This window comes from Protomyctophum bolini, assembly GCF_963924005.1.
Source record: "Protomyctophum bolini genome assembly, chromosome: 13".
Lineage (NCBI taxonomy): Eukaryota > Metazoa > Chordata > Actinopteri > Myctophiformes > Myctophidae > Protomyctophum > Protomyctophum bolini.
Window position 1 is genome coordinate 28,048,588 of NC_137874.1, and position 60,948 is coordinate 28,109,535.

The window sequence follows — 60,948 nt, forward strand, 5'->3', positions numbered from 1 at the left end:
GTATCTGTCTCTATATTGTTTTGAAGAGTAAAACTGAAATGTTCACCAATTAAACAGCCTCCTCCAACTCATTAGGCTACTTAATTTTTACTTGAGGTGTATAAAAGGTAAAACAAAGAAAATAAGTTTGAACTTAACATTACTTTTATGCCTGCTCACAGTATTGTCATATTTATGGAGTGATATTGAATATTGCCTCGTTTAAAACCTTTGAATCCAACGTGTAAACACAATGAAATAAGAATGTTGACTCTGGCTTTTTCAGATTTTCATTCTGGAAAGATATGCAAATTCGGGCATATTTTCCTATAAAATGCCTAAATTGCAAAAAATCTATTTTTGAAAGATTTTGACAAATTGTATGAAAAAAAAATATCATAAAATGGAACATTCTGCACAATGAGTAGGCTACTTTTAGTTTTCATACTAAGTATGTTTTGATGCCAATACTTTTGTACTTTTACTCATGTAAAATCTGTAATGCAGGACTTTCTTAAAAGTCACTGGCTTGCTCGCAAAGTGTCACTGTGTCAGCAGAGTGGTCACCATAACAGAAAATATATTTGTTTTAAATCCCACTGCCACAATTTGAGTAGGCAAAAGTGGGTTATGGTCTATAGAAATAACCCATTGTGCAACATTTGGTGATTGTGTGTTTAGTATTATACATAAGGTTATATAAGGGGTACCATATGGTTGTGATTGATCAAGGCCATATACTGTATGTGTCACTCAGGTTAAATAGGAAAACAATACACTTAACTGTCAGTTTATTATAATTTGGACAATTTTTTATTCTTTGAATGAATGATCTGGGCCTAATATTCCAGTTTCATGTCACTTGTGCATTGTCAGACTTCCACACTGCGTCCATTCATTGTTGAAGACCGTTGCATCGTCAGCCTTTCTCTATAGACTACAGGCCGTTGTGAAACACAAAAAACATTGCTTTTTCTAGAACAATGACAGGGACTACATGGACCACAAACACCGGAATCAGACCAAAAAGGTCACTTAGTTTAGCCATCACAGAATTATTTCATTTATACTTGTCTGTGGAGTAGATATGTTTATTGTGGTGGATTAAAGTTTTTCTGGACGCAGAGGGATGGAGACTGGACTTAACTTGGTTGTCAGGGAAAGGGACTCCTGTGCCATTGCGATAGGCACAGTTATCTGATTACTGGAATAGAATCACAGACTGACTGTTGTCCAGCTCAAAGGATAAAATATTCCAAAGTAGTATATAACTGAACTACTCTACTACTTAATGTTTTTAGAGAATTTCTGAATATATTTGTTTTATTTTTGTTTGGCAGAATGTCTGGTGATAAACCACGTGAGTATACATATTTCTTATTATGAAAAACAAAGTAGTGAAAATGCCTTATTGTACCCAACTTAGTCTTAAAGTATTTATTTAACCCCTGTTTATTGAAACGTTTACTGTCATACTAGTCAACTTGTTTAAAAAATACAATCTGACGATTCACTTTTTCTGACAGTTGCAATATACGATGATATATATGATTATATATGATGTGTTTGCATTGCAGCAGTGGACTTTAATATTTCTGACAAATTGACATTATACATTTATTTGTCAAAACAATCGGTGGTCTGGGACTCTGCAAAAGTAAATCTAGTAGGACACAGACACGGTCATTATTCAAGTCAACGCATATTATATCGTAGCGTGGCCTCTGTATCGTGATATGTATGGATCGTGAGGTTGTTGGCAATACCCAGGCCTAGTGTAAACATGCATTTCTGTTTTCAGATATAATTTTTGTTTTGTTATTCTACCAACAGACCATGGAGAAGGACCAGACAGTGACCCAGAGGAGCCATCAGAGGAAGTGACAGGACTGGTGTGTCTGGAATCTGATCTACTGGATGGACAGTAAGGATGAGGGAGGGAGGAAGGAAGGCTAGGGATAGATGGGATGTAGATAGAATTGTAATAGGAGAAGAAATAAGAAGATGAATAGCGGTAAAAACTCCCTAAAACATAGATGATATTACACATCAAGCACTCAGTGTGCGCATGTACAGTCGATTTCTTTATGGGCATCAAAATGCATCAAGTGCAGTATACCACACCCAACAGCAGTTACTCACAGCCAGTTACATGGACAGAAAATGTGCATGCAGTTTTATGACCGTCCTTGGGCCTTGTTTAAGAGTTCCCAGAACTAAAAGTGGTGTGTGTGTGTGTGTGTGTGTGTGTGTGTGTGTGTGTGTTTTTCAAAGGATGATGGAGGTTGAGGTAGGACGTCATAATATACTGCTAACGCGAAGTGAAGGCAAATACAGCGCCCTCGGCAACCTGTGTACACACTATGGAGCTCCACTCAGCAAAGGTAAAATATCGAAACTAAAAGGGATAAATGAGAGTTTAAAGCCTGACATAGTTGTGCGATGGTGTCCCATGCCAAAAACGGCCATTTTATAGCATTTTGCCAAATTATATTTTTGTAGATCTGCGATGTAGAACTTCTATGTGTGACCTTGTAGATCTGCTTTTAACCACTGTGTGTGTGTGTGTGTGTGTGTGTGTGTGTGTGTGTGTGTGTGTGTGTGTGTGTGTGTGTGTGTGTGTGTGTGTGTGTGTGCAGGGGTCCTTACTGGGCATAGAGTACGTTGTCCATGGCATGGTGCCTGCTTCAACGTTCACACTGGAGATCTGGAAGAGTTCCCTGGAATGGACTGTCTACCCTGTCATAAGGTACCCTGTCTACCCTGTCATAAGGTACCCTGTCTACCCTGTCAGGCTGCACTTACTGATACTGGTTGGACAGAGGACGGCAAAAGACAAGATAGGCAGTAACAGACACAGACGGACAGACAGAAACAGTCAAATCCTCAATGTATGAAACCACTTATACTTTGTTGTACAACGGTGTCGCGCAACAAAACTAGACAACCTACAAGCCTGTAGATCGGCTATTTGATCTATTCTATTCTAATTACTGTAATTTGTATTTGCTAATTTTGTTGAAAGTTGTTAATTTAACTCTGACAGGGTATAAGAAATAGACCCAGGAGGTATACCATTTGACAAGCAGACTTGTCAAATGTATTCAACTTACAGACACTTTACTTATCTTTCTTAGGTCAAAGTTGAAAACAACAAAGTCTATGTGTCCATAAACAAAAAGGTTAGTGTATTTATTTATTTATAAGTAATCATTTTTATCTTGCTAAATCATGATCATAGCATGAACTAATGATGTTATTTCAAACTGTTTTAAATATTGGGAGTGATTTATATAGAGTTGTTAGTTTCCAAAGGCATATTGGTGTTCATCTCTGCTATATTGCATTGCACTCTATGAATTGAACGATGAACGACAAATGTTCTTAAATACTGTGTGATGCAATCCAGAACTTATTTTAATGAATGAAATGTCATCTTATGGTAGACCATTTCCTGTGCAAGTGCTGACATGTTTACCATTGAGCTAATAGAGCCTGCCTGCTTGCTCAGGGGACAAATTTGATCTTGACATTTCGTGACAGATCCAGTGTCTAGGTGAGACATGACTTTTGACACAATCTAAATGTCTCAATAGAAGAGCAGAGAGATGGCCTGGGCCATGGCTCAATGGTCCAGGTACCATGGCTGGTAACCCAGTCTGGCAGTGTGCCGCGGGTTCAACTCCCGATCCCGACAGCCCTTACCCCATCTCCCGTCAGTCTACTGTCTGTCCCTCCATAAAAAATTAAAAATCCTACCTGCCAGAAGATCATAAGTGAAATATTTCCCCTGCACAAGTGGCGACTGTCTCTGGCTTAGGTAGAAATCTCTCATGCAGGAGAGGGTAGGACTAGGACATAAAAGGTACGGATTAAACAGAGGCCTAAAGCCTGTCTACTACAGCTTATAAATTAAGGAAATAATGCCACTATATTTTCTTCTGTACCTCATTCAGACAATAAGACAAGCTAAAAGAACAAAGAGCATGGGAGCCCGAGTACCAGGACTTATTCACACCATTCTGCTACTTGGTGGAGGTGAGCATGGACATGTGTGTTACTGTTTGTGTGTGCATGTGAGTGTTTTGTTGGCACCTGCATACACATACAGTACCCACACATCACACAACACAACACATCACTTCAGCATGCTGTATACAGTATGTGCACTGCAGAAGCCTTAGGAATCTGGAGGCCCGTTTCAAGACCAAATATGAGACCCCCATATGACATACTTATTCTGTTGATACAGGCGTATTGATACGAATAGTTTTGACTGTTCAATATCCCACGCAGCCTTTACTCTCGACAATTACGCAACAACAAATATTCTCATCCTGTCGTCCCTTCACAATAAAGTGCCTCCCCTTTACCTCCCAATGCTGCACATTTTACCCAGGTTATTAACAGGAAATAGGCGTAACTTAACATCATGGGAGAGAGCAAGGCAGCAAGAGAGAGAGGGCCAAGGATGGCAGGGGGTTGACTGACAGTTGACGGTCAATCAGAGCTTGGAGGCCCCCCTGAGGGTTGAGGCCTGTTTGGTGAAACATAACAAAGGCCTCCTATGTGCGCGCAGATGTGTTGTTTTCATACAGCTGACACTCTTCCAGTGTGTATGTGAGTGATGCTGTGTGTTCTCTCTGTAAGCGTAGGGGCTGCATCTTTGGTGTGTGCTGAGACCTTGCGACAGGAACGCTATGGTGGCAGAATTATCATGGTCACCAGAGACGACCTGCTGCCTTATGACAAGACTCGACTCAGCAAGGTACTGTGAGCTAGTATTTAGCAACTGGCGGGTGAGTCATTCTTATAGCCATGGTCCAGACTGTGAGACAGTGTGTTTACTGTATCTAGTACCAGTAAGACGCGCAAACGCGGGAAGCGAACGCAGCTGAGACCCTGCAGATCATGTCTGTCTGTCTGTCTGTGCGTCTGTCCCGCTGTTACTGTATGTGGACCTGGCCCCTTTTGTGCCCATATATGGAGCTGAGTGGACCTGGCCCCTTTTGTGCCCATATATGGAGCTGAGTGATTGCTGATGCAACACACTCCATATTTGGATAGCGGGACAGACACACACACAGACAGACAGACAGACATGATCTGCTAGGTCTCATAGTAAGTGCTCACTGCGTTCGCAAAAATGGATTGTGGATGGAATATGGATCTAAGGAGAAGTATTGGTCACATCAGAAAACACAAAAAACGATGTAATTTATTTTTGCCTCCAGGTAATGAATGTGGAGAATGACACTATTCTTCTCAGAAACAGGGAGTTCTTCCACCAGTATGACATTGAGGTGTGGCTCAGGAAAGAGGTGAGTGATTCTCCACACAGCCTTGAAGAGACTTATCAAGGCAATGTCAAATCAACACATTGAGAGCATACATTCATATTAGGACTATATTATCAATATCATATTGATACTGCGATATGATACTAGGATGGGATTTTAGATGTTGTAATATCGGGTAATTATCGTATCGTAAATCTTTCCCTTTAAGCTCACAACAAGTAATATCCAGTTGTTGAACCTTCTACGGATTTGATCATCTGACTAAATAGTATTGATCATTTGACTTATTGGCATTACATAAAACTTGGACCACTACTGGATATATGAATTTACATGTAGGCACAGTACCAGTATGTAACAAAAATAGACAAGGTTATACCATATGTACTCCCCAATATAAATAGCACACATGACATTAGCACATTCATTGTACAGAATATAAATAACATAAAAAGTCCAAAACAGTGTGACAATTATTTTCCATGACGGCAGGCCATGTCATTGGACACAGACAAGAAGACGGTAACATTTGATGACAGTACAGTACAGAACTATGACCAACTCCTCGTCTCCACTGGTTCCAGGTAAACTACTTGTATACACTTTCATTCATGTAGAAATATGTTGCTTGTGCAACAAAGTATAAATTAAATCTGCAATCCATAACCTGCTTTCAAAGCAAAAATAGAGATTTGTGCTGCTGAGCTAAGAGACAACCCCCACTTGGCCAGGGGAGATAACTGAGTTTATGATCTTCAGGCAGTACTGCTTGTCAACCAGTAGGTGTTCTACTTGACGGTCTAGTCAGTGGGTCTACATTTAGTATAGTAGAGTAGGGAGACCTCTAACAACCACTGCAGATGTGTTCATGTATGAACATTCTCTACCATACAGATTGGTTCAAATAACCTTTTATTCATAGTTCTGGATTGCATTGGATTTAAGTCGAGGGAAAACAACACTGTTACTGTATAGTGTGGCAACCCAGGGGAGAATAGGCAAGATTCACAATAACATAAGAGGCTCAGTCAGATTCAACATGTAACTTAAATTGTCTTTTATTAACTTGTTAGGGAAAGAGGAAAACGGGGCAAAACGTCAACTTAGGGTTCCTCCTGTCAGGGACTTGGGCGTCTATGCACAGTCCTGTGGGCAGAGCAGAGAGAGAGCTAGTGACTAATGTATTCAGGTGGGGGACAATGCTGTATGCTCTCCCTTGTGGAGTTCAGTCGGCCTAGGAGGGAGGGAGGGAGAGAGAACGAGACCAGGTGAGCCACAATACACGCACAGCACATCCAAGTGGGTCCAAAGGTTTGAGTTACATCTTGTACTCACTTGTGAGATATCCCTCATACCAGCCTCCTCATGAACAGAGTGATTCCTGCTTCCTCACTCCTCCATTAGTCCAAACTGACTCACCAGGTAGCTTGGGCGTCGGCTATTTAAAAGCTTCTGTTGATTGCCTTACTGGCTGCAGGTGCGTCCATGTCCAGGCTCCCATTGGCTGCAATACCTGTACAGGATGATATACTCCCTCTATCACCTCCCCCAGCCTCCTTCTGTGGGGAATAGGCCTGGCTGTTTCCCCTGGTTTGCCACAATAGTACATGCGTTAAACATGTTCACATCATACACACAGATGCACATACCCAAGTGCAGTACCACAGCCAACAGCACTTATGCCAGTTACATGCAGATACATATAGATAATTTGTTTAACATAAGACTGTTCAATTAGACTGTTCAATTAAGACGGTTCAATTAAAATGTTGCTAAAATAGTCGTTGAGCACTCTACTTACACGAGTAACAAATTTGGCAATGTTTGCATTAGCACAGTGCATTGAACATGGCACGGCTTGTTGGGACAATGCCTCATTCTGTTTTTGTTGGTTATAGAGCCAAGCCTCTGGACATCCCTGGAATGGAGCTGGAGAACGTTATGATGCTGGAGACGCCACAGAACGCCAGGCAGATCCATGCAAGCTGCATGGGGCGTCACATTGTTGTTGTGGGTGGCTCTTTTATTGGTAATGTAATTCCTGCATTCTGTATTTTATTTTCCAAATCATCTCTGCATTTTTAGATTGTATATGGGGAATTAGAGAGAGTGGGTGAGAGAAACTTAGAAGGTTAGGAGATTAGAAGTTTTGATTCATGATTCATGAATCATGGTTCGACCGGCGTCATGATATAGTGTCACATGTCAAAAATAGCCAATGTACAAGTTAGTAACATGATAACATCGCAAGTTAGCTTGTAGAGTTTTTGGCGTGTGACACTTTGTATGAGGGAGTAGAACTGGGCTAGGCATAAGTGTGTGCCTGTGTGGTACTCTATGCATCGAGTCGTTTCTGCACAGTAGAACCTGTAGAAACATTTTCAAGACGCTACAAAAAGGTGCCAGACATAAGCAACTCTGATGCCAAGTAAAAGGGTCTCAGTGTGAAGCGAGCACACTGCTGTAGCTGCAGAAAAGAAAACTCTTGCCTGATTCATACACTGTACATTATCTCGTCAAAGAGAACTGATTTTCAACAAAAAGCGCAATGCATAGTGTTGATCAAGTATAAATTTGGCTTTAAATGCAGCAACATTTTCCAATACGTTGAAGGTAAAGTACCTTCATGTTTCAAATCAGCAACAATAATTCCAATGCCAAAAAAGCAAGGTAACTTGATCCATAGATCCATAGCCACAACACTACACACTGCCCTCTCCAGACTTGACACCAAGCTCAGAAAACTAGGACTCGACCCCAGTCTGTGCGGCTGGACACTGCATTTGCTGGCTTCGTAGCCACAGAACCATGGCACTGCCTTGATAAATAGCGACCGGATAATCAGGTTTATGAACAAACAAGCTAGGAAAAAGAAGAACCTTGGTAATACAAGCTAATACAAAGCACTCAAACTCAAACTGGGAAACTCCACTCCTTAAATGAATAGTTTATTACTGTCAATCCTTTACATGCAGCAGCATCCCGTCCGTCCTAGACAGCACATTTGTCTTGTTGTTTCAGGCATGGAGGTGACATCTTATATGATAGACAAAGCCAGCAGCATCACAGTGATAAACAGCAGTGAAACGCCCTACCAGAAGACCCTGGGCCCCGAAATTGGCAGGTTCATCGTAAGGGTGAGAGACAATCTGCACTTTCTTTTGTAACTAAATGTTCCTTCTTCTACTATTCCATTCCACTCTGGAGGTGAAATAACAGACAGTATGTAAAAAGATTCTGTATTCTAACCTTGCTAGTGGACGGCCTCTAATGATGGCCGTGTCGGTCAGTCCAGTCCACCCATCCGTGCGTCCGTCCATAGTGTATCCTAAACAACACATATAAAAAACTACTGGCTAGATTGCTGTGTATTTCTGTGCAGCTTAATGAACCCCAAAGGATGAACCCTACTGATTTTGGTGACCCCTTGGCCTTTCATAAGGTGCCACCCTTTGGCAAACAGGGTGGCAGCATGGCCTCTATGGCTGCTACTGCTAGTAGCACTGCCTAGCAGGGCTTTTAGACTCTTGCTTTAACTTTACCTCAGTTTTGGTTTCTGGCTTGTTGTTGTTTGCTGGTGAGCCTTTTTAACCGCCACTGCATTGTTTCTCCAGGCACTGGAAAAGAAAGGCGTAAAATTCTACATGAACGACAGCGTGAAAGAGATTAGAGAAGAATATGGCACGGTAAACTGTTCAAACATGCAGACTGTGAAAGTGCTATTTGTGATCTCGTGGTTCTCTGAATCCACATGCGTGTGACTCCAACGTGGATCTCAGACTTGACTTGATGTGGCCAGCCTTTGACATCAGTCGTCTATGACTCTGTGTATGACTCCAAATTTGAGCAAGGTTTCAGCACGATCCTAGCCCCTTTGACTTCCATTATAAATTAAATGGTTCAAAAAGTATAAAACGTGAATGAAATTAGTATAGGTCCTTCTGTGGCCGAGTGGAAGTGTAAAATGCATATTACATTGATCGGCCCAGTGGTTTGTTAGATTAGATTTGCACACAGAAAGATACATAGACAAACACACACAGACTTCTAGATCATGGTTGCCTCTGAGGAGCCATGTAAAATGATGGAACTTTTGAATATTCTCTGTTCTCCCTCTGAAGGTAAAAGAGATTGAGCTAAAAAGCGGGGCAGTTGTTCCGGCTGATGTTTTGATTGTCGGAATTGGTAAGTGCAAGTAACACAGCACCTGTAAAAAATACACATTCCATTTTTGTCTTATTGCCTTAGTTGAAACTCTATTTCAGAAACTCCATGGTACTCTGGGTACTGGAATTGGTTGGAATATTTATATAGGAAAATGTAATTATTTATTTTGTTACACACTTCAATGAATGACTCAGTGAGGCCATATCAGTGTGGTTTGATTTGTTCATTTTACTGGGCGTTCTACTGGACGTTTAACACAAGATTAAAAGATAATAATTAAAAAGCCTGCATCATCATTCACAATACAAGATGGATTGGCTTCCTTGTTGACTGACAAAAGGCTAACTGGACTGTCTTGACATAAACAGAATAATACAAACAGACATAACATCACAAATAACACAAATTCGGTTTAAACAAATTCACAAAAATACATGACACCAAATAACATATTACACTACTATTACAGTGAGTTGAAATGGATTAATTCTTCACAAAACAGTCACACAGTAGCAGCTTGGGGCCTCCATGGCCTCAGCATTAACCCATTCTGACCTGAGATCAGATTCATACGAGGTTTCCACGGGACACACACTGGTCTGATTAACCCATTCTGACCTGAGATCAGATTCTAAAAATGTCAGTCGTTCTTCGAATTTTTCAAAAATAGCAGACCTACAAGCTCGTATCGCGCCACTCGGTGGCGCGATATGAGCTTGTAGATCTGCTATTTTTCAATAGGTAAAGCATAACATGATGCCAACACCAAAATGGGTGCCCGGTCAGAATGGGTTAAGGTTGGGCGATATGGCAATTTTCCCTATAGCCCATCGTCTGCCCCAAAATCGCAGATGGACGATATAATCTTGTTATAAAATAAATGGGAGAACAGCTCACTGCGGACAGCGGGTCGAAAAAATAGGGGGTGGCTTAAGCGCTTATCCTACATGTTAAAAGCGCAGGACAGAGACAGGGAAGATAAAACACACGGCATGTATTAACTAAAGAAAGGACCGGGATCATACAATGGAGCACAAGAAGACTAGCAATTAATTATGAAATAATAGTAAAGATATTACACTTGGAACTTATTACTAATACAATAGGAACATACAAGGAATCACTAGTTCAAGCTAACAATTAACCACTGACATACTGTACATTTACAAACTGACAACATAAAACATTTAACATAAAACACAACAAAATGGACAAGGACTAGGCTTGTTACAATTTTTTGATTATTATATTTATTAGCCTACTGTTACAAAGAAGAAGAATTAGAGTAGGGATGAATATATGAATGAAATATAGAGTAGATGACAAATTATGGAGAGGAGCAGAAAAAGTAACAATTCTTTGGATTTATTTCTCTTAATCCCCCATCTTCCCATTGTCTCCCTCCCCAGGTGTCATCCCTAACTCAGAGTTTCTGCGGAATAGTAAAATAAAAATGGACGCAAAGAATTCCGTTATAGTTGATAAGGTATGTATGCCCCCGTCTTTGAATCACGTTTTACTATTACACTCTCCATTATGTGCATTCTAACAGGAAAGGAAAAACAAACTAACTATAAGTTTATCACAGACTTTCTATGGTTTTATCTGAACTACACTCCTACAGTTCATGCGTACCAATGTTCCTGGGGTGTTCTGTGGGGGCGACGTAGCTACCTTCCCCCTGGCTATGGCTAAGGACCAGAGGGTCTCTGTTGGACATTGGCAGATGGCCCAAGCACACGGTAACTATGAACTCCTCCTGATCTCTGTCATTACAAGCAACTGCAGTTTTCCCTACTATCATACACATTTGTTGGTTTTATACAACATAAAGCCCAAGAAAACATCCTTTTCCCTTCTTTCCATTCTTACTGTTGGTAAGGGAGGATAGCAGCACTGAACATGCTGGATAAAGCAACTGAACTCAACTCTATTCCTTTCTACTGGACCATCCTACTGGGAAACACCATCCGGTACGCAGGTGGGTAACCTCCCAGTACACACAAAAAGATAAGATAGGATAAAGTAGGTATGATAAGATGGGAGGCGTCTGAATGGTGCATGCAGGATTAAGTTCCTGCCCACCACCACCACAAATACTATGGGTTTGAACAAATTGAGCACATCCGGTTTGGCGCACCAATGAACACAATTAGTCATGTTTGCCTCCTTGTGGATGTGAAACCCTGTATGTACAGTAAACATTTGAGGAATGCAATATGTAAAGATCTGGTGTTTCTCTTCTAGGCTCTTCGAGCGGATACACTGAGGTTGTGATGAAAGGCAATGTCGATGATATGAAGTTCCTCGCTCTCTATATCAAGTGAGTTATAGGACAAACAGCTGCTATTTTCAACATAAACTCTGTGTAAATAAGTCACACAGCACCTTTCACAGTATGGACTTAAACATTTTGCATAATAACGTTTTTGGTTTCTGTTGATTTATTAGATTTTGTTCTACTTTTGGGAGTTTTGGGAGGAAGGGACGAGGAGTCAGTAATTCTTGTTTGACCCATAGGGATGATGAGGTGACTGCAGCAGCAAGCCTGAACTTTGACCCTGCTACAGCAGCCGTAGCAGAGAGGTTTTCAGCAGGGAAGACCATCACAAAGAAAGAAGCCGAGTATGTTGTCTCCTTCTGCTTCTGACCTTCCTTTGTCTTTTCATCATAACCTCACATGGCTCTCTATAGACTTTGCACTCCTTATGCTGAATTTCTAATCTTTAGTGCCACAAATATCAGATCTAGAAGCTCAATAATTGCTTAAATTATTATGCAATTATTTTGTCCGTCCGTCTGTGGACAGCTAATCTCTGGCACCGTTGGCTTGATCGCAGCCATACTCTGCACACACACTCCCTGAATGCCACAGCTGAACCTCTGCCCCAATGTTTTCACATTGGCCTCTTATAGCGCCACTAGGAGGCCGCTTTGTGCAAAACAATTTTTTGGACAGTACACCTACAGATTTTGTCCAAACATCATGCACATTGGTACACAGTCTCTCTAGACTAGAGCCATTCAACGAAACAGGTCTTTCAGATTTTTCAGACTCCATCCTGATTGGCTAATATTGGCTTCCAAAGTTCGCAGGAGTGCTCAGTTTGAAACAAAATGCTGCAAATCATGAACACATCGTGTGATTTCCATGAAATTGTGCACGCACATTCCCACTAGGCCGAGGAAGAAATGCCACTGGAACATTTTCAACTCAGCCTCATGGTGGCGCTATAACTGGCCGATTAGTGTTTACCTCTAACTGCACGGATCTGTGTAAAACTTTGTATGCACACTCCCTAGAGGCCAAGGACAAACCTTTGCCTGCTCTTTATACGTAGCACCACCAGGATGACGACATATGTAAAACACATTTTCTAATATTACTCCTAAAGATTTTATGCTCTCCATAGTCATGTGATCAAGATGGGTTTGTTTGATTTCTCATAATCCATCCTGATTGGCTACGATTGGCTTCTAAAGTTTTCAGGAGTAGCCCGCTTTGTACCCATTTTGTACAAATAGCCACAACTCCTCAACGCAGCGTCCGATTGCGGTGAAACTGTGCATGCATATTCCCACTATACATATTACCTACATATTACGATACCCTACCACATATCGCCGCAGACAGGGTAAAAGATATGCAGCCTACAAGGCAGGCTAGCTAACAGTATTTTAGACAGAATGAGAGCTTGGCTAACCGCAATATTCACTGTTCTTCTCCTTGCTCCCAGATCTGATGACCTTAGCTGGCTGAAGATGTCTTGAACCATCCCTCCATCCACTGTGCTGGATCATCAGTGCAGTACTGTACAACATCGTCGACATACTCTAAGAATGTCCTCTGTCTGTCCCTCATTCTTGCCACCTCATTAAGCTCTGTCACCAAAATTGTTCCTGGACCGTTGACCTGGGAAAGATGGGTTTCATGTATACATGGCAAGCGACGTATACAACGCCACACGTTTTGTCGTGAGGCTCAGGTTTACAGTACTGGACTATGCTATGGAGGATATACCACGGTTATTACTGTATGCCACAAGTGTGTAAGAGAGGGAACCACGTTCACTGCAAGTGGCTTGGGCTGGGTAGGTTTTAGGGTGGGGGGATTGGATGTCCATGTCGGAACCTCAAACAACAGATACCTCAGCTAAGCAGAGCTTTTTGGCCCATCCATGTTTTTTGTTAGTTTTCTTTTTCATTTGATTTGAATTACATTTATCTTTAATCTATGGATCTGTGTCTTCACACTGAAGTTTTTGATAACAAGTACCCCACTATTTGTTCTACACTCAATTTTGCCTCGGCCAAGATCCCAGTATATTAAATAAGACAACATTTACCTGTTAAAAGTATTTTGTACGGGTATGTGACAAATACGTTACCACTGGAAGAAACACTTACTCAAAAGGTGTTGAATGTCAATGTAAAACAGTGATCGAAGGAGACTTTACTTGGATTTGGGCTGGAAGTCTGTTGAAAAAATAGTGTCCTAAGTGATCCTTGTGGCACTGTCCTTTACTCAAACCGAGGGTTGGGAGTGGGATTAGTAGAACACAGGGGGAGTGTTGAGCTCTTTGAGGCAGAGATGATGAAACAGGCAACGGGAACAAAGCACATCGACGTGTGTAGATAATAGGCCTGGGACAAAAACAGCACACAAACAGACTAGAACAAAACATTCACAAAATAAATGCTGTTTTCCTCCTCTCCCCCTGTACCTCTTTACCATCCTTATCTGACAGATATCTTTCCACCCCACCATTCATTTCCATCTTCTTCTCCCTGTGACGTCTCCCTTAATTATGTCTCAATTTATTATGTACTGTATTATTCACAAGCTCTGCTTGTCTCTCTGTAAGCTCCCACCTCCCTTAAACATACTGTACTACGATATGCAAAGTAATTGGAGGCCTATGAGTTCAATCTTATGGTGACACCAGGAAACTACTCTATGAAATAATTTTGTGGACTTGCCATAGGTTTTTCTTGTAACACCACAAAGTGAAACAAAGGAAACCGTGACGTCAACAGAGTAATAATATGTGCCATGTACCATGTCGATGTGAAAGCTTATAGTTCTGTGTTTCTGTTTTTCTTTCTTTCTTTCTTAAATTTCTTTCACCCATAAAGTTCTCAGGCACACCATCTCTTTCCTGTCATTCATTGTTTTTAGTTTGTATGTATGTGTCTCTGCTACAGTACATGTATTGTATCTGTTGGTAGAGTTGGCTTGGCTAGTTAGTTATCTCAGAGGTAGTTTTGCCCGTCAGTCTGTCCATTTTGTCTGTCCTTCTGCTTGACTCTGTACAGCTAATCTCGGACACTGCTGGACCAATTAGCATAAAACGTTGCTTGCACACTTCCAGTAGGCCAAGGAAGAACCTCCACTCCAAATTCAATTTGGCTTCATGGTGATGCCGCTTTTGGCTTTTAAAGGACCACTTCACCACTTTTCAACCTATCTTCATATAATAGGTCCTCACTAATAATCATGATAAAATGGCACGATTTTTTTCTACACAGTCTGTCTCATAGGAGGGCTGTGGGCAGTTTAGAAACCGTCTTCCAGTGACATCATCATTAGGCAGATTATTTTTTAAACAAAAAATGTTTAGATTTTCATTATTGTGAGAATGATGGCTTCCATTTTCACATTGTAACTTTTCAGGACTAGAAAGCCTGCAGTTTCTATTAGCTTGTATTTCCCATCGATGATGTCACTGGAAGACGGTTTCTGAACTGCCCACAGCCCTCCTATGAGACACAGACAGAGTAGAAAAAAATTGCACCATTTTGCCACCATGATTATTAGTGAGGACCTATTATATGAAGATAGGTTGAAAAGTGGTGAAGTGGTCCTTTAACTCTTTGGACCGTAGGGCGTAGGTGATACAATAAAAACAAATTCCCTGGATTCCTTGGATCATGACACAACACCATATACCGGTAGGTCATTTCACGCTTTCTTTAAAACACACGTTTTAACAGAACAGATGTTATCCAAATCTCAATTTGTGCGAGATTTGAGAACATTATCCCTGTGACGTGATCTACCTGTATCATTCAGATTTTTCATATTTTAATCGGATTGGCAGATTGCCTTCCAAAGATTGTGGGAGGCGCCTCCCAGAAAACAATCATGTCCAATCTATCCAGAATTTGAATCACACATTGAGGGGCCTAAAACAACGCAACGCCAAAATCTATTTCCCTGCCACCCATAGAGCGTGCCACAGATACTACAAATGTCACTGATTGTTATAGAAACATGATTGTTTTTTAATCCAAATTAGGTAGATGGTCTCGTGAGTCATGACATTGAATGACGATCCATCATGTTTGCCTGCAATATCCTGCAAAAAGTTGGGGGCTTGGTCCATTAAAAAAGCATTATATAGATCGCACCCACAAAAGCGCCTTCACTTCTACTCATGGATCACAACTTTTACCTTATTTTAACATCTGTTCTATCACATACAACCAGACTTCATGATACTATATAATTTATTTTATTTTATTTAAAAAATATATAAGATTATCTTACCTCCGCCGGTAGACCGCTATAGTGGAAAAAGGCATTGTTTTTCGGTTGTCAGTCCAGCCATCCATCCCAGCCAGGTGAATGTGATATTTCAGGAATGCTTTGAGGGAATTTATGACATTCGGCACATCAAGGATGAACTGATTAGAAATAGGTGGTCAAAGGTCAAGGTCGCCCTGTGATCTCACAAAACGTTAAATTCCTTCAAATTATTCAAAACATAGGCATACAGTATGTCTAGAATTGTATTTTACTAATTTGTCATAGAATTAAGAAAATTATACAGTACATTGTTTAAGGAAATGTCATGAATAAAACACACTTTATCCCATTTTTCCATCACTGCTTTGTGTTTCATAATATACAAATGGTAAATTGAATAATTGATGCATGACAAGGCTGGCTGGTCCACTCCTGGTAAGGTCATACCATTCTAAAAATAATTGCTTTACTGTGTATGCAGAATAAAGTACATTTTCAACACGGCTCTGCATATTCAGTCATTTGTAGAACCGATGTGATATACAGTAAGTGATCTTCTACAGTCCACTAACCTCTGATTTTCAGGAAGTTGGACATCTTCAAAGTCTACTTGTGTTTCCAACTTAATTGTTTAAGTTGCATTTTCAGCTTCACCGGATGGAAGAACTGAGAAAGAGGAATGATATTCTAGAATCTAGTCCTAGATAACACGCAACCCACAGCATGAACTGGATTAAACCTATGGCTATGTGATCAGTACACTATCGACCTACTGGAGCTACCGACAAAGACTGATTGGACTCGTCAGTCATCAATGATTAATCTTGGAGATTAAATGCTAAATATTTAAGAAGCACTACTCCATTAACTTTTAAACAAGCCCATTCAGGCAGGGTAACCAAAGCAGTCTACTGCTTCACCCATTGACTACAGACCATGACAACAATTAGGGGACGATTTAGTGGACTGGGTGTGTACTATTCTCCTGACAGAGCAAGCATTATTCATTCAAGGATAAACTAGAGGTGTTTTAAATTGAATTAACAATGCAGAAAGCTGCTAGATTTCCCTAGCACGTATAGCATAGTCAGCCACACTGTCACATAGCACCCTCTAATTTATATTGTATGCACTGCAGTATAATGCACATTGTAATCTACAGTAACTTCATTGTAACAGTACATTGATTCAGTTTAAAACATACCTAGCTATAGGTATGGAGCTATAGACAAATCCATGGAGTGGTGCCCTGTAGGCCAGCTGTAGGCAATCAGTGCTGCGGTCTATATACACAACCCCACTTATAATCTCAACATACAGTGCAATAATATAATATTTTAGAATAAAGGGTGTTAGAGACAGCCTCTCCTAATTGATCTGTGATACATTTTCCTTCCAGTGCAGTTTCCTATATCGTGATAAATCCCAGAGGATCAAAACCTACAACAAATAGAGTCACAGTCTCAGGACCATTAGACAAACAGATAACACTACTGGTTGAGATTAGTCATGGTCGTATGGTCTTTGTCCTTTTTAGGAACATCTTGTCTTGTGGCTGTCTCGTGGGCTTCCGCTATCATGGCCTGCCTGTGGGCAAGGTAGCGTTGCCGTCTGTTAGCCCTGTACAACTCCAGCCTCTCCTCCTCTGCAAGGGGGTCCTCCAGCACACCCTCCCACCTTATGGTCTCCCTAGACTGAGGGCTCAGCAGCTCTGGTTTGCCCCCCTCTGGTAAGGATCCGCTGGTGCTCTTCTTCCTGTCAGTCTTATTGCCTGTCCCCGCTGACGGTGCTGTTGAACGTTTGACTTGCTGCTTTTTGCTCTTCCTGCCACCAGCGCTGGCCCTCTGTCCATCTGCCCCGCTGCAGGCTTTGACCTTGGGCAGCTGCGTTTTAGGTAAACTGCGGTGGGGGGAAGGCTGCGGGAGTGCAGGAGAGGTGTCGGGGGGCAAAGCACCTGTTTGAGGTTTCTCTGTATGGACGATAAGAGAACACAAACACGTTCAAATCCATTCGGATCAATTAAATTCACGCTTCTCCCCTCTCTCTCTCTCTATCAACATGCACGCACGCACACACACACACACACACTCACACTCACACACGGTATATATTACTAACGACTCCCTACAGTTCATGTCATGAAATAGTTTGTGTAATGGCTTAGTTTACAGTAACTAATGAGCTGTAACAGATCAGTAAGGTGAACCAACACTTCTCAGGTGACCTGTTAAGCCCCATAGGCAATGCTGTCACCAGCTCATACAGTATATGCCTTACATTTGTGTTATTAAGCTCATCAATGAGGAAAGGCCTCTTGTTTGACCTGCATTATATATTAAGATCAAAGTATTCCAATCCACAGTGTTCAGGTTGACTTTTTAGTTTAATCAAGATAGTAAATGGTAAATGGTTCATTTATATAGCGCCTTTATCCAAGGCACTTTACAGGTGCATTACATTCACACACCGATGCCGGAGGAAACCATGCAACCAACTTGCACATCGGGAGCAATTACGGGTTCACTTCAGAGTCTTGCTCAAGAACACTTCGACACTAACTCTGGGTGAGCCCAGGTTCAAACTGGGAACATCCGGCCACTCTACCCCTGAGCTAGCCTAAGATTTAGACTCTTGTAGATGTATTTATCGATTCTAAGCCTCTAAGGTCTCATGCCCCATGGTCAGGAGCCCGAAATCCCCTGCCTCCGTAGCTACTCTGAAGTCTGAACATGATGTACAAATGCAAAATCTAAGGTGCTTACCCTGCTGCCCCACCTGTCCGGTTTATCTGCGGAATGCGTTTAAAACCTGTAGGTCCATTTGATTGGCATCAGGTGTGAGTTAACAAGACCATATGGAAATAATTACATGTATCAAAAAGGTAAATAATCAACATATTACAATCATATTCAATTTTTACCTTTTATCATTTCTATTCATTTCTATTCTATCATACTATTGACTATATAAGACAATTTAGGGAAAATGTCTAACAAATGTACAATTTACAGATTTTGCACTCCCATGCAGTCACAGAGCAAACACATCGATCCCAACATTAGTCTTCACAGTGATTAGGCCTTGGCACTCCAAGGCCTAATCATTTGGTTTCAGGAAACACAACAGTAGGCAACTTATGAGAGAACCCTGCACTATCCTGATTTAATAGTAATACTTTAATGGCTTGCAAATAGTAGTACAGTGACAGTACGATTATTATGATGCTAAAAGGACAACTCTAAAAGCCCTAAGGGCTTACAAAGTTACAATGTAAAGTATTGTATAGTAGCCTACAGTGTTGTTGATGTTTTGTGGCACATCTTTGGCACATCTTTCTTGCATACTTGCTTTTGTGTAAAGTGACAACAGTGTGTTATTGCTGTCTTGTCAATCAAACACTGTTAACTGCATGGGGTTGCTTTATGCGAGAATAACGTAAAGTATACATGGAAATGATTAAAGATAGATCATAGAGGTAAAGAGGAGTTAAATGTGAAATTTTGTGAAACTTGACATGTGATGAAGACTTCTGTTGGCACAGAACAGAAGGTAAACCCACACCTGCCAGTAAACCCGAGGAGGCCATCTGCCAGCAGCATGTGATACAATAATTACAATCACGATATGTCAATCTGAATTAAACTAAAAGGTTGACCTGAAATGTTAACAAACGGCAAAACAAAATGCAAGCGGTCTAACGAGCCTACACTCACTTAGCCTACGATTTAGACTCTCGTAGAGGTATTTTTCGGTTCTGACGTAAACCTCTACGAGTCTAAATCTTAGGCTAACAATCTTAGGCTAACACACATAAATCAAAAGATAATGAGGAGACACGCCATGCACTATTGTAAAGTTAATCATAAGTAGTAGGCTTTAGGCTATAAGCTACAAGCTACATTCATAATACATTTTAGTTATAGGTTCAATTTCAAACCAAACCTGTATCGACGATGTCTTGATGAGTAGAGTGTCCCCTCTTCTTGGAAACACCGGTTAGTTTTCTTTTCGTCTTCTCTTTCATCTCCGCGTGCCACTAGAAGTAGCTTACTTTGTAATCTTTGTCAATGGAGGAAATATCTTCTCGCACAGGCTTATTGCAATTAATCTTGATGATGATTCTGATATCGAGTCAACTAACTGAGCTGGTTAATTTGACAACTACATTTGAGTTTTCTTCTTCTGAAAGAAAACAAAGAAATATACACAGATGTTAAATTTAAATCGGGACAAAAATGGTGTTAGAGATGGATGTTGTGGTCGTGGACCCGAGGCGTGTTTTATGGCAAGTGACGCGTCTCCGTAGCAACGGAAGATCTGAACTCCGCCCACACAGCCGACTTCTTAGATAATGGGTGTTTTTAAAAGATCGATGTATCTGACTGACTGAGATATTAGAGAGACAGACAGAGACAGTTGTTACAATCTAGAGACTAGTAGCAAGCATTGGATTATTTAGCTCTACCTATCCCTTTACACGTTTACATTCGTGCAAACTTGGTGGTTATTTTGTAGGTATTCCGTGCCGCATGACCGACTTCTACCTACGGACTCGGAGTCAGTAAATACGATGAATCAGCAGAAAGTCGGATACTATACGAAATAAAGAATGACCCCGACGTGATTTGAACACGCAACCTTCTGATCTGGAGTCAGACGCGCTACCGTTGCGCCACGAAGTCCTGATTTAACCGTGTTAAAGTCCATATAACTATGGTACGGATGGACGTATACGTGGACGTTGCAAGTAATTGATTGATTGATTGATTGATTGATTGATTATTAGTCCGAAATGTACAGTACGTGCCACACAGTTGGACATTAGGGCTAAAAGGATAAGTCCCGGCGACTTGTTTCCATTGTGGTCCGACGGTTCCGACCCGTAGCCTACAACAGTAGGTACTGGTAGGCAGGTAGGGCACGCCCCACACACACACGCACACGCACACGCACGCACACACAAACACACACACACACACACACACACACACACACACACACACACACACACACACACACACACACTGACACACACACCATCATCACCACATACATTTCCACTGTCATCACCTGTCCTCAATGCTGTCAGCTGTGTCATGACCTCTCAGCTGACACCCTCATTGGATCACTGCATGAACACATAGCTGCAGGTCAGCACCACTTCCATACTGCTGATCCGTCTGCTGATAAACGTCACTAGGGATTCTTCCAGTCGTCAGAGCCAAATGAAACGCTAACACCAGCAAGTACATATGATCTTCAGATGAAATGAGAGCAGCGTGAGACCTGCACTTGTGAACTATTTCTGGTTCCCAGATACAATCTTGGCAATGGACTTCTGGTTGGGACTTGGGACCAATAGACCAGCTTCAGGTGTGCCCACATTATTTTGACTTGAGAGCTACTTTCAAAATGACCAGCACCAAATCACCCACCAAATAATTATTATCCCATTGTTACATTTATTTATTGTATAACTTTGTAATGCTACTGACATTTGTGCGCAACACTCCTAAGCTGACAGGCCCTTTTTTATATCAATCAATCAATCAATCAATCAATCAATCAATCAATCAATCAATCAATCAATCAATCAATCAATCAATCAATTCACCTTAATTTAAAAGGCAGATGCCAAAAATATTTTGTCATGTCATGTGGTCTATCTGCACACTCTTTGTGATCTACTGGTAGTTTTGGGCACCCCTTTGGATTTAAAAACAACAGAGATTTGAGTCAAAGACCTCCAGGAACACGCCCAGGGGCCCGGCCCGGTTCCGGCGAGCCACCCCACATTAGAAACGGCCGAGAAATGACAGAGTTACCGTGTGGGGGTCTCCACAACATCCAGACCCCCAGGAATGCGCTTCCGGTGAGGCTTCCCACGTCCGAAACGTTACTGTGTTGCACAGGACACGTACATACACATACACGACACGTACACATACGGAAACACATAGCTGCGTAATGGAGCGGCACTGCTCAAAAATAGAGTGTGCTGATGATGATGCACATTTGGGTCTAATTTAGTTTCCCAATTTCCAACATTTGAGGAACACGTCTATTATTATGGTCTCTATTGTCTCCACATAAGCTCTGTGATGTGCTGTTGCTGCCTGTAGCTGCTAATCATTCTAATGTTGGCAAACATTTAAAGATAATTTCCTGATCACGATGAGGCCAAAGCAAAACACATAAACATAGCTCCCACGTTTGCGACAAACTAAATATTTATCAATATTTTTGAACATTTCTGAAAATGCCAATAATGACATGCCTGAATTATAGACGCCTGGTTGAAAGTAGTTAAACACACAGGTTGGTGGTAGAAAGCAGGGATCAGAACAGTATACTGTACACTAAGATTAGAGGTGAGTTTATATCATAGGACAGAGCTGTACTTAAAACAATTCATACTATTCAGATTATCAGAACATCATAAGGCCATGCAGGGGAGAACAACATAATATCAAGAGTCAAGGCACTAGGGCCTTACTGTACCTAACGGTGAATACAATAAATGATTCCACAGTTCCTTAATCCTGATCAAGATTCTTTAGGGATAGACTCTATTGTTTCATCCTTTATTTGGGAATTAAGGTAAAACTCCAAAAATCTGACTGTCTTTACTGCAGAGAATGAGGGCTGAAGGTGGATTAATTGGGCCTTCCAAATTTCATGTATTATTACTGGGCTGCTAACATTCACAAAATAATTATCTGGTTGAGTGACCCTGAGAGCTTCTGGTGTAGACTTGAGGCTAGCTCCTGCACTTCGTCCTCACTTGAAGTGTTGGTGTGCAGTCCTATCCCTCTTGTGTCGTCAAAATACAGCACTAACCCGATTGTTGTCTCAACACTTAAGGTCTGGGGTCAGATTAGAAAGGAGTTTGGTTGGTCACTGCTCACCATGTCAGCACCCATCTGCAATAACCATCTTTTCTTACCTGCTAAAATGGATTCTGGGGGAGAGAAGGTTTAATTTATTGGACTAATTTATAGACTTGTATATAGAGGGCCAATTTGCAGAATTTGGTGATTTGTGTGAAACCTAACCTACCACAATCTGACCGGTTCAGATATTTTCAGGTTCGACACTTTTTGAAGACTCATTCTCAAATATTCCAGCAGTTACCTACTCGGTCGGGTGTTGAGGTCTTTTCTTTATGCCTGCAGCAAGTTTATGTAGCTAGAGGTGTTGTTTCATGACTATGAGACTATCCCTCACAGAGACCTGGGTTTGGAAAAGATTAGAACCGGTTGGGAGGCCGAATTGGGTATCACATTTTCGGATCAGTGGTGGGAGCAGGCAACAGAGAGGGTTAATTCCTCCTCCTCCTGTGCTAGGCTTAGCCTCATTCAGTTCAAAGTTCTCCACAGAACTCACTACAGTGAAGCCAGATTATCTAAAATATATTCGGATGTGGCGAACAGCTGTGATAGATTACAATCACCAGGAAACCTGTCCCACATATGTTCTGGTCTTGCCTGAAATTGTTACCATTTTGGAAGTCCTTCTTTGATATTATAGGTGTTGGAGACAACCATTCTGCCATGTCCCCAAATCGCAATTTTTGTAGTCCCTGAGGAGGATGTAGTGCTAACCAAAAAACAACTTCGTGTTATTGCGTTCGCCTCGCTAATTGCTCGCAGGAGGATACTTTTACAATGGAAAGCAGAGTCCCCTCCCTCAGGTAAATCATGGTTGATAGACATTTCCTTTCTGAAACTGCTAAAAATCTAAATTCACAATTCGAGGATCCTCCGATAAATTACTATTGGCAACCGTTAATAACATATGTGAGGATTACAATCATTGTCGCCTGACTGAAGACGCGTGGTGCATGTGTGCTTTGGTGGTAGCCTACAGATTTCTATTTGGTGCAGGATGTATAGCCTAATGTAAAGCAATAACAGGAAGTCATTGCACATGTGAGGGTCTTAAATGAGCTAACTAAGGTCTTATATTCTTTATTATGCCCTTTTCCCTTCTCTTTTGTTTTCCTTTTAACTCTTCTTTTGAATATAATTCTGCGTGTTTTGTTTCTTTAAATTATATTTCCAACTCATTGTTTTTATACATGACGTATACTGTTGTTTGTCTGGCCTTGTGGGCAACTGGGCAAGAGGGCAGTGGGGAGGGTTGGAAAAATAATTGTGGGAGAAAACATAAAAACAAGGGGTTTGTATCATCACTGCATATAATGTCTTTGTTTTCCCTTTTAGTTTAAATTAGTTAAAATAAATAAATAAAAAGGTGTTGTGCTCTTCCTGTAGCTACATGGAAGGGGGATTATATCCACTGCTGCAAGGAATTCACATTATACTGTCATACTGTTATACTGTACTATATGTCACATCCTCCTCCGCTAACATTATACTGTCACATCCTCCTCCGCTAACATTATACTGTCACATCCTCCTCCGCTAACATTATACTGTCACATCCTCCTCCACTAACATTATACTGTCACATCCTCCTCCGCTAACATTATACTGTCACATCCTCCTCCGCTAACATTATACTGTCACATCCTCCTCCGCTAACATTATACTGTCACATCCTCCTCCGCTAATATTATACTGTCACATCCTCCTCCTCTAACATTATACTGTCACATCCTCCTCCGCTAATATTATACTGTCACATCCTCCTCCTCTAACATTATACTGTCACATCCTCCTCCGCTAACATTATACTGTCACATCCTCCTCCGCTAACATTATACTGTCACATCCTCCTCCGCTAATATTATACTGTCACATCCTCCTCCGCTAACATTATACTGTCACATCCTCCTCCGCTAACATTATACTGTCACATCCTCCTCCACTAACATTATACTGTCACATCCTCCTCCGCTAACATTATACTGTCACATCCTCCTCCTCTAACATTATACTGTCACATCCTCCTCCGCTAACATTATACTGTCACATCCTCCTCCTCTAACATTATACTGTCACATCCTCCTCCGCTAACATTATACTGTCACATCCTCCTCCACTAACATTATACTGTCACATCCTCCTCCTCTAACATTATACTGTCACATCCTCCTCCGCTAACATTATACTGTCACATCCTCCTCCTCTAACATTATACTGTCACATCCTCCTCCTCTAACATTATACTGTCACATCCTCCTCCGCTAATATTATACTGTCACATCCTCCTCCTCTAACATTATACTGTCACATCCTCCTCCGCTAACATTATACTGTCACATCCTCCTCCTCTAACATTATACTGTCACATCCTCCTCCGCTAATATTATACTGTCACATCCTCCTCCCCTAACATTATACTGTCACATCCTCCTCCACTAACATTATACTGTCACATCCTCCTCCTCTAACATTATACTGTCACATCCTCCTCCGCTAACATTATACTGTCACATCCTCCTCCTCTAACATTATACTGTCACATCCTCCTCCGCTAATATTATACTGTCACATCCTCCTCCTCTAACATTTTCCATGGGAGTGTCCGTCTTATTCTTGTCCCACAGAATTACTACCACATTACTTCCTCACACATGCTCTCTGTCTGTCTGTCTGTCTGTCACACACACACACACACACACACACACACACACACACACACACACACACACACACACACACACACACACACACACACACACACACACCTGTACTCATGCACAGAAAATCACAGGGTCACAAAATGGACCCTCATGGCTCATATTAACACAAGGCATATTTTTCTTGTACACATCAGTAATCATCATTACTGAGTTACCACACACAGTACCTGCGCTAAGAATAGGCCAAATGTCAGAGCCAGAACAAAGTCCTTCCTGCCCCAGTACTGAATTACTTCCTCCACACTTGTTCAGCATTCCAGTAACAATACTGTGATAACTGTAGGAGGCAATGAGTGACAATGAGTGACAAATGATGCATGAAATGTGCCCCCAGGGTTGAAATGCTGATTGGAACCAATGGACTTGACGTAGATGTGACAGTAGGAAGGGTAGACACAGACACAGTAACACGGTAAGAAAACAATCTGGACATTGATCCCTGACCATGGACAAAAATTATCCTGGATCACAACAACCACCAGTAGAGCCACTCAGTGGGAATTGTAGACCCCATGACAACATGTCACAGTGGCCACAGAGAGGATTGTGTGCACATCTTTTGCCTGCATTTAGGCCAGGTGCTGGACTTCCACAGTAGACTTACTTTATTAAATTGGCCCCAAAAAATGCAGCGTTTTGACCCTTTATGTCTTCTTCATGCAAATGTGCAATGTACATTTGCACATTTGCATTTTCGGTGTGTGTATTAAGTGCTATAATCTATATGGGTCTTTGAGGTTCTGTAAAGGCCCTTGGAATCTTCATGACTTCTCCTTACTCAATGCCAGCTACACGTTCCATCCTCTGCAAACACACACAGCCAACACATACTGTACAGTACACTACATGAAGCTCAACATTCACAAGCAGCCACACAACGTAATCAGATCACGTAACATGGCAGAGAGAGTTATGCAATATCAAATCCCTTGCATAACATAAACGATGTTCGTGTTCTTTTCACTACCATGTTTCCTTTTGACTTGAAAATAATATTAGGCAATTCTCACCAGGTCATTTGACAAAACCCCATCTGGGAATATACATTACTATCTATATTACTATCACTATCTATCTATTACTATCTATCCCTTGGACCATACAGTTATACAAGCATACAAGCACACACACACACACACACACACACACACACACACACACACACACACACACACACACACACACACACACACAGTATAGAATACAGCAAACATACACAAAATACTGTTCTGTTCTGCGTGTGATCAGGTGGTTCAATCCACTGCGACACAATAAAGGGAAGGGGAAATAACTGGCCATGGAGCAGAAGACAGCTGATCTGGTCTCGTGGTAATTTTCTGCATGTGTTGTCTCTGTCAGGTGACAGTGAGGAAGCAAACCATGCAGAGCTCTCATGACGCAGCAGCACTTAAAGACGCAGCATTCTAGTTGCTGGTGAGTGCAATGAGTGCATCAGCTGCATGCAGCTTCTGTCAAAGGACCCAAGAGTAAAGAGTAAAGACGGAAAGACCCAAGTCACTGTGTACACAGAAAGAATGTCAAGGCTTAGCTTTACGGCCTGGTCTCCATTTCCTCTCTGTGTGTGTAGTGGCATGTAGAGCCTGACTATATTGGTTTGGCCAATATACAGTATCCCATTTGACATTTTTTGAATCAGGGTTAAATGGTTAAAAAATATGCAGTCTTTCAAATGTATTTCAGGATTTTTCACTTTTCGATTACATTTTATTTATCAATCGGTAAGCTATAGTCTAGGAGTCTCCAGTATTGATATCAGACCCCAATTTTCTTCATGGAACGTATAGACTAACAAGTTAATCGTGACCTGTTGCTGTCTCCATGCAGGGGGCCTCTCACAGACTGGCATTTTTCACACAGATTCACACATACAGTATTGGAAAACTGTTACATGATCATGAAATCATGAATGAGACTGTTTTTTCCTTTAACTCCAACAAGTCAAGTGTCTTTGTCCTTTAGTTTTTACTTTGGTCTGTACGTTTCTTTTGACTCTCTTGGATATCAATTGCTTTCACACCAGAACCTGAATTTGACATTGACTATAAAGTCAGGACAGGACCTAGTGTTACTTAAATCATATTCAAGTTGCTATTTTTCGCATCACCCACTTTCACTGGTTGAGAAACATTTCTCTAAAGTCTTCCTTATCCTATTTTGGTTAATGAATAAAAAAAGAAATACAGCTTTCACTGGCTTGAAATACTAGCTGCCCTACTCCTTATCACAAATGAAGTTAGTCTTGGAAAAAAATGAGATAGTGGCATTCTGGTATTGGTGGTGTTTAACACGGTCATTGCAACATCGAAGTTATATATGTATAAATCTGTGTGAATCTCACTGATGACTGATCCCCCAAGACCATTAACATTTTCAACCCTTAACCATTCTCTGTTTTACTTTGGTCCAATTTACTCAGTGCGACATAATTGCCATTGTCCCATGTTCCCAAAGCATGTTTTCAAAGGTATCTGGAGCACTGTGGAATTGATTTATCTCACAGTTCCATTAAGAGATGCTCTAGGGGGTCATAACTCATAAACAGTGGTTCTCAAATGTTTTCATGTCAAGGACGCCAAAATTGATATGAATTTGATCACCAGGCCCAAATTTGAAAATGTAGACGATTTATAGGTGTTCTTTCTTTCTTTCTTTCTTTCTTTCAACAAATGTTGCTGGGGACCCCCAGGAACCCCATCAAGGACCCCAACATTGAATGATATAGACTATAGTAGGCTATAGACTAAAATAAAGCAGAGGTGGAAATTTAAATTTAAATCCAGATATCTCCTATCTGGAAATCCAAGTGACATGTCTCGTCTGATAATGAATGGAGGAGGTGGTGACTGTACTAATGTAAAAACGTGCAAACGTCAGAGTCATGCGTTCTTTCTCTGACATCGCCTCCCATTGGCCGGCCGCAGTTCCCTACGTCACTGCGCTGCCAGCTGATCGGAGTGGGAAGCCGGTTGTGTGTGTGTGTGTGTGTGTGTGTGTGTGTGTGTGTGTGTGTGTGTGTGTGTGTGTGTGTGTGTGTGTGTGTGTGTGTGTGTGTACGCGCACGCGTGGACGTGTGTGTGTGTGTGTGAGAGAGAGAGAGAGAGAGAGAGAGAGAGAGAGAGAGCGCACTCGACGAGAGTTCTGAAAAGGGAGACTGAAGTCCTAGCAGGCGACCGCGCAGAAAAGTAAGACTCGCTGTAAAATACACAATGTATCAGTTATAGTTGATGGGTGTGTTACTATTTGTTGTATAATATAGATATATGTGTGTGTGTGTGTGTGTGTGTGTGTGTGTGTGTGTGTGTGTGTGTGTGTGTGTGTGTGTGTGTGTGTGTGTATGCGTATGCGCTGTTTGTGTATGAATAGTCAACGGCGTACAGTAGCATGAAGGTTGACGACTCCGACAGGAGTGGGCGAGGCAGCCAGAACTCCGCTGGACTGTTCGGATCGACTGACTGACCCAGCGGACTGGTGGTCAAGGTGGGGCTGTCCACTTCTAACGTTCTATTACAGTCTATTACTGTCTTATGTCTATATTTTAGCGCTGATGGTTTTCTTATCGCAGTGCTATCTGACTATTCGGCCTATGCCTTTTTCATGACCCACTTTTACTGGAAACGGCAAGTGCGAAACGTTACCATAGGGCGGTTCAACCGGTTCAAGTCAATCCGCATATCAAGGCTATAACTTAAATCGGAACCTTTTCAGGGCTAGGACATTGTGATACATTTGCGCGAAGACCCATGTAGGGTCTAGGCTTTTGCGTGTAGGCCTGACGGGGTTGTCACCACCAGTCCACCACCATAGGAAGTCCCAGTCGTATCCCACCCATACGATAGGCTACTCCCTCGTCTCTGCAAATCCTCCAAGAAATATTTTTGATTCAATTAAAATAATGTAGTAGCCTACCGGTATGTAGGCCTACAGTATTCAGTGGGTACAAAGGTTAATGCAATCTGGTGACGACTGCCTTGTAGGCCATTAAACATGCTCAATAAAGTCTATTGGCATTAAAATGCTATTTATTTCAGTCTATCAATAGGGCAGCTGATGAGTTGCGCAACCTACTGTATGTAGGCTATTCTTGACATTTATGATAGAATACGCTTGGAAAAATGAGGTGGAAAGTTACTGAATAGCTAGCATACGTTTGACATTAAAGGGCTTACATAATCTGACATTTCTGTGTTACATGACTGGTGTAAAACTACCATTAGACAGGTTTTGTCTGGACTGTCTCTGAATAGTATAGTTACACAACATAATAATGAGAAGTCACTTACATTTTAGACTGTATAGTCTCCAATAGCTTACACAAGGACATCATTTGTTACTTTACATCAATATATGTAGGCCTACAAGGCCCTCTCAAGACCAACATACAAAACCTATCATTTGTCAAAGCCAATTGTTAAGCCATTTAAAATTCTAATTATACATGTTTAGTTTATGTAGAATAAATAATCGTAAACATAAAGGTTAAACAGCCCCCTAAAGTGGATATAAATACATGCCTACTGCTTCAGAAATCAAATATGATCCTTGAAATGTGGATTTGCTTTGTCCATGACTCATCACACAGTATAATCCCATTTAACACTTTCACCCTAGTGTATTTTGGAAAATGTTCAAACATTTCTGAATATTTGAAGTATAAAATAGGGCTTAAGTGGTTAATTAAATTAAATGATGTATTATTATTTCATTATTAATACATTTATTTATTAATTACAAAACATGAGGATGTTACTTTGGCCAAAAGGAGCATATAACCTGGTGGTTTCTAGAGAGAACTAGGCCAGACCTTCAGGTTGTATCTGACAGCGACACACATATTCTTAAAATTAAAGTTCAGGATCTCTTTCTTGATACCAAATACATTATGCATGTTACTGTATTAGTCCCCTTCCCTATCTATTCTATCTATTTTATGGGGTTACCTCCAAACACGACCCCTCTCAATGCACACACTTACTATCTTCTAGCAAGGATATGAAGCATCAGTTGCATCTAAGTTATAATGCATAAGCTTCGTGTGGGGGGATGGTAGAAACGGGTGGGGTGGGGGGGGCTTACTGTAGTGTAAGCTTATACTGCCGATTTACCTCGATGGATCGTGTCTTACATAATTGTACATCTGGCGTACAGTCAGCCATCAAGAATGCGCCATAGGCTATGTCATGAGCGCCTTTTGTGCCATGCACTGCAACCAGAATGCGATGTAGGCTGCCCAGTCCACGGAGGACTTGTGACACTGACACAGTGTGTGTGTGTGTGTGTGTGTGTGTGTGTGTGTGTGTGTGTGTGTAACTTTTTTGTGACTGGCCCTTGCCGCCCTCATCCTACATTTAGTCTATGCTGTCCCCGCATCCACCAAACATTTGGCAAAGTCCTGCAATTGTATTGCCCATATTTGCAGAAGTGCAGCCATCTTGCTCAACTGGGTTACACCCTTCATTCCTATCGCATGTCTTGTCGAGGGAAGACGGGGCTGTGTCAACCCCTGTTCATAGCGGAGTCCTTAAAAGTGTGTGTTGAACTCAAAATGGCACCCGCTGACTCATGGACAGGCCTTCTTCATGTGCCGTGCATTGTTGTTAACTTGTATGTCATAAATCGTTCTCTCTTCTCTTATTGGTGTTCAAGGTGTTGGGGCTTAAGTAGTACGATAGCCGAGTCCCGACTAACAGCAAATGAGAAGGAGAAGCCTAAAACGTGAGTTATACTTAGTTGCATGCGGGTGTCACACACCGGATATATCAGATCTACAAGCTCACAACGTGTAGTATAAGTCAGGCATAGCAGACACTCTCTGTACTGTATATTGCCAGAGCCACCGCCCTCAGCCCGTCTGTGCCGTTGTTTAAAATGATCATTCTACGTTGTAGTCTACAATCTGAGGTCAGTGGATGCATTCCATTCGGACCACACCCAAGGCAGAGGAATGAACTGTACCTGAATATATATGTGCAAGAGATGCACACTGCCTAGTAGTAAACTTATGCCCTTGTCCATTCTTCTGTATGATGTAGTGTTTAAAATATATTTTATTCTGAGCTGTTGTTGGTGACACTCTTTTTGACTTTCTACTTGTGTTTCTGTTTCTTTTCTCCCTCCCTTTCTTTGCATCTCAACCACTTTTGATGTTGCTGATGCATGAATCGAAGCTCATTTTAGTACCACCACCCTTGTTGTTAGACCCTGTCAGTAAGCAGAGCTCTTAAATGCCTACAATGTTTAAAATACACCCACCCTTGAGTTTAATACGGTAAATATATATATTCACTTTCATCCCTCGCATCTACGTGTCTTCATTTGTCTCCGTTCTCTCTGACATGCACACCCAGCCAGCCCACACCTTGCTGTAGTGCGTCTTTCCCTTTACTCCATGCTGCAGCAGAGAATGCACTGGGCCATGCTAAACTGCACACAACGTCCGTCCCAGTTTAATGTGTGTGTGTGTGTGTGTGTGTGTGTGTGTGTGTGTGTGTGTGTGTGTGTGTGTGTGTGTGTGTGTGTGTGTGTTGGATATAATTTATCTTATATTGTTGAACCATGAATCAAGGCCTGTCTCAAGGTCTCCTTCGTTGGCTGTCCTGTGGCCTCACATTGTCGGATTCCCTTATTTGGACGAGGGAGAGAGGGAGAGAGAGACAGAGGGAGAAGGAGAGAGAGTGAAGGTGAGAATGACAGGAGAGGGGGAAAATGAAGGACTGAAATGGGGAAAAGGAACAAGGCTAAGGAATGAGTGTCCACAAGGTGGAAGACACATAGAGAGATAGAGTTAACACACACACACACACACACACACACACACACACACACACACACACACACACACACACACACACACACACACTTTTCATCTCCCAAATTGCACAGCCCAATGGAGGCAGAAGTTTAAGTTGAGATGGACAGAGTGGATAGAGAGATGGAAAAGAAGGAGTGAGAGACACAGGCTGCTAGAGCTCGCGGTGGCCGGATGGAATTTCTCACATACGCTGCTGGAATGTCAGGAATGCAGGACAGTCTGATCAGAGAGAGAGGGAGAGAGGGAGAGAGAGAGAGAGAGAGAGAGAGAGAGAGAGAGAGAGAGAGAGAGAGAGAGAGAGAGACAGACAGACAGACAGACAGACAGACAGACAGACAGACAGACAGACAGACAGACAGACAGACAGACAGACAGACAGACAAAAGTCTGTGACAAAAGAGTAGAGATAATGGAATAGATAGAGAGGGTATAGAGTTAGACACAGACAGATTCGAAAAGACAGAAGAGAAGACGTGTGTGAGATACAGAAAGATGTGAAAGAAGTGAAGACATGTGCAGGAAAAGAGAGAGAAAGAGAGGATAGACACGTGAGAAAAGACAAGAGAAGAGAAATGAGAGAGAGAGAGAGAGAGCGAAGAGAGAGAGAAAGAAAGAATGTGAAGGAGTCATGGACTCAACACTGCTGGTCATTGTTAAGATAACGATACAGAGTCAGTGTTTATGGAGGGAGCGGCCGGCTTTGGAACAAATAACTAATTCACTTTCAGCTGGAGGTCACACCAGACACAGCTAATAGTTCTAGCCTCGCTGGCCCACACGTCGTCCCTGAGCGAATGAATCTAGAGAGGTATGAAGGTAGTGCCTGGAGCGAATGCTTGTGCGGGCCTGCCAGCGCATAGTGTGCGCCTGGGTGTGGCTGCATGCAGGCGCCCCGGGGCGACATCAGCTGGTTCTCCATGAGATAGCTCTTCCTGACACACACATGATGGCATTCTCTTGCTTGCAGCTCCACCCGGAGGTCATTCGACGTCACCGCCCTAACCTCTTTGCCACGCAGCCACTGCATGTCACGCTAAGGAGAGAGATATGACGTTTGTATGACTGCTGTTTTTACCTGCATTTTATTGCTTATTAGAGAGAGGAGATTCAGATTACAGAACGTAGGACTGGGCAATATGTATTTTCTTTAATTATGTAATGTTGATGGCATGGCATATGAGACTATAGATATCGTCTGCGATTTGGGCTACTGTAATATCATGATATGGCATAAGTGATTCTTCCGGTTCTAATAACAAAATTGTAGCTTGTAGATCGGAATGTTTTGCTGATTAAAGTTCTTTTAAAAATGGCAAAAAAATTGCTGATCTACATTCTACAAGCTCACAACATGTTGCATCTGCTATATTTGCTAGTTTAGAAAAGTTTAGAAAAGTAAAAAACAAAACAAAAAATCTGTAGCTGGAAGCAGCTTGACGCTCAAGTACATCCCCCAGTCATGATGCTAGAATGTCGCAGGGACTTTCCCAAATCCGACCCTTGGTGCTAAGTAGAGAGACATTGGGTATCATTTGTAATGTCTTTGGTATCTCAGGCAGAAATGCTAACCACAAGGCCAGTAGGCCACAGAGATGGATGGATATCAAGGTATTTGGTCAAAATGTTTGTGATATTTGATTTTGTTCATATTACTCAGAAAGTAAATTACGTTTTTCCTGGCTCAAAGTGGGCCTTTGGGCAGTGGAATGGAATGCAACGCCACTTGAAGGCGCAGGTGATTGGCTCCATTGGATAAGAGAAGACCTTTATTGATCCTGTAAAAGGGAAATTCAGTCGGCAGTATTAAGATACAGATCTTAATCTTAATACTGAATACTAACACCTCTCAATGAATAACACTAGGGACCAGAGGAACCCTCTAGCGATAGTCCACAACCATCTCCTTGGTATATGGTCTTGTCAACTAAAACCTTCTTGGGGGTACCAATGCCAAACATTCCTCTAAGCAGGAAATGCCCTGCCTAATTGCTGATATATTGCATTCGCAATTCAAGATTTTGCCTCTTGGTCGCAATAACTGGTTCAGCCACTGCGGACAAATTGTTTCATGTGTCGAGACAAGTTTGTGTGTAGACAAGTAGAAGTAATCATTTTAGTTTTAAGGTGCAGTAAGTGATTTTCCTTTGGTTCCTTTAGTGTTAAATGGTGTTTGTTCAGACAGGTCTTCCAGCTCTTGACTATACAGAAAATGTATTTTCAGGTCGGGATACCAATTTTATTCAATGATGACACAAAGAGGGTGCCCGCTGGCCTAGTGGTCCAGGTGCATGCCACATATAGGCTCTGGCCTGACAGCGCGGTGTATGTTTGAGTCCCGTTCATGACGACCTTTGCTGTGTGTCTCTCTCTCCCCTTCTCTCTCTCCCTCTTTCCTGTCTATCTTCACTGGTAACTATCAATAAAGGCAAAGATCTCTTCTGATTTGCAACCCATTAGAGAGCTAGTTATTGAACAATTGCTGTATAGCAATGATTATCTGAATATCAAGCTTTTAACCTTTTCACAAAAATGTGTTGTTTTAAACCATACAATATGACTGACACCATCATAAAACGAAAATGGCCGATAGTTTTCAAATAATTGTAGTGGTGTAAAAATATTTGCCTCTGAGATGTAGTGGAGTAGTACAAGTATTGAAAAATGGAAATACTCCAGTAAAGTAAAAGTACCTCAAAATTGTACTTAAATACAGCACCTGAGTTAATGTACTTACTTTCTACTATTGCAGTCCAGCATGTGGAAAAAGTGAAAGAGAATCTTGATGCTCACTGAGGCTGTAACTCTGGATAGAGGAGAAAGTCAGGGACTTTCAAAGATAGGTACCACTACCACTGTTCATGGGGGGGGGGGCTGCTGTGCCATGACCTCTCTGGCACTCTGTAGTGCAGATGACAGGACACAGGGATACTCATGATTATATCCGTGTGGTGTGTATATGGCATTGGAATGTCATACACAAAGTCAGCCACATGAGTGTGCTGCAATGTCCAAGTCTACTGTTGGCATTAATGCCTGATTTACACTTGGTTGCACATTGTTTCGTGCATCCCAAAATAGTAGTGTCGTGAGTTGGAAATCCGCTATGTTTGGTGCACAACACTAGCACGCAACTAAGTATAAATTATGGTGTAAGAATAGTGTGTGTTCTTGGAAGGAAAAGGAGACGCACAGTAGTGGCTACAGTTGTCCTGGGAGAGGTCAGTTCCTCTCTTAGTTAGTATTGCCGTCTCATTCTATTTTGTTTAATCACTGCTGTGACATTGAGACAGAGTAGTTTTAAAAACAAAATGGTCCACCAAAGTTCATTGAGTGGATTATGTTCCACCCTCTATCTATGTCAATTAATCACTTTCATCGTTGTCGACCAAGAATAAATTAGTTGCACAACCCACATGTCGAGATACAGTATAGGACATGTTCACCCCATCTGTCTAAAATCTCACGGCAATTAGCCTGCCCCTCCGGTTATGGCTCACCTGTTGTATGTATGTACCCCTTAACTTGTCAGACTACTTAATGCAGTACACATTATCAATAGTACTGGTTTTGTTTTATAGTAGTTGTTGTAAATGATAAATATAGTAACATTATCCAAAGCGCTTTACAATGTGCTTATTAGCTTAACATTCACACACATTCACTCACTGATGGTAGAGGCAACCTTGCAAGGTGCCACCAACCTGCTCATTGGGAGAGGTTAGGTAGGGGCTCGCTTTCTCAAAGACACATTGCCGCTAAGCTAGGAAGAGCCGGGGATCAAACCAGGAACCGTCCGATTCCCAAGCGGCCAATCTATTTCCTGAGCCACTGCCTGTAACAATGTAATGCACTGTAATGCATATTATAACACACTGTGCTGTGATATGCAGGAGAGCAGAGAAACACACTTGGTGAGAATAGCCCTTCACTCCAGCATTATCCCCCCCGCCCCCGCCCAGAGTAATCAAATGCACGATGCAGCTCGTGGCCACTCCAATGCATTTCACCTATTTATTCACAGCTGATCTCACACACGCTGTCTCAATTCTAATCTATAGTACTTCTCATATCCACACTACCAGAGGGGAAATGTTCCGTCGCCTCTTTCTTTAAGCCTGATTTGCTTTGTCATATGAATATGTTGTGCACTGAAAACACCCCATCTAAGAGCTTGATGCACCATAGGCTTAGAACGGCTATTTTCAGCATGCGACAGTGTCATACAACATATACAGTAAATTAAGGCTAACCTAACAACCTTTTTTGACTCACTCTCTTCTCATCTCCTTTTCAGTTTTCTCCAGACTTCTACCAGAGGACATCCGAGCGACGCTGCCCATTCTTTCCAAATCTTCTCAGATGGTGTTGAGGGTTTGACTTGCCCGGTCAGACCGCCCCGGCCCTGTCCGTCCAAACGGCTGACACATGGTAGTTCTTCACTGGCGAGCTTTATGTTACCGTACGCACGCTAAAGCTGCCAGCAGAAGAACTGCTATGGCCAGCCCTGGCTGTCAGAGATGAGAAGTAGCTGGTAGGAGAGGTGATGAAGAGAATGTTCACTGAAGGGAAGGTTTGGACTGTGCTTGAAATTATTACCCACATGAACCCGAGTGTCCTTATTCTGAAGCGAACCTTCAGTGATAATAGTCGATCTACTAACAATGAGTCGCGTTGTGAGCTTGAAGATTGGATATTTTCAGCAAAGATATTTGGTGTTAGAAAAAAGGAGCAGACCTAGTATAGAGCCCTGGGGGACCTCGGTTAACTTTTAGTACATAGGGTACCAAAGTCTGACATCAAAACCACGTCAACAGGACCACCATTACCCAAGAGGAAATCACTGTTATTCAATGAGTACTCAAAAGAGTAATCGGTTATGCAATTGTAAATATTCATAAGGTCATGATAGTTTCATCCCTAATAATATGTTGAATCTTAGCACACTGACTACACTCTTATCTGTCTCACTATCAGTGACTAAAGGGAAACAATCTAATAAAATAAATAATTTTTATGTGATATATATGCAGTTATTTGGCTTGGGTTGGGTTGTAAAAAGATTACCAATACAACGACTAAAATGTATTTGATATATTTTATGTAAAATGCACTCCTCTACTTTGACTTTTGTTAATGCAGCAATGCTTTAAATACAATCTTCAAACATAAAATGTAACAATTCTCAAACATGAAATAAAATGTAACAATTCTCATCCTTATTTTCCATTGTGTGCATTCATCATATCACCCTTCCTTGCACATCTCACAGATCTTGGCTGAGTTAAGAGAAAATCTAGAGGGTTTGTGCAAAACCCATATTGGTAATGCAATTGGTCTCTTTAGCACTGAACACGTACTGTACAGAGAAACATGAGTTGAGATCCAGGTATATAAACTGAGAACATGCATGTTGTTGGGCTTATCAAGTGTTGATCACTTCACAGTTGGTACATCTGTCTACCCATGACCCAGACGACACCTGAGATGAGACAGCAGACAGTAAATTAACTTGAGATCATGCAGATAAATAGAATTAAATACCATTCAGAATTATTACATGGACTACAGTGACATTTCCTCAACACCACCAATAGATGGCACAATACGCTAGGGTACAAAAGTAAAACGCTTGCTGACAGTCATGCATTGTGTTCCTACTCTGCTGCCTGCCTACCTATAGTAGGTAGTACCTACACAGTTATTTGAGTAATAAACAGTCACACTCACAAACACACAAAGCATTTACTGGCTAATGCCATATTTGACTATAGGCAGGAGCCTATTATCAGTCAGATTAGGATATTACCAGTAAGACACCTGAGGGCGAGGTCGAGTGCTATAGAGCACTGGCCATATATAGAGCGTGTCTTGAGTGTACAGGGTTTGATGAGATCAGATCAACATACAGTATATATGGAATGTCAGAACAGGTCAGCTCCATATGGAGATCTAAGGGTGGCAGAGGGGCAGTGTCTTGAGTGTACAGGGTTTGATGAGGGCCCAGGTAGGGCCGGGCCTTAATTTTCGGGCCTGTTGAGAACTCTAGTTTTCCCGGCTGCCGGGTGCGGCTGCACAAATAACTTTGGGGCACGTCTAGATTTTAAATGCAGGTATCAGTCCTGAATATAGGCATTGAGATGTGCACACAATCTTCTCTGTGATCAGTCAAAATGAACAGGTTCTGACATATATCCCTATACTTATATTGATGACATCAGGGATCTCCATATATGGGATTAATTGCGACAGCAAGTCGCATTTACTATGACATTAGGGATCTCCATCCCTGATGATGTCATGTGATGACACAAAACATGGGCACCATGGGGCTTTCCCCATGTATGGGGATTTTGAGCGATACACTGAAATGCACGATTCCATAGTTAACTGAAGGTCGTAACAATACAAAAAGTTCTGAACTGTCAATGCGGTGCTCTCTGTTGGTTCATTCACACAGTTTACACAGATTGTCTGCACTGTGATGGATGGATGAATGTATTGGCCCGACCTAGACAAAAATCTCATGATGACTGGACAGCATGTCCCGTATGGGCATGGTTACTTTTGCAACAATGGGCCTTAATGGAAGCTACACCATTTCAATGTGGAAAAGGGGGTGTTATGGGGAGAGGATATAGTGTACTCAAATACACTGTTATTTGTATTGGTTAATATGAATAGCTATAAGAGCAATGTGGGTTGGCTCGAGTAGCATAGGCTATACCTAATGACTTGGCAGAAAACATGCGTGCAACAGCATGCATGGGCTACTGTAATCCCATAATGCATTGGCAAATATATGCTTCTGTCTGCATGGTCATTAGATCCGCAGGGTGTGTACAGTGTATACAGGCTCTGGCTCCGCTCCATCACTCATGGTTCATATTACACACTATAGCCTACCTGAGTCTCTCACTCTCACTCATACACTCTCACATACACTCGGACTCTGTGACAGTTGTTTGTATCATTTTCCTGTTACCGTCCAGATGCAGCTGATATCCGCGCGTAAATGGAGAGCTTTTACGCACGGCGCGTGTTGACTCAAAAAGAGGTTTAACTGTCGTTTTTTTCTTTCTCATATTGCCATTTGCCACAGACTCGTATAAACGGGCATATATCATATTCCTTGGAGATGTAAGAGATGATGCGCTAATATAGCTTACTACACAACACAATAACACAACACAACGGAGGGTGGGGGTGTAAGGGAAAGGCGTGCTTTCGAGCGCTCAGTCCCAACAAAACCCGGGAGAGAGTGGGACCGAGACGTCGATAACACCGCGCTCATCAATAAGGACATTGGACATAAGGACACAATTAAATAGCTGTGCCTTAAAGGAATTAGACTCGGTACATTTATTAGACTTAATCTGATGCCCACTCGATGGAGATAATCTAAAGGAAGAACCTTGAGCCAAGGAGAGAAATTTGTTCATTAGAAATTCTCCGGATTTGAGAAGAGTCAAGTGCAGGAAGAAATCAGATCTTCTAAAGCAATGGCGATCAACACCGACACCGCCTATGGGAAAAGCGGCCTGGGGGAGCGGGAGGTGTCCCATCACAGCGACTTCCACGATACGGAGAAACTATTGAGTTCCACCATTACCGAGCCCACCGTTGGGGAGAGTAACATGAATCCCTCCGACACCTTCACCCTCAACATAAGAGGCAGCGTCCGTTCTCTGGACGCGGAGCAGATAGGACACAGGTCGCCGCTCAAGTCGGGCTCCGTGGGTCACCTCGCAGCCACACCCAGACCCAGGTCCGGCTCGCGGCTCAGCTTGGGTCCGCCGCTCTCCCCGGTGCCCCCCGGGACGGAGCCCCCTCCCAGCTACCTCTGGCTGGCGGTGCTGTCTTGTTTCTGTCTCGGCGGCATGCCGTTCAACATCTGTGCGCTGTGGTACGCGCACGTGGTGAGTTCCATGGCCAAACACCACCGAGATTAATTTGTAGCAAAAAGTTTACAAATATATGTATTTTCTTTTTAAATGTAGGCTACTATAGTTATCTGATGGTTAAGTTTAATGTATCCATTTATATAACTCAGAGTGTCAGTTAAATTATGTTTATAATAATTTCTACAAATGCATGCCGAAGTAGGCTACCGTGCATCATGTGCATATGGATTCTGTGCATCCCCTACATCTGAACATCTCCATCAAATAGGCCTATTATTCTTGTGTCTGCGCAGTCGAGGTCAATCCTGCTCACCGGAGACGTGCATGCAGCAACCAAGTACGGCCGTAGATCTATGCTGTTGAGTTGTGTTGCCATAATGGTTGGCGTGGCCGTCATAGTCTTCATCGTGCTCACAATAGGTATGCACCTGTATGCACCTATATGCCGCCGCCCCCCCCCCCCCCCCCCCCCACACACACACACACACACACACACACACACTCACAGAGTAGCCTATTGTATTGGTATTTATATTTTTTGGATACTTGTACTCACTATCTCACAGACTAATATTGTACTTTTTAGCCTACTCCACCACAATTATTTCAGTCTAGCTATATAGTTACCTTAAATATTTACATATTAAATCCAAACCTGCTACATTAAAGTGATAAACAATTGCATTATTTTTTTATAGGCTACAATCCAATAATGTGAAATGAGCCATTCTGCTCAAAGACAAATTTTACCAATACGTTTGTATTTTAACTCAAGTAAAATATTGAATACTGTTTTTTTTATTTTTACATTGTGGTACTGCTACTCTCGCCAGACTCTTCAATTTCCTCTATGCAAAGTTTTGTTCTTGTCTATCCCTTTTTGCAGAGATGCAGTGAATGGATGCAGAGGACACGAAAGAGTGAGTTAGTACTATAAACTTCAATGGTCTCAAATGTTCACACAGAAGACAGAAGATCGCAACGTGAAGAAAAAAAAGAGCACAAAACCAAAGAGAAAACCAATAATGAAAAAATTACTATAGTCATGAGACTACATAAATTATGCATATAAATTACTCTTCCCATTTCTGTTCTGAACAGAGGACAAAAAGTTGCTTTTGCGGTTTCTCAGGACCAAGTGAACAAGTGGACCACGATAAACAAAGGCTCTGCTTAGGGACTGAGTGGATCATCAAAGAGAGTTGGTTGGAGACAATTATCCCCAGTCCCAAATAGTGGTACAATGTTGTTAGCATGGGTCTGATACCAGGGCCTGATGAAGGGCAAACACCAAGAACAAAATTTGAGCATAAGTACTTCATGTTTATTTATTTATTTGAAAAGGGACAATGTACAATAGCCTATGTATTGCACCAGAGACCGCTAAGAGCTCATTTACATCTGTAGTCCCTGGGTGGGCGACACAGTGCAGTGTACGATCATATTACCGAAAACAAGCTTCCTTTTGATTAGATTGACTATTTATGTCATTATGTCTACAGAAACACGCATGGCCAAAAACCTAGGATCCTTATTTTGTATCCATGCACACACAGAATGAAGTCTGCGCACATGCATGCCCTGCAAAAAAAGAAGAAAAAAAGGGGGGGAAAAATCATCAATGCTTCTCTAAGAACAAATAAATACATACAGCTATTAACATGCACTTCCATGCTGTTGTGTCATTTGCAGCAGTTCTCATGCTACAAAAGTTTACATTCTTCCCTGGTTAGTAAGTAATGGTAAATAATGTTAAAGAACTACAGTATAGGTTATATGTGGGAGGCTGTCAGAATGGACATAAGGTTTACATGTAACTTCAAAATTGTATGCAATTATCATGGCAGTTTTATTTGTTTTGGACATTTTATCTTTTTGCGGTAAATTACTTCTACATTTGTCGTATACCCATTGATAGTTGATACCTGGTGCAACCTATACGTTGTTTTAGCTTTGAAGCCAGATGCTACCTCTGTGTCTCATTAGTTATTGCTATACATGTATTAACATCATTTTTATAATTTTTTTGAATAAGAATTTGAAGGTTTTCAGAAGGCGTTATTAGAATCGGCCTGAGGTATCAATGGGTTAACAGTATGTTCCTAGTACAATTGTTCTATACTCTGAACTACCTGTATGTCCAATCGCAATTAGTTTACACTTACATTTATGAAGTGTCCGTTTTATGCACTGATTGTTGTCGGCACATGTGTTGTTTCTACATTTATACTGTATGACTGGTTTCCTGTGCCATAGTTTTGCATGTGTGAAATAAACATGAACTAGCATGAGGAATTTGAGCAAGAGTCCACCATTCTTTTATTAATATTTTTCTTAGTCTTATATAAAAGTATAATATCAACATTAAACATACATATTAAAATGGTTTCTTCATACATCCTGAAAGAGTAAAAAAAATACAATTGAACAATATGCACTGCAGCAGACTAGAAATCTAAAGTATTATTATAATTCACTGAATAAATAATCCTTTCTATTTTACGAGATTTCTTGACACACTTGGGGCCAGTTGCATGAAGGACAGGATTTAGAATCCTACTTCACAGCTAATGCATAAAATGGACATTTAAGTGGATAATTTGAGATTGATTTGCAGACATGCAATACAATGGGTACAGTAATAGCAGAAAGAAACAGTCTTAATGACTTAATACCATTTGAAGCTTAGTGCACATTAGGCTTGTGAGAGAAAACTGATTTTCTTTATATGAGGAAATGTATATTAAGTTAAAATTGCTTACGAGAGAAGTATATTGGCGATTTTACCAATATTCTAAACCTGACCCTTGTAGGGTGGCTAAGCTTTCTGGGGGGGTGGGGTGGTATACAGTAAACTTGCCTAATAGGATACTATAAGATTAATTCAGATAACTTGTAATTGGACCCAGAATGTGATTGCTTTTGGTCCAAACAAAGCGTTTTCTTTGAAAATTCAAAGAAATAATAAGGGGCAAAAAATAAAGGGGGAGGGGAATTCAAAATGGAAAGTTTGGCAAAAGTTATAAAGTTTGGTGGAAACTGGAGCTGTGATCATTTCCATGGCATGTCATCAGTGGAAGGTGTAGAGTAGCAAGAGGATGGTGCACACTCCAATCACACCTCCCAGTATGAGAGAGTCGCGCCTCTTTCGCAAATTGATTCGCTGGATTAGACCGTTGATGGCAGGGAAACGATCTGAGGCACATGGTGAAGGAAAAGTCTTGATTGAAAACAATGGAAGACAGACAATGTGCGAGAAGGGATGTCGAGTTATCTACCGGCTTTACGGCACAGTACAATAATGAAAGGTTCTGTTTTACCACTCCAACACTGACCGATAACAAGCAGCAAGCATACAAGCTGCTTGTTATACAAAATCACTGGACTAAATCCTGATAATAGGTGTTGTAGACTGAAAATAGTAGGATACTGGCCAGGGTGGTAACTCTCGTCTGAATGGACTTCAGCATCCCTCTCTGAAATGTCATGCCCTCTTTGGTAGCCATGGCAATACTGTGGACGGAACGGAACACACCCGTTATTAGTTTAAGAAAATAACATTGGACTCACTGAATCACAGTCAAGTATTTCCCTGCAGGAAATCACAAGTGCTTTTTGAAGGCAAAATAAATGAGAAAGCGTAGACAAATTAACTGAAATGATTCATCACCAAGATAGCAGGACGTAACCTTTATGTATATTCAGCTGTTCAGACCAAAGAATGGCATGTCAATCCATTTACAATTAGTAATGGCAGGCATCTATTACTACGTAGCCACTTGATAATACAATATTATACAATACTGCATTACTGCATCATACTTTCAAATACAACACCACCTTTGAGGTGCAGACTTGATAACCTGGATGGCTCAGTCAACAAAGACCTGAGTCTGTTTGCCAGGTAGTTGAGGTGTGCGTGTGTGTAGTTGAACACAACAAAATATTAAAAAGCTTACCTTATGGCACTGTCGATTAACCGATCTGAACTGTGATAAGAAAAATAAAAGTTATCCCTTTAAGGAGCCACATATAAGAATGTTTCCTTCACTACCAAAATGCTTGACACGTTTATATTATATTATATATATATTATACATTGAGGATGTGGCCATTTTAGTACTTGAGGCGAGTTAAGTACTTTTTTTTAAATTTTGTGAAAGTGAAAATTTCAAAATTCATACAGTCTAAACTCTAAACAAAACAAGGTTTTCATACTATACAAAGATAATTCAAGGGAATGTCATTCTTTTTAATAAAAAAAAACAACAAGAAGAACAGCAGCAGCAGAGTCTGGATTTCAAACCACACAGCTCTTATCATAAAACGAGCACTTCCTGTGATTCCAGCGACACTGCACTCAAGAGGGCTAATGGACATTTTTTGGGGAAAGTCGGGCTCTGATTGGTCCATGCTCCCACCGCAGCTAATTCATCTTTATAGTACAATGAGGTTTGTGTACCATGGGGGAGAAATTATTAAGGGACCAAGAAGTCACGAAGTGACTTTAGTCACATATTGTTTTTGTGTTTTCTTCTTCTTCTTCGTCGTCGTCTTCTTCTTCTCCTCCTCCCGCCAAAAATTGCAGTTCTGACTTAACGGTGCAGTCGGTTTTCGCGAAACGCGGTAATCTAGTAGAGGGCCATGCCAAACGGTGACAATGCGAAGCCCATGATGATTGGCCAAATGGTGGTGCTATAGCACTCAATTGAAAATGCTAACTTTTAACGTGAATATCTCATGAACCGTTTGACCATTAGCAATGACACTTTGATACACATATGTGTCTCTGGACAACTTTCGTGTTCTGACTTTTGACCTCTGACCTTTAGATCACTGAAAAACAGGATCTTTGATCAAAATGCACAAAAACGTCTAACGTGAACTTTGGACCTATACGGACAAATAATCGTAGTACGTGAAAACACACTGTAGTAATGGATAAAGACCAGGACAGTTGTTACCAAAAATACTGGATGATGTTACCGTTTAGAATGAGTCAACTGACTCTGTCTCCATAGCTTAGACGGTAGAGCTCTCACCTTTAGACCACAGGGTCACTGGTTCAAATCCAGTTAGCGACAACTCAGCCCGTGATTCTTATTTGTGCATATTGTTCTTATTGCGTATTGTCTTCTTTCTTGGTCCCGCCTTATCGCTGCTTGCAGCTATAGTGTTATATATATTTTTTTCTCCCGGAAGCCGTTTGTGTTTTTGTGTCTGAGCTTAAAAAACAAACAATTTAGGGGGGGGGGGGGCGATATGGTGATAAATATCGTATCGTGATAAAACGTCTCCACGACATGCCTTTTCACAGATATTGTATCGTGATACAGTGAATGTGCATTTCTATACCTTAATTTATACTTTTGTAGAACAACGGTTTCGTTAGCCAAAATAATAACCATTTTGGTCTAAATGCTCTGTTACTCAGTTTTCTTTTAGTTTGTTACCTTGTAGATGGTTGTACTGTGAACAATAACCCTAAAAACGACATGATATGAAAATGTATCGTGATACTACTTTAAAAAATATTGTGATATTATATTTAAATTTTTCCATATCCCCCACCCCTCCTATTTCAATTACCTTCAGGCACCTCATACATAGTTTCCATCAAGTGCAGACTATTTCCAAGTCCATTAATTATTCTATATTTCACTTCAGCATTGTTATGCCAATTTGCATATTTTGTATAAACAATGCGCAAACCTATTTTGCTTTGATTAGAAACAGAGCGGCAAAAGCCGGTAGCACAACTCAATTCCCATTCAGTCTTGAATGCCAATGAATGCAGGGTGGGTGCGGTGTGACATCATGCCATATACACTAAACATTATGTGGATGAGATTTCCAGTGGCTGCCATTAGCTGTTGAGATAAATGATAGACAGATGGACAGTGCCTTCAGTCCAGGGAGCTGAGCACTACTTCCTGACAGACTCCACCGGAGACCAGAAATCAATACTGGTCTCTCTACTACCTTCATCCATCACACCATCTCTCTCCATCACACCATCTCTCTGCTTTGCTTTCCCTGAGCCCAGCCTACCCGATCATCCACACTGCTTCTTGTCCTCTCCACCTCATTTTATCCTCTACCCGGTTCCCTTTCTCCTCTGTGCTATCATTTCATTTTCGTTCAGCAGCACAGTTACAGGAATCATGCAGACATCACTAGCCAGTAGCCACAAGCTGAGGTGATTAATGAGATGTCCATTAAATCACACGTGCACACACATACACCCACCCCTACTGTAATAAATGTAAGTGGATTCCGTGTGTGTTCCCCCCCCCCCCCCCCACACACACACACACACACACTTTATGAAACAACTGGGGGCTCTTCAATTGAAACAGATACAGGAAGTGATGACACTTGGTCGGCCAACCAATGTCGTATTTAGGGTCAACTACTAAGGCTGTCCCCGAACATTCGGGGTTCGAATCTTCGCTCGTTAGGGTTGGCATGCAAGGCGCATTTGCGCACCAACAGCTGAGACAGTTATGTAGAGAAACTCAAATGTGATGTTAATGTCCTGTAAGTAGACTTAGAAATAAAACTAGTGTTGACTAATCATTACATGTGGCTCTTATTTTGAAGAGGAAGTTATGCACAAGTCAGTTTCAGTTGTAAACAAGCTACTATGACACTTTCCCAAAGTTACGTGCGGGGCGCTCTTATCAACATACATCACATTCTGTGCTCAGCCAATGAAATAATTTCCATGGTACACACAGACACACAAAGCTGGGCATAGGAGGAGCTAGCACCCCTCTAAAAATTCATAGTTCCAACCAGTTTCTTTGCATACGTCTGGCCATTAATGAGATCATTAGTCACAGTTCCAACCAGTTTCTTTGCATACGTCTGGCCATTAATGAGATCATTAGTTAGTTAAATGTGGGATAATATTTTCAATGCTCGTCCCTGTGGAGACTGAGCCTCAACTCCATCTGACACATACAGTACGATAAGACAAGAAAATAATATAATATAATATGTAAAGGAAGCGGTTGGATTGGAACAGATTGGAATGGAATAAAATAAAAAATACCCACGCAGTGTAGTCTACTTGGAAGCTTAATGGCTGTGTGTTAAAACCATAGACTGTAAAAAATATGGACAAAGCGTTCCCGGGGTCTAACATGAACGTAAAATGAAGCCTGTCAGTCCTTGCAATGGAAGTCGCCATCTTTCTAGATCTGTTTTGGTCCAGCTGGCCATTGGCTGGCCCAGACAACGAGCCGGGACTTCCCCCCTTCTTCTCCGTTGGTTTTTATTTTGACTCGAGTGGGAGGGGAATCCCTATCATAGACTGTAACGGTAGCCACGCCCCTCAGAACATACGCGACTTTATGGTCATTCTTTAAATTAATGGGACCATAATTTTCCAAAAAGAATATTATGACATTAGAAATGAGACTTTAAACTAGTGACTGGAAGAAGAAAGTATTCATGACCATGTTTATTAAGGTAATACAGTCTAGGTGAAGTTGGGCCCAAATACATGGACTTCTATGGGGCTATGGGTTTTTCTGGGTTCAATGACAGCGCCACAACAGGCCATTATATGAACTTTAATTTCCTTAGTGGCTTCACAAAATATCTGTCTGACTGCCCCCCTGGTTAAAACACAATTACAGGCAGGCAGGAGGCGTTGTATTTCCACTGTATTTCCAGTACGTGTGATGTGTAACTTGATTTCTTACTTCCTCAGATGTTCATGTTCCTTCAGGAAGAGCTCCATCCTCCTGTTATTTACTGCTGAACCACTCTTATAGGACCTGAAAATACACACACACACACACACACACACACACACACACACACACACACACACACACACACACACACACACACACACACACACACACACACACACACACACACACACACACACACACACACACACACACAGAACTTAATTATGCATAATATAACATTTATTTCTATATAAAAAGCAGTAAATGGCCATTTATGATGATGTACAATAAGAGCTCCCCTCATTTCACATGGGTGTGATTTTCTTTACTTTGTACTTGCATGCTTGAGACGTTTCTTTTCCCAGTTAAAAACTATGTTTTTGTTTAAGTTACAAGTTATACTAGCATTTTATTTTAACAATGAGAACATTAGAGGTAGCTCTTTTAATAGTTGTTCTTCCATGGAGGACCCTGATGGTGCCACTTTCACAACCCACATGGCGCACTGCTTACTATCAGCGTGAGATGAACACTGTTGAGTCACTCACAACCATTAAACAACAACGTTCTGAAAACACAATAACAAGCCAACCAGTGATGGTATTGTTGAGACTTGGCACCCTGGCAGGCATTGATGTGTGCACGTTCTGCCAGATTTACTTTGTGGTACAACGGTGTCGACTCGCGTGCCTAAAACAGACGATCCACAAGCTCACGGCACATCACCCAACCGTTCTGAACTTCAGAAGCATGCCACATTCGGGGCGTTTGTTGATCATGCGCCTACCATACCGTGTTGTGGAGCTGCATGCTTAGCTGGGCTTCATGGCTATTTGCATTCACCAACGCTGTTGTCAACAATAAATCCAAAAAGCCGACATTTTCGCATATAAGGGGGGTGAAGGAAGGAAGACAGGTTCTCAATCACACGCAATTCACGTGCACAGTTGACGTGCAGATTGCGTGCAGTGTGAGAATACATGGGCTTCAAAATAAAAGCAATGCGGTTTTAGTCCACCCATATGGTAATGAAAGTATGTTTTATTTTCTAATTATCAAGTAATCTTTCGCGAGCCGGTCAGAATCAGCCAGCCAGCCAGGTACAATGCCCAGGTCTGTTATAGATGGATCAAGAAAAAGGGAGAGTCAATCAATTTCATGATTGCAGGATACACAGTAAAGTTCATTGGGGTAATTTAAGTGTGTGTACGGGTCCATTTGGTTCCATTTACTGTATACACATGCTCAGAGTTAAGTTAACACTATGGGTTTTACTGTGTAGCACAGCACTGCATTATGTACAAGCTGAAGAAAAACTGTGCTGAGTGAGTTGTATCATGAGGGCATATCCATGAGTTTGTGAATATAACCTTTACTGCACCTAAAATATTTGTTTTCCTGTATGCTTTCCTTGTGTGTGGACATAAATAAATTGTTAATGTGTGTGTTCAGTCAAGGATGGGTGGGGGGATTTATGTGTATTTCTATACAGTATAAGTGCAGAGCTCTCTGTGTTAACTGGGCATGAATGAATGAAACTTTCTACCTTCATAAACAGCATGATCATGACAAACACTTTTCTGTTAATCGTTTGTTTGCTCTCCCTCCATTTAAGCCGGCGGTTGGGCAGTGATTACGGGGCTTCCTGCATTAAAGGCTGTTAAATCATTAGGACTCTCTAACAATCTCCAGCCACTCTATGCAGCACGGAGGCGTCTTCTCTTCCTTGTGTCAGATCGAGTCCTTTTCTGTGGAGGGGGGGGGGGGTGTTCTGCTGTCCACCCCCTGTCCAACAGTAAATAAAATATATGGGCTTATTCATTCTCTTCACTATCCCGCACCCTTGATGTGCTTATCATCCTTCTCTCTCTCCAGTATACACCCTTTCTAATTCTTTCTCTCACTTTTGTATCTCTCTCTCTCTCTCTCTCTCTCTCTCTCTCCCCCCCTCCCTCCCTCCCTCTCTCCCTCCCTCTCTCTCTCTCTCCATCCCCCCCTCTCTCTCTCTCTCCCTCCCTCCCCTCCCTCCCTCCCTCTCTCTCTCTCTCTCTCTCTCTCTCCATCCCCCCCTCTCTCTCTCTCTCCCTCCCTCCCTCTCTCCCCCTCCCTCTCCCTCCCTCCCTGCGGTTTGATTTACTGTAGGAGGCACTTAGGAAAAATATCCCGAGAGAGACAGAGCGAGAGAGGTTGTAGGATGAGGAGAGGCAAGGATAATTAATAATAAAGATAGGGTGGAGATGTAAAGCAACAAACAGGACGTGCCTGCCTCCTGCTGTTGAAGAACAATATAGCAGAGACAAATGCTCAAACATATGTCAATAAACTGCTCTGCAGCCATCTATAAGAGGGGCTGTGTGTCTTGTATGTGTCTTGGAAGTGTCTTGGATGTGTCGTCGTCGCTCCCTCCCGAGTCTTGGTACCTCCGAGACGCCATTAGTTTGACAAAAGGGCCCCGCCCCGCCCTGCCACAGGGGAGCTCGGAAGGTGAACTCAAAGAAAACGAAAACTCCTTTTTCAATCGTACTCTAACATATAAAGTATTTAGTAAAAGTGATAAATGGCGATATCAGCCGGTTTCCAAGCCCAATGAACACGACATGACAGCACTCACTCTATGTCCCTGTGTACTGATCCAAGCAGGTCCTCTCTCGCTCGTAGGCTGAGGAAGTTGCCTTTGGTTTTGTGGAACTCGTGAGTGTAATCCTAAAGGAAACACAAGTACCGTAACAATTAACAAATACGCAGGATCAAAGAGACGTGAAAACATGAACAGGTCAACGATATAATCTAACTCCTAGAAAACAAAGGGAGCTCGCAACTCAATTAAAAAATGTTCCAATTGTCTTCACAGCAGCAAAAGCCTGTTGCTGCTGTGTGGTTTTGCATGAATTCAGCTGTTTTGCAGTTTGGCTTAGCACCACAGATTGCGAGGTTGCGTGTTATTCTTTTTCTTTAATAATTAAAGAAAACACCAACAGGTCAGGTTGCTGAGGCATGGCCTTATAGTCTGGACGCTGAGAAAGGCATGAGCCTTGCCCAGCAACCTGATGAAAAGCGATGTCCTGCTCAGCGGCAGGCAATGCAATACAATGACGTTAGTCAGACCTTTTTTTGCTCTTCCTGAACCTACTGTGGATTATGGCAGGACTACCGGTAGTTGACTTGGATTTTAGCTCTTCCTTGAACCAACCGCAGACTATACGCAGTTACACACCTTGAATAATGTTGCACCGTGAATAACATTTCACCTTGAAAAATGTCCTGCACCTACTGTCCTGTACATATTGTACAGTATACAGCGGCTGCTATATATATAATATAATCTCAGGTACTATGTGTAAATCTATTTATTTTGTTGTACGGCTGTACAGCCTGTAAATAAGATACGAGAAACCCAACAGCTGCGCTGGTTGTGAACGAGCTTCTAAATTATCTGAAACCCTTTACTTGTAGTTTCTGTGGCAAAAGTGCTCAAACTTTCTTCTTTCCTGTCTTGATTTCCTTACAGCCACCCCCCCTTCATCCCTTTCTTGGAAAAATGACACGATGGGAACTATGCACAAAAACGAATTTCAGACACTTTTTTACTTGTAAACTAATGTGACAATAAAGTGGATTCTGATTATACCAACTCCTCACAACACACTCATTCACAACAAAGATGAGACATATAAATACTGAAAATAAATGTATGTTACATATTTCGTGTAATGTTATACATGTTTTGGAAAAGGTTTTTGATTAACAAAATCAATAGCCAAAAACAATAAATAGTCAAGGAGGTCAACTATTTTCCAGGACCCCTAATAAAAGGTTGTTTTCTTTTTTCAAAATAATTCCAGGAATTTCATGCCTGTGGGAACCCTGGAGAGTGAAATGAGTGATTTGTGACAGATGGGAATTTATTCACTGAAGGAAAGTACATCATTGTCCTGCCATGCCATCATCATTACTTTGCTTGCATATGGGTTTGTTGGTATCCTTTGTTTTTCCTTGTTAAATTGCTTGAACTGCAACGCATTTCCAACAATGCTAAGGACGTTGATATTAATTTTGTATTCATCCTTAGGGCCCCAAATCACCCCTTAGAAAGCACAAGTGTCTATTTCAAGTGTTTTTTGACTGTGGGGGTCATATTTTGACAGCAGTAACTGTCCGTCATAATTTCACCCCCTCCCTATCTAAGTACTGGACAGTATTTGGATGTTGATATTAATTTTGTATTCATCCTTAGGGCCCCAAATAACATCTTAGAAAGAACGAATGTATATTTCAAACACAAAGTGTGTTTTGACATAAATATTGCAATATTTTGGCAGTAGCAACTGCCTGTCATAATTTCACCCCCCTCCCTAGTATTGGACGGTATTAGCCTAATGATGTTTTCTGGCAATTCTGAACAAAATATCAAGTCAAATCGCATTACGGAGAGATTGGAGGCGCACTACTAATTTACTTTTGTCCAGAATATCATCGCATATTTCTCAATCAAAACTGTGAAAATATTCCTGTTCAAAAACGTAATCAAAAGTCGTGGTTAAGTATAGGAGGGTTGAGGGGAAAGTGGGTTGAAATGAACTTAATGCATTTACCTGTAAAATGTCTCTGTGTCTCTGTAAGGTGTGCATAAGTGCTGAGTTGTGTGATGTCACTCCAGGGCTCTGTGTGTATTCTGCCATCTTGTCGTTCACAACAGTTAACTGAGATAGAGAGAAAGACAGAAATAATGTAATAGTTAGCATTGAATGAAGCTAATAATAACAATAATAAGTTTAGTTATTGCCAATTCCCCAATGACATGAGTCCCTGTCACTACCAAGACCTAATGCTTGTTCTGGGGTTCTGTTTTTCTGCATGAAACACACCAAGTTTCCCCATGTATAAAATATTCTATTTACAAAACAAAAGTCTGAATTAACTTTAGTCATTTCATTGGGCCTTTGCATCATGTTCACATTAAAACGTCCCCGGAAGAAAACCTGACTGAAACTGAGAGAGGACGACGTGTATGCATGTGAGCCGTTGAACTCACACTGGCCAGCAGCTGCTCCAGTTCAGCAGTCAAAGCCTCAAGCATGTTGTCCTGAGAGGATCCCACAGACCCAGACCTGTTTGCAGAACTGTGTGAGAACATGAGCCTTCAAAGACACAAAAACATGTGTAAATCTGGAAGGGGAGCAGTCCCTTCCAGATTTACACATCTTTTTGTCCCTTGTTCACAATTAGACACAGAACCAAAAAAAGCATCTCTGGGAATGAATGCGTGCTTTGATACAAACTTAATATGGTATGTGTTATAACAGCGTTAAGGTAAAATTCGTTAAGTTACGTTCTACTTTTGGCTATGGACTAGTATTCATCTTTGCCCGTCGCTTGCACTGCCATTCACATTCACACTGATTACATATGGTATTGACTACTGCAATGCTATCCTCTTTGGTCTTCTTCTCACGTATCATCATTAACTTCAATTGGTCCAGAATACAGCTGCCCAGATCTCCTTCCATAAATCATATCACTCCTGCGCTTCAGCAACTTCATTGGCTCCTAAATATCGTACTTATTTCAATATTCTGCATTTCACCTTTAAAGGTACTTCATAACCTAGCATAGGGTCTAGTAGAATGAGGCTTCGGCCACTCTAGGCCAGTCAATCTAAGCTAAAAAAGGGCCTTACCCAGAAGAACTTGCAATAGTAATCGTTCAAGGTTTTTTATGATCCTTAGGTTCATCATCCAATTAACACATTCAAAATTGAGTATAATACTAAATTTTTCACTGATGATTAGTTTATACTTGGTATAAAATTATCTTAATTAAATTAATGATATTTTGCAGCTTGTTTTTAATTGTGTCTTGTAAGGTGTCATTGAGTGAACAAAAACGCATTATTAATCAGCATTATCAAAAATGTGCAGCCAGCTAGAGCTGCAGTACCTTTGCCGCTGGTCACGGCTGCTGCTGCTAGTACAGAGCTTACTGAAAGAGATCAGCTTCAGGTCCAGTTCAGTCTCCAGCTGTCTGGCCTGCTTACGCAGATCTGTAGACACAAGGGGACAATGCGTATATTGGTGGGAAACTAGCCACAAGCAACTCTAGATGCTATTTCTCCTATAAACAGCTATAGTGTAGATTCTGTCTGAACAACATAAACATTAAATGCCATTGGGTAATGTTGGGTATGTCCGTGGCCACCCTTGGCCAATAAGCGACCTGCAATTCGAAACTGGCCCCCGTAAAATCTGAATCACCCACCCAACCCTTTCCCCCCCTCACTGTATGTATTTTTTACCTTTTTACCTCCTCTATGATGATTTCCTGTTTTTGGCTATATAGAAGTGGATATATTTGTACGTCTATAAATGTAACGACGAATTGAAAATGGTGGACCCTATTGTAACATCTTAAACAGCTTTATGTCCACAGTTAACAGTCTTGTATTGAGTTGTACTTGAAATGTACTGTAATTCTCCAAAATCCAAACTGTTAATAAATACTTCAATCAGAAACGGTAGATCTGCAGACGTAAAAGTACAAATACATCAGAAATAGTGTAGAACTAGACACACCAGGACAATATATCAGTGAGAAACACTGCGACACAGACAGACAGAGAACCCCAGGCTGACACCGAGCTAGGTGATTGAGCTAACTTTCTACACAGACGTCCATACAGAACAACAATTATAGGTGGAGCCATGGCCCGTTGTACATCATTCAGTGCCAAAATCACTTTATGTTTATTCGCATGATGCCACTCACACACATGTGACCACGGCTGCTGACAATCAATCTGCCAATGCAAAACTATTGAACTGGATGAACAATATGAACTTGAAGTAAAGTAAAGTAGGCTGCGAAGCGAAGCGGAGCATCAGCCTGGACAGTGACACCATGCTTCCCCCTCCTTAAGACACATATTATTATGACGTTTAATTCACGGAAATGACGGAATTATTGCATAATGTGCCGGTCAAAAAGGAAAGGTTCGTGCCTATGCGTGCAGCTAACTGTTTTCCTAAACAACGACAATTTACCTTCCCAGTAGTTGTTGCTGTCGGCCGCCGCCATGTCTGTCTGTTGTTGACATGTCATCAGCCGTCAAGAAGAAACAACTGTCGTAAATCGTAATTGTATCGTGTGTGACGCAAAGAGCGATACAAACGTGATAAAACGTTGATATGTAGTCAGCTCCGTTCACAACGTGCACACACAACTAGCGTGATGCAAAACATGAACATAGAATTTTGAATTTTGAAGTTCAAATATCAAAACACAATTTGCATTAATATTACATTAATTATTTTCATGTAATATTAATGCAAATTGTGTTTTGATATTTCCCTCTAGGAGGCAGAACAGACTCGTTTTCATCAGAGTAGACCTAAAATGATTGAGCTCTGTCTTGTCTGAATGACGTGTATTTATGTTGTGTACTATAGTTTGTGCACACTGTCTAGGCTACTGCCACAGTTTGCCACGTGTGTGTGTGTGTGTGTGTGTGTGTGTGTGTGTGTGTGTTTGTTTCAATGTGAAAGTGGGGGTCAAGGCAAGGCTTGCCTGTCATATTCAACCTCTTCCTCTCAGCAGTCACTCTCCTCTCACACCAAGCACTGGAACCCACAGATGGCATCCACATACAGAACAGCAGTCTTTTTAATATCCGGCGCCTCCAGGCCTTCACCAAAATCTCACAACAACACATCCTAGAACTTAACTGTATGTGGAGGTTACCACATTGCAAAAACCCAGGTCATTGTGCAACACTCCACCCACCAGACAGAAGTGCCTGTCTTCACCATTGATGGCCAGCAGCTCACCATCGTACCACACTCCACCTACCTCGGAAGTGTCCTGTCCCGGGGCCCCACCTGTAACATCGACCATGACATCCAGGTCCGTGTTGGGTTAGCCTCTTCTGCCTTTGGTAGGCTCAAAACCAGGGTCTTCTTGAATAGAAACCTGACATTTTCTACAGAAGCAGCTGTATACAAAGAGTCTGTTTGTCCACACTGCTATATGGCTCGGAAGCCTGGACCCCCTACCAAAGGCACGCTAGAATCCTGGAGAGATTCCACATTCGCTGCCTACAACGGATCCTGGGTTTGACCTGGGAGGACAGGATCCCATATGTTGTGGACATTTATGACCACAACATCCACCCAGCATCCAAGTGTTCCTTGTACAAAAACATCTACGCTGGGTGGGGCATGTAATCCGCATGCCCGCCCAGGCTCCCCTGGCAGAATCTCTACCGTCAACTCCAGAAAGGCCGTATAGGTCTCCCGGGGGACAGCAGAAACGCTACAAGGACCACATAAGACCCTCCTGAAGCGCTGTGCTATCTAACCCTCTGCACTATTGGTCGGGGGGGTAGGACCAAGGGATTTGGGATTTGTTTATAAACATTTTGGTATTTGTTTATAAACATTTGTGATTTGTTTATAAACATTTGTGATTTGTTTATAAACATTTTGGGATTTGTTTATAAACATTTGGGATTTGTTTACAAACATTTGGGATTTGTTTATAAACATTTGGGATTTGTAAGTCTCATGGGGGGGTAGGACCACTACCAGTTGACCTGTAGTAAGTCTCATGGTCGGGGGGGTAGGACCAAGTCTCATGGGATTTGGGATTTGTTTATAAACATTTTGGTATTTGTTTATAAACATTTGGGATTTGTTTATAAACATTTGGGATTTGTTTATAAACATTTGGGATTTGTTTATAAACATATGTGGCCCCACCTAGCTTCTTAATTTTGATCTCAAAGTGCACCAGATTGAAGCATTTTCATGGCAAATTTACAATTTTTGTCCGGCGTGGCAAAGCAGGAGGGGGGGGGGGCTCTGTATAATATGTTGCCTAGGGCCTCAAAAGGCCTAGAACCGGCACTGACTGGAAGACCTGGCTGCTGATCGCCACACCTGGGGCACCATCAGCCACGAGGGCATCGCACACCTCCAGGAGCAGACCACGGAGAGGAGAAAACAGCAGCGCGTACAGCAACACCAGGGTGCTGCAGGGGACCTCCCCTCATCTGAGGACTTCATTTGCCCCACATGTGGCAATCCATACAGCTCACGCATTGGCCTGCACAGCCACATGCAATGATACCGTCGCAACCCCCCTCAATAACCCATGCTTGGAGCAATATCATCATCGAAATCGATGGACAGCCATAAGCAATGAAGTAAGTGTGTGTTGCTACATAGTGAGTGTTGTGATATGCAACATGCTGTCTACTGATACTTGGTACTTATTTATACTACTACTTTATACTTACTTATATGTATGGTGCACTGCCTGAACTGTAACATACTTTAGGGCTGTGTTAGAGCACGCTGAAGGCCGTGCTGCAGGCAGTGATTTGTGATGTCTAGTCTGTGACGTCATTACCAGAACCAGACGAGGGTCCAATACTCAGAACCGAGTTTCATAACAAATCACTGCCTGCAGCACGGCCTTCAGCGTGCTCTAACACAGCCCTAACCCACGACTCCGAACCCACAACTTTCCGCATGAAAGGCCTCCTTTGCTCAAACCACTAGACTTAATAGTGCTTTTTCTGGTTTTATCCTCGTAGTCAGTTAATTGACTTGTGCTTTTGTTTGAAATGTACCCATTCTATACTGTGAATACAATTTTCAATCAATCAATCAATAACTCGGGTGGCTATATAGGGAGAGATGTTTTCACCAAATATTGTGTGTAATGTATTATTTATGTGTTTTGATTGTATTGATGTTTTGTTTCTATGTTGAGGACTACCGACTACGGATGAGAATAACCATCTGTTGCTAGAATGTATTGTTCATTGATACATGCTCTCTCCCAAATAAACAAATAAATGAAATGAAACCATGATAGACACTGCCGTGACCATGTACAATACACATATGATAATGTGCTGATTAATGGGGTATATCAAAGGAAATTGGAATGTACCGTAGGTAGGCATGGCCTATTGTGTTTTCATGAAAACCATGTGCTATATTCTGTGCCGCCCCTGCCTTACCCCTTATCCCTAAACTTATTTGCAAACTTTTACTATTTTGAAAAACATTTTTAGCTCACAACATGTCATAGATCGCGTAGTTGATTTTAAAACGTTTTTCAAGATAGTCAAATATGGCAAAGAAGTTTAGGGATAAAGGGTAAGGCATGCCTAAGATATGGCCCATGTCTTCAACAACTGCTTCACGGTTCAATATCTAATTATGCTAATTAAAATGTAGTTGCCAAATGCAATACCATAATTTCCAAATGTAAATATGTAATTTTTGTAATTTAACATGTCTGAATTTATACTGGCTGTTGAACCCATCTCCAAGAGTAGCCTAGTTGAGTGAGTGAGTCAGCAGGGAATATGTCAGATCTGGCAGTTTGACTATAGGAGAGACAAGATTGAGACACATGCCATCCACTGTGTTATGAATCTCCCATTCATTGCTCATTCATCTTTATTCATCAGGCTTATACAAAAGTTATCATTAGAACCACAGTAACAGAGAGACTGGTGGTGATGCTGCTGCTGATGAAGAAATCAATGATCATGACATCGATGGCATCGATGAAGAGGCGCAAAACGTCGCAAGGTGTTTCACCGCTGTGCGGCCAGGCAGGAAGTCTCTGAAGTCGAGGGCTTTCTCTCATTACCGGTTCACTCTTTCTCTAGGTTCTGTGTCAATCCCATGTTATGTCTTTCTTACAATTCGTCTTTCCTTTGATTGTATAGATGGTTTCTCTCTCATTCTTGTTGTTGTTTATGTTTATTTGATTTTTTTAGAAAATAAAAAAGGCCATGAACAACACATGACACTGGTAAAGCACCTGAAACCCGACCGGGGCTCCTGCTTGGGCTAACCGCGCCAGCGGAGCCGGGTGATTTGGGAAGAGGAGGAAGGATAGAATAGAAGGAGAAGAGGGTATAGGAGTTAGAGGGAGAGAAGGAAGAGGAGGAGGAGGAGAAGAGGAGGTGCGAAGAAGATGTCTCCATCTCAGTGCTGAATCCTCCTGATGGACTGGATCTGGGGAGTCTGGGAGTGGGATCCATACTCGCGGTAGCACTTGTACTCGCCGGCGTGACAGTCACACTCCATGATGTACTGGTAACCACGATATCCGGGGAACTGGTAGCACACCCAGCTACAGGTATAGAGGAAAACAGGCCAGTTAGACCAGGGCAAGTTTATTTGTACAGCATATTTCATACATTAAGGCACAGAAATGCATTTGAAGCTGATCTGGAATTTAATCTTTGCGTAATGTAGCCTAACTTGGCATCCTCAAGTGGTAGTGACAGGTAACTGTTTTGATACTCAAGCCACTAGTCTACCAGAGACCACTGACTGAAGCTCATACATTGCGGTAACTGTACAATATTGTAATTATTGCTGACTCCCTTACATGATTCTTAGATTGACTAAACATTGCATGCAACTTTAAAGAAACTTAACCACTTTAACCCTATTTCATAATTTGGCTACTTTTGAAAGATCTTGAAATTGTGAAACATGAAAAAATAATACCGTAATAATAAAGAAATAATAAAACATTTGGGGGTCCTTGATATTAAAATGTTTGAGATAATCTGTGTTAAAGACACTATTGATAGATTATAAAAAAAGAAGACAAACTTACGCTCCACACTGAACCTGCATGGATCCGACCTCATTGTCCATCCAGCCCATGGCCTGCAGGGAAGGGTAGTCGTCACACAGCTCAAACTGACGGCCCATCATGTTCTCCTTCTCGAAAATGGTCATGCGGGACTCCTTGTGGCTCTGCAATCATGAAATATCACTTTATGTGTCATGTTATATGGAGAATAAGACCAATCAAGTAAACTATATCCTATGGTTATGTCAGGTGATGTGGTGTTGTACTACAGTAGATGTGACTTGTATTGTGTCATGTTGCGTGTTGTGGGCAGGTCGTGTTTTGGGACGTACGGCACAGCAGATAGGTCTGAAGGAGATCATTCTCTCAATGTGATAGGAGTTGCTGCCGCTGTAGGCCTCGAAACGAGGATAGTCTCCCTTCTCCAGGACAAACTGCTGGCCACAGAAGCTGGAGTGCTCATAGCCCACCCAACTACGCACAGAGAGAGAGAAAGGGGGATGGAGATGCGAAGAGAGAGAGAGAAATTGTTAAAAGAACTGCGAAAACAAGAGTCAGTGTACTTAAGGTCTCTTAAAGTCCTCCATGGTCACATAGGTCCATGGATACTCCCTTAAACTAAACTGGAAAGGCAGTCTTTCTGTGTACTTACGCGCCACACTCGACCTTCAGGGAGCGGATGTTCTCCATTCCACACTCCATGATGTTCTGGCAACAGGCGGTGAACTCCATGCGTCTTCCTTGGAAGCACTCCTGATCGTACACAGTGATCTGGGAAGAATACAAAAGAACCATTAGAATGGTTTTGACACTATAGCGTGACACTAGAGGTGAGCAGTGATTGGCCGTCACTGCCGTCAGGTATGTGCAGGATGCACATACCAGGATTCTTGGTACAATCATCAGTTACTTTATGCGTACACATCCTAGCTTTGCAGTGTAGCCTGTGCTCATGTGTATTGTAGTGTTCAGCAGCATATCTCCATTGTGCTTACCTTCCAGGGGCCCATGGGCATGATGGGGTTTGTCAGAGCCATGTTAATATCTTAATTTCAGCAGTACCTGTTTGGGAAAGAGAGCGACAATCAGGACAGGGATGGACTCAAACATCCACAAACAACTCCGACCAAATGCCATATCATGGAGTGGTCTTGTCATGCAACTAGGCTAACCATAGCAGGCAGGTAAACTTTGAAGGTCCTTTAGGTTTTGTTAAAATCTTGGTTCAAAATCTTTGTCTCCAGTCACTAGGTCTACCTTCTGGAGCATGTTAAAACTCCCCTTGCTTCGATTTAAATTTGG

General features: G+C 41.7%; 5 protein-coding genes and 1 long non-coding RNA gene across 8 annotated transcripts; 3 read left to right on the top strand and 3 right to left on the bottom strand.

The window, feature by feature from the left end:
• Positions 1-1,320: 1,320 nt before the first annotated feature.
• LOC308327054 (apoptosis-inducing factor 3-like) lies at positions 1,321-13,217 on the top strand (the record flags this gene model as incomplete). The annotated part of the gene is made up of 19 exons (XM_080780193.1): positions 1,321-1,339; positions 1,813-1,903; positions 2,254-2,363; positions 2,619-2,728; positions 3,117-3,161; positions 3,936-4,017; positions 4,635-4,747; positions 5,214-5,300; positions 5,772-5,863; positions 7,178-7,308; positions 8,301-8,416; positions 8,894-8,965; positions 9,401-9,464; positions 10,856-10,932; positions 11,071-11,188; positions 11,329-11,427; positions 11,694-11,769; positions 11,967-12,071; positions 13,184-13,217. 19 exons carry the CDS (start codon positions 1,321-1,323, stop codon positions 13,215-13,217), a joined length of 1,641 nt encoding a protein of 546 aa, XP_080636319.1.
• Positions 13,218-16,005: 2,788 nt separating this feature from the next.
• On the bottom strand, positions 16,006-20,225 carry liat1 (ligand of ATE1). Its single transcript, XM_080780077.1, has 2 exons — positions 19,918-20,225; positions 16,006-17,944 (listed from the first exon to the last, which is right to left on the bottom strand). Exons 1-2 carry the CDS (start codon positions 19,997-19,999, stop codon positions 17,466-17,468), a joined length of 561 nt encoding a protein of 186 aa, XP_080636203.1. The 5' UTR covers positions 20,000-20,225; the 3' UTR covers positions 16,006-17,465.
• An 8,475-nt stretch (positions 20,226-28,700) lies between these two features.
• LOC308326868 lies at positions 28,701-37,627 on the top strand. Its single transcript, XR_013965138.1, has 3 exons — positions 28,701-28,788; positions 28,970-29,083; positions 36,709-37,627. It is a non-coding gene; the product is annotated as an uncharacterized lncRNA (long non-coding RNA).
• Positions 37,628-39,913: 2,286 nt separating this feature from the next.
• Positions 39,914-41,329, top strand: LOC308326945 (trafficking regulator of GLUT4 1-like; the record flags this gene model as incomplete). Its single annotated transcript, XM_080780038.1, has 3 exons — positions 39,914-40,330; positions 40,609-40,735; positions 41,202-41,329. The coding sequence occupies 3 exons, from the start codon at positions 39,914-39,916 to the stop codon at positions 41,210-41,212; spliced, it is 555 nt and encodes a 184-aa protein (XP_080636164.1). The 3' UTR covers positions 41,213-41,329.
• A 1,281-nt stretch (positions 41,330-42,610) lies between these two features.
• Positions 42,611-55,118, bottom strand: LOC308326696 (Golgi SNAP receptor complex member 1-like). 3 transcript variants are annotated; one of them, XM_080779690.1, is made up of 9 exons: positions 55,059-55,118; positions 54,002-54,061; positions 53,054-53,129; positions 52,614-52,721; positions 50,633-50,724; positions 48,028-48,102; positions 44,275-44,304; positions 43,746-43,828; positions 42,611-43,510 (listed from the first exon to the last, which is right to left on the bottom strand). In XM_080779690.1, the coding sequence occupies exons 3-9, from the start codon at positions 53,096-53,098 to the stop codon at positions 43,386-43,388; spliced, it is 558 nt and encodes a 185-aa protein (XP_080635816.1). In that variant the 5' UTR covers positions 53,099-53,129; positions 54,002-54,061; positions 55,059-55,118; the 3' UTR covers positions 42,611-43,385. The 3 variants fall into 3 exon arrangements, with proteins under 3 accessions (XP_080635816.1, XP_080635815.1, XP_080635814.1); XM_080779689.1 differs by having other exon boundaries at positions 53,959-54,061; positions 55,059-55,115; XM_080779688.1 differs by having other exon boundaries at positions 53,054-53,141; positions 53,959-54,061; positions 55,059-55,115.
• Positions 55,119-59,024: 3,906 nt separating this feature from the next.
• LOC308326991 (beta-crystallin A1-like) lies at positions 59,025-60,683 on the bottom strand (the record flags this gene model as incomplete). The annotated part of the gene is made up of 5 exons (XM_080780104.1): positions 59,025-59,172; positions 59,668-59,810; positions 59,979-60,120; positions 60,299-60,417; positions 60,642-60,683. The coding sequence occupies 5 exons, from the start codon at positions 60,681-60,683 to the stop codon at positions 59,025-59,027; spliced, it is 594 nt and encodes a 197-aa protein (XP_080636230.1).
• Between the last annotated feature and the right edge of the window lie 265 nt (positions 60,684-60,948).

What these genes read in the sequence shown, in the direction of transcription:
- LOC308326696 (XM_080779688.1), bottom strand. Translation starts at nt 55,092, where the DNA reads ATGGCGGCGGCCGACAGCAACAACTACTGGGAAG. An exon ending in GAACATGAACATCTGAGGAA is followed by an intron (nt 44,305 to 48,027) that starts GTAAGAAATCAA and finishes TTCTTATCACAG; the next exon opens with TTCAGATCGGTTAATCGACA. An exon ending in GAGAGTTACCACCCTGGCCA is followed by an intron (nt 43,511 to 43,745) that starts GTATCCTACTAT and finishes CATGTGCCTCAG; the next exon opens with ATCGTTTCCCTGCCATCAAC.
- liat1 (XM_080780077.1), bottom strand. Translation starts at nt 19,999, where the DNA reads ATGAAAGAGAAGACGAAAAGAAAACTAACCGGTGTTTCCAAGAAGAGG. An exon ending in TCAAGACATCGTCGATACAG is followed by an intron (nt 17,945 to 19,917) that starts GTTTGGTTTGAA and finishes TCGTCCATACAG; the next exon opens with AGAAACCTCAAACAGGTGCT.